General features: G+C 46.9%; 2 protein-coding genes, 7 non-coding genes and 1 pseudogene across 10 annotated transcripts; 3 read left to right on the top strand and 7 right to left on the bottom strand.

Annotated features, from left to right (window-relative positions):
• Positions 1–12,730: 12,730 nt before the first annotated feature.
• On the bottom strand, positions 12,731–12,804 carry trnat-agu (transfer RNA threonine (anticodon AGU)). The gene has a single exon. It is a non-coding gene; the product is annotated as a tRNA-Thr (tRNA).
• Positions 12,805–13,074: 270 nt separating this feature from the next.
• On the bottom strand, positions 13,075–13,148 carry trnan-guu (transfer RNA asparagine (anticodon GUU)). The gene has a single exon. It is a non-coding gene; the product is annotated as a tRNA-Asn (tRNA).
• Positions 13,149–13,511: 363 nt separating this feature from the next.
• On the top strand, positions 13,512–13,584 carry trnak-uuu (transfer RNA lysine (anticodon UUU)). The gene has a single exon. It is a non-coding gene; the product is annotated as a tRNA-Lys (tRNA).
• A 239-nt stretch (positions 13,585–13,823) lies between these two features.
• trnat-agu (transfer RNA threonine (anticodon AGU)) lies at positions 13,824–13,897 on the bottom strand. Its single transcript has one exon. It is a non-coding gene; the product is annotated as a tRNA-Thr (tRNA).
• Positions 13,898–14,178: 281 nt separating this feature from the next.
• Positions 14,179–14,252, bottom strand: trnan-guu (transfer RNA asparagine (anticodon GUU)). Its single transcript has one exon. It is a non-coding gene; the product is annotated as a tRNA-Asn (tRNA).
• Positions 14,253–16,661: 2,409 nt separating this feature from the next.
• Positions 16,662–22,855, bottom strand: LOC146298796 (uncharacterized). 2 transcript variants are annotated; one of them, XM_084683488.1, is made up of 3 exons: positions 18,661–22,855; positions 18,043–18,300; positions 16,662–17,869 (listed from the first exon to the last, which is right to left on the bottom strand). In XM_084683488.1, exons 2-3 carry the CDS (start codon positions 18,291–18,293, stop codon positions 16,960–16,962), a joined length of 1,161 nt encoding a protein of 386 aa, XP_084539614.1. In that variant the 5' UTR covers positions 18,294–18,300; positions 18,661–22,855; the 3' UTR covers positions 16,662–16,959. The 2 variants fall into 2 exon arrangements, with proteins under 2 accessions (XP_084539614.1, XP_084539622.1); XM_084683496.1 differs by having other exon boundaries at positions 18,813–22,855.
• A 332-nt stretch (positions 22,856–23,187) lies between these two features.
• LOC146298795 (uncharacterized) lies at positions 23,188–25,501 on the bottom strand. Its single transcript, XM_084683508.1, has 4 exons — positions 24,932–25,501; positions 24,594–24,714; positions 24,120–24,400; positions 23,188–23,924 (listed from the first exon to the last, which is right to left on the bottom strand). Exons 1-4 carry the CDS (start codon positions 25,106–25,108, stop codon positions 23,658–23,660), a joined length of 846 nt encoding a protein of 281 aa, XP_084539634.1. The 5' UTR covers positions 25,109–25,501; the 3' UTR covers positions 23,188–23,657.
• A 3,746-nt stretch (positions 25,502–29,247) lies between these two features.
• On the top strand, positions 29,248–29,320 carry trnak-uuu (transfer RNA lysine (anticodon UUU)). The gene has a single exon. It is a non-coding gene; the product is annotated as a tRNA-Lys (tRNA).
• A 601-nt stretch (positions 29,321–29,921) lies between these two features.
• trnan-guu (transfer RNA asparagine (anticodon GUU)) lies at positions 29,922–29,995 on the bottom strand. The gene has a single exon. It is a non-coding gene; the product is annotated as a tRNA-Asn (tRNA).
• Positions 29,996–47,271: 17,276 nt separating this feature from the next.
• Positions 47,272–50,033, top strand: LOC146298792 (uncharacterized; annotated as a pseudogene).
• The last annotated feature ends 15,873 nt before the right edge of the window (positions 50,034–65,906 follow it).

The following is a 65,906-nucleotide window of genomic DNA, read 5'->3' as shown; positions in this document are numbered from 1 at the left end:
ACAATCCTTTTGATGATTGGCCGACTGCAGTGTCAGTATCACAAATAAATACATGCACTCTAGGCCTAGTGAATCAACAGAATAATATCATCACAATGTCTAATATGTCGGCGAAGGGATAATGTTGAAATGATATCATTAGGCTACCAAATAACAGTGTGTGAATAGCGCATGGTCATTTACTTTTGTTAGTATGTTGAGTAAACATTTGCATCCCGCCGACACAATTCATTCATTCATTTTACAAGTTACATCGGAAAGTCATCAATAGGCCTACTAAGTATCTTGATTTGATCAGTAACACTCCTGAAGCTTTAATGTATTTAAATGGTTATTATGAAGATTTTGATCTCATTAGGCCTACAGCTTACCATTCTTTGTCAAGAACGGTCTGAAACAAAATCCTGTATTTACCTCAGTGTATTCCCTAAATGCTTTGAGCTGTGTGTGTCATCCAAAAATACTACCAGTGGAACGAGTTCTGTTGTTATGCCGTATTAATATTACAAGGGCAAAATCTGTCATTAATGGTTTAACCAAAAGAAAGAATTTGCTGGAAGGGAAATAATGGTAGAATTTGTGAAAGTTCGTGTAGAAAGTTGTGTCCAGTCAATCTTGAGTCTTATGTAATGACTTTGTGTGACAAAGACAATTGGTTCAGTTACACCAACTAATAAGTATCCACAGTGGACCTTTTTTTAGTCAGTCCACTACGTTTTCAACAAAATGTACAACAGCAATTCAAGTAAAATGGACATTCAAATGTCGTCTCGTCGTCTCTCGTCATCTTCCGCTTGTCCGGGGATTGGGTCGCGGGGGCAACGACCTAAGCAGGGAGGCCCAGGCTTCCCTCTCCCCGGCCACTTCCACCACCTCTTCCTGGGGGACCCCGAGGCGTTCCCAGGCCAGCCGAGTGACATAGTCCCTCCAGCGTGTCCTGGGTCTTCCCCGGGGCCTCTTCCCAGTGGGACGTGCCCGGAACACCTCACCAGGGAGGCGTCCAGGAGGCATCCTAATCAGATGCCCGAGCCACCTCAGCTGGCTCCTCTCGACGCGGAGGAGCAGCGGTTCTACTCTGAGCCCCTCCCGGATGACCGAGCTTCTCACCCTATCTCTAAGGGAGAGCCCGGACACCCTGCGGAGGAAGCTCATTTCGGCCGCTTGTATTCGCGATCTCGTTCTTTCGGTCACTACCCATAGTTCGTGACCATAGGTGAGGGTAGGAACGTAGATCGACTGGTAAATAGAGAGCTTCGCCTTTCGACTCAGCTCCTTCTTCACCACGACGGACCGATGCAGAGCCCGCATCACTGCGGACGCCGCACCGATCCGCCTGTCGACCTCGCGCTCCATTCTTCCCTCACTCGTGAACAAGACCCCGAGATACTTGAACTCCTCCACTTGGTTCAGGATCTCCTCCCCGACCCGGAGATGGCACTCCACCCTTTTCCGGTCGATAACCATGGCCTCAGATTTGGAGGTCATTCAAATGTGAATAGCCTAATACAGACGTCAAATGATGCAGTTCTAATGATGATGCTATTCAAGCTAGTTTTAATTCACTCATCAAGCAATTAATTTCCAGATGTGATAAGTTGCCATTTATTCTCCACTTTTTTCCGGAACTTGTTATGATCTAATGGATTCTTAGGGTAAAGAAGGTTGCAGTCTAGAAAACATTCTGTTCTCAAAGAGCCAACGATAGAGAGAGAGAGAGAGAGAGAGAGAGAGAGAGAGAGAGAGAGAGAGAGAGAGAGAGAGAGAAGACAGAGAGACCGAGAGAGAGAGAGAGAGAGAAAGAGAGAGACAGAGAGACAGAGAGAGAGAGACAGGGAGACAGAGACAGAGAGAGAGAGAGAGAAAGAGAGAGACAGAGAAAGAGAGAGACAGAGAGACAGACAGACAGAGAGACAGAGAGAGACAGAGAGACAGAGAGAGAGAGAGAGAGAATTCCGGGCAACTAGCTGCATAAAAATGAGCTCCTGAATATCTCTCGAATATGGATCTAGAAGTGAGACATCACCATAAAACAACCATTCAATAATTTCCTAAAAGGACTTTAAAGATGAGGTAACAACACCTATCAACTTGAAAAGAAGAAAAAAAGACACCTTGGATACCTTTTTATCAAACAAACTAACTAGCTCTCAACTGAACTGCTACAGTAGCTCTCAACTGTCAACTGTCCAACATTCCAAGGGAAAATATTACTTTTATGAAGATCAGAAGAACATTATCAGGATTATTGCTGGTAGCTTTGACTATTAGACTATTAGTGATATCTTGTCAACTATACTTAGTTTAATTTTGACAGTGTTTATAAGAAGAAACAAGGTAAATTGCCAAGCTAACTTTTTAGAGTAAACAATTGGTTGCTATGGAAACCAACCAACTAGCACCTAACAGCACTGCTCTCACAACACAGAGCAGAGAGGTAGAATACCCTGCCAAATGTAAGAGTGGGACAGCTAGAGAGAAACACAAAGAGAAGACTCTGCAAGAAAATCCAGAAGTCCTATTCATAGATTATATTCAGCAAAAAGGAGGAAGAAAAAAGAACAACATTTTATTCTTCACTGATTCCATCTACATCTGGAAAGATACTCTGTGCAATAATTACACATATGTATCCAGTGAAGGCATCGGCTCAGGAGGCAGATTAAAGATTTGTAAAGATGAGCACCTTGACAAGGACGACCCTCTGCTCACCATCACATACTACACCAAAGGAAAGGTCATGATCCAAGGAAATGAAGCCAACCTGGAGTCCTTTGAAGAGGCATTCCCCCTGTTAAAAGCTGAGGTGGCCACCAAGAAGACCGATGTCCCCTCTAACAGTGAAGATGAGAGCCCGGAAGAGAATCCCACCAACTTCTCCATCTCGGCCCCTCCCACACCCGCTAGCTCCACCAACCAGTTCAAGGAGAGTATGGCCCTGCTGGAACTGGATTTTGCTGAGTTCAAAGAGCTGACCCAGGCCAGGCTGTCCAACCTCCCAGATAGCTCTTTACAGCAGCTTAGAGAGGAACTCCAGCAGCTCAAGAGAGACAACCAGGCCTCTGCATCTGACTTTAGAGGAAGTTTAGAGACACTCAGACGGGAAAACAGTGTACTCCGTGCTCAGTTAACCAAAATAAAGGAAGATGCTGAGAAGAGAGAAAGGAGCTTCATCAGAGAAGTCCAACACCTGACAGACAAACTCTCATCAATCCCCACGACAACAAGTACAGAGACACAGACCCTCCCTGCCAGTGTCCCAAATCCTTGCCTTGATTCTGTCCCATCCTCACTAACCAACACCCAGCCCAACAACACCCTGACACCTCCTGATACATCCACACACCCAGCTGCCAACGGCCAACCCTGCCCATCCCAGCTCCCCTCCACTCCTGAAGAACAAGCCCCACAAGTGGTCCTCCTGGCAGATTCAAATGGAAAATTCTTGGACACAAGCAAACTTTTTCCAGGTAAAAAAGTGCTGTCTAAACGCTGCAGCAACACAGGCCAGGCAATGAAGCTGCTGAAAAAGGAGACCCTCAAGAGCCCTCAGTGCCTGGTGATCCACACAGGAACCAACGACCTGCACAGCCTCCGAAAGGACACCGCTGTAGCAATAAAGCAGATGGCGGAGCATGCCAGTATGGAGTTCCCTGATACCCGAATTGTGGTCTCCACTCTACTTCCTAGGACAGACACCCCCCCTCATGTCATCCATGACATTAATATGGAGGTCAGAAGAGGATGTTCCACCTTACCTAATGTCCACCTGGCCTTCCACCCAACCATTGGCACCTGGGACCTTTATGACGGACTCCATATACACAAAGAAAAGATGGGAATATTTGCAAAGACCCTCAAAGATGCAGCCCTGGGACGCAGCCCCTCCACCCCCTCCCCTACTGGGAGCTTCAGAGACCACCCTCCTCCTACCCACCACCACCCTAGAATCATCCACCCTGCTGCGAGGAGACACAACAATCCAGCCTGGACGTCCAACTCCCCACACACCCACCACCTCACCACCGTGAGGCACAACCAGAGGAGTCCACCTTCCCCCTCCCAAACCTCTGCCCACCAACCCCCTCCACATCCACAGCAGAGGAGCTATGCTGCAGCCCCTTGTCCCCCTCCACATCCACAGCAGAGGAGCTATGCTGCAGCCCCTTGTCCCCCTCCACATCCACAGCAGAGGAGCTATGCTGCAGCCCCTTGTCCCCCTCCTCATCCACAGCAGAGGAGCTATGCTGCAGCCCCTTGTCCCCCTCCACATCCACAGCAGAGGAGCTATGCTGCAGCCCCTTGTCCCCCTCCACATCCACAGCAGAGGAGCTATGCTGCAGCCCCTTGTCCCCCTCCACATCCACAGCAGAGGAGCTATGCTGCAGCCCCTTGTCCCCCTCCACATCCACAGCAGAGGAGCTATGCTGCAGCCCCTTGTCCCCCTCCTCATCCACAGCAGAGGAGCTATGCTGCAGCCCCTTGTCCCCCTCCACATCCACAGCAGAGGAGCTATGCTGCAGCCCCTTGTCCCCCTCCACATCCACAGCAGAGGAGCTATGCTGCAGCCCCTTGTCCCCCTCCACATCCAAAGCAGAGGAGCTATGCTGCAGCCCCTTGTCCCCCTCCACATCCACAGCAGAGGAGCTATGCTGCAGCCCCTTGTCCCCCTCCACATCCACAGCAGAGGAGCTATGCTGCAGCCCCTTGTCCCCCTCCACATCCACAGCAGCAGAGCTATGCTGCAGCTGTAGCCCAGGCTGCTGCCACAGCCCCTTCCCCTGCTACCTCTGAGCTGGGAGACATCAGGGAGATGCTGCACACCCTGTGCACCAGGCTTCTATCCAGCTAAGTTGTACTGTACACCTTCCCAGTTGACAAACAGAACAACCTGGAACTATACTGTTTGCAGTAGTAGCAATAGAAATTGTAGTAACCCATACAGTGGTAAAATTTGCAAAAACAGTACACCTCCACAAAATACATGTACATCTATAGTGTTTTTAATAAGAGAAATAATTGTAGATGTTTTAATTTTTGTCTCACTATCCAGGTTCATTTTGATTGTTTTCAAATGCGTTCATTCCATATAAGTTGTTGGAATATACAGGGTCTCCACTCCTCAACCTTTGAGCTGAAGAGTGGAAACCCTGAATTCATTAATTCTATCAAAGATGTTGATATAATTGTGCTGACAGAAACATGGTGTCAAAATAATCTGCTCACTCACTGTCCCCCAGGATACAATGAAGTCATGGTACCCTCTTTAAAACTACCTAACATACGCAAGGGCAGAACATCGGGAGGGATCTTGGTGTGGTATGAAGAAGGTCTTTGCCATCATATCTCACCAGTTAAACAGGGTAAATCCTATATCTGGTTAAGGTTAGATCAAACCCTGGGCATCACTGATAGAGATATATATCTCTGTGCTATTTATATACCCCCAATAGATTCTCCTTACTTTGAAGAAGACATTTTTGAAAGTCTCCATTCTGAAATAACATATTTCCAAACCCAGGGAAACATGCTCCTAATTGGAGATCTAAATGGACGGACAGGAACCGAACCTGACATAATAGACCCACAGGGCAACAACCATGTGTTTGGTCAGTCTCCCCTGTTTACCACACCTACCATCACCCGCCGGAACAACCTTGACTCTGTTGTAAATCAAAGTGGCAAGGAGGTAGTGCACCTCTGTCGGGCCTTGGGCCTGTACATAGTTAATGGGAGGTTCAGAGGGGACTCTTTAGGGAGATTCACGTACTCATCAGCTCTTGGGTCTAGTGTGGTAGACTATGCAATCACTGACATGGACCCCTCCACTATCAGTGCATTCACTGTCAGACAGCAATCCCCCCTCTCAGACCACAACCAAATAATTCTATTTTTTAAACTCTCAGATCAACTGAGTGAAAGAAAAATAGAACCCAATAAACTATATAAACTACATCCTACATACAGATGGACCCCTGACAGTGGAGACAAGTTCATCATGGCCTTGAACTCACCTGATCTAATGAGTGACATATCAAAATATGACCAAAATTAATATGCCCCAACCAGAGACGGTGTAAACAAAGCCATTGATAATGTGAATATGATATTTCACAAAGCAGCTATCAAAGCAGACCTTATCAGACACAAACGGAAACCAATTAAAAGGCAACATACTGAAAAATGGTTTGATCAAGAATGTAAAACCATTAGAAAAGACCTAAAGAAAATAGCAAATGAAAAACATCGCCAACCAAGAAATCCAGCCCTACGCATTAGGTACAATGACATTTTAAACAAATACAAACGTACAATGAGAAACAAAAAACAAAACTATACCCAGATGAAACTTGAAGATATTGAGAACGCAATTAATCAAAATCAATTCTGGGATATGTGGAACAACTTCAACACAAAAAAAACTCAAGCATTACCCATCCAAAATGGTGACATCTGGAGAGTACATTTTGAAAATCTGTACAAAGACATACCAATCAATCAAATGAATTCAGATCAATGTATTATAAAAGAAAAACTCAAAAAATTAGAAGAAACAATCAAAGACAACCAAAACCCTATTGATTTCCAAATTACTTGGGAAGAATTAACCCAACAAACAAAATGTCTCAAGTCAAGGAAAGCTTGTGGTCCAGACAGCATTACCAATGAAATGCTTAAATGCAGCACTCCAGAGATGCAAGGTGCAATGTTGAAGTTGTTTAACACAGTTTTACAGTCAGGATGTTTTCCTGGCATCTGGTGCGAAGGGCTCATTTCCCCCATTCACAAGAATGGAGACAAATCAGACCCTAATAATTACCGTGGCATCTGTGTCAGCAGTTGTGTAGGTAAACTATTCTGTAGTATAATAAATAAAAGAATACTAGGTTTCCTTGACGAACACACCATCTTGAGCAGAAATCAAATTGGTTTTGTTCCAAAACATCAAACCACCGATCATGTATATACCCTTCACAATCTAATTAACAAACATGTACACCAAACAAAAAATGGTAAAATATTTGCTTGTTTTATTGACTTCAAAAAAGCTTTTGATTCTATTTGGCATGAAGGACTCTACTATAGACTCCTACAGTGTGGTATAGGGGGCAAAACATATGATTTGGTTAAATCGATGTATTTAGAAAATAAATGTGCTGTCAAAATTGGGGATAAACAAACAGATTTCTTTACTCAAAAAAGGGGTGTTCGTCAGGGCTGTAATTTAAGTCCAACTTTGTTTAATATATATATATAAATGAACTTGCTGTTAAGCTAGATCAATGTACTGCTCCTGGTCTCTCCCTCCTAGACAGAGAGGTGAAGTCTCTGTTTTATGCTGACGACCTTGTCCTACTGTCTCCCACCGAACGAGGACTACAACAACAGCTGGACATTGTTGAACAATACTGTCAAAACTGGGCCCTTGCAATAAATATGAAGAAAACTAATATCATGATATTTCAAAAACGCCCCAGATGCCAGGAAGAGAAATACCAGTTTATTATAAATAATCATTTAATTGAACACGCTATGAGTTATAACTATCTTGGTTTAACCATAACAGCATCAGGGAGTTTCAACATGGCAGTGAATGCACTAAAAGAAAAAGCTCGAAGAGCCCTAAATGCAATTAGAAGAAAATTGTATAATTTGCAAGTTCCAATTAAAATCTGGCTTAAAGTATTTGATAGTGTAATCCAGCCCATTGCGCTGTATGGTAGTGAAATATGGGGTCCACTCAGTCATCATAGCTATACCCGCTGGGACAAACACCCAACAGAATCTCTACATGCAGAATTCTGCAGATACATCTCACATGTTCACAGAAAGATGCCAACAAATGCATGTAGAGCAGAATTAGGCAGATACCCATTGATAATTAATATCCAAAAGAGAGCACTAAATTTCTTCAATCACCTTAAATCCAGCCCTCTAGACACCCTCCATTCCAAAGCCCTCCAAACCCAAGAACTGAACCCAGATAAGAGTCCGCTATGTCAGTTGGTGCTGAGACTAACCGCCCCCATTCAGACACACCCTGACCAGTCTCACACCAACACTGCTTTCCAGACACCAATCAGAGTCAACCAAATTATAACACAATGTAAAAAAAAACTACCTGGAACATTGGAAAGAAGAAACTAAAAGCCAAAGTAGATTAGAATGTTATCTGGCCTTAGAAAGAGATTATAAACTGGCAGAATATCTCTCTACTGTCAGAGATAGAAAGCAGAGACAGATCCTAACCAAGTACAGGCTCAGTGACCACCAATTGGCAATTGAAACAGGACGTCACCAAAAATCATGGCAACCAAAAGAAAACAGAATATGTGGTCACTGTTCGACAGGTGAGGTTGAGACAGAGGTGCACTTCCTCCTACAATGTGAAACATTCAGTGATGTAAGAAATGGTTACTGGAACAAATTCCACTCTGTAACCTCAGATTCCAAAGGTCTTAGTGACCTCTCAAAAGTAAAAATACTCCTAGGAGAAGGAGACAGCATACCTTGCTGCCCAGTATGTATCAGTATGCCACAACCTGAGAGACAGTGAGTGACCTGGACACACAATGCACACACACAAAGCACAAGCACAACATATACCATGTGTGTGACTGACGTGTATGTGTATATATGTATATATAATAAAGTACTTAAGGTTATGGTAAAGTTTCCTTTAATCTTTCAATTCAATTGAATTTGTCATGTTTGATTGATATTGTATTATCCGGTAACATCAATAGTATACTGACATCAATAGTAACAATATGAATGTTGTTTTGTGTTTTAATATTGTGTTCTGTGGTTCCACCGTTGCTTTGGCAATATGAACATTTGTTTCTTAATGCCAATAAAGCCAATTGAATTGAATTGAATTGAATTGAGAGAGAGAGAGAGAGAGAGAGAGAGAGAGTTCTTTGGGTCCACCCTCTTTGACAGGATGTAGTCATCTGGCAGTCTGATAAACTTCCTGGAAGCCTCCATCCTAAGTCACATAGAGAAATGTAGCATCTCACATTTCATGACCAAACTCTGTTCTACTCTCCCCTAAACTTTGCAGTAGTGCCCCAGTAGTGGAGGGTGTTACCTGTCAAGTGAGTCCAACTCCTCTCACTCTGAGCGCATCATCTGGCCCTCCGCCCGTTTCTGCTCTCTGAGCAGCTTTTTACGGATTGCAGACAATTTACAGAGGACTTCCTTCTTGTACTCTGGTAGGCCGTCTGACACACATACACACACATACCAGTTACAACTAATATACAATGTGTTGGTTCTAGTTATATGGAACATTTTGTGTTTGTGTGTGTGTGTTACCTGCAGCTCTCAGCTCCTTCCTAACAGCTGGGACAGAAGGTGTCTGGGATTGGAGCCCTGAAAGAGAACCCATCTAAAAGGTGTGTGGGGGGAAGAGAGACATCAGTTTCTACCTGTTTTCAGACCATGCTCTCCAAACTACGTTTATGGTTTATACAAGCGGTAACCTACAGGCATGGGGGTGGTGGGGCATTTCCTGTCCATGCTGGGGGGACTGGGGGTGGACTGAGGTGCCCTGTGTCTCTTCTGGAGGGTGGGGATGGGGGGCGAGATCTCCCTTTGCATCTGCAGATAGACAGTAAGATGGGGATCATACTGATATTTCTGTTTGTTCAAATCTTTCTAATAAAGTTTTGTGGTCCTCTCACCTCTTGAATGCGCGCCTGTCTCTCTTTCTCATAGCGCATCCTCCCAGCAGCAAACTCCTTCTCCTCCACCTCTTTGTTCTTCTCCTCCACCTCTTTCCTCTTCTCCGCTGCAAGACGGACCAGCTCCTTGTTTTTGCCCCTTTTCTGTTGCAAGAAGAACACCAAACTTTATTGAGCCAATAACTGCTGAGTTACAAGAACATGTTACACTCGCTTAAAATCGACCCTTACGTCAAGTGTTTATTGTCCACACCATAAAAATCTAATTCTACTATCAAGATTGTTCAGCATTGTTATTCAAGAGTGTGTGGTCCACATAAGATAACTTGTATACTGTATATTGCAAACGCATATACAGTCATTTCTGCCAAATCCCTGCCCATCAGTGCCCACCTGACCTCCATCTCCTTGAGTTTTCGGATGTCCTTCTCCTCGTCAAACTCCCTCTTTATTTGAGCCCTCTGCTCTGCCAGCCTCCTCTCCTCCTTCGCCTCCTCCAGATGTAGCTTCTCCTTCTCCTCTGCCTCCTTAAGGTGCTTCTCCTCAATCTGGACAAGGCCCAAAAGGTAAACGGTTTGTTATACAAAATCATGTACCTGTTTGTGTGTGTGTGTGCGTGTGCGTGTGTTTGTGTACAGTACACCACATCCTGCAAATCAATGGCTTGTTGAAGCTAAAAGACCCTATAGCCACCAGAGGCCAGGGTCTTGAAATCTAAACAGAACACATCCCAAACCATACCACACAGTACCTGTTGTTTTAGGGCAAGCTTATACTTATCCAGTTCAGTGAGTTGATGAAGCGTTGGCTGGTTAGGAAACACATTTCCTCTGGCATACATTGAGGTCTGGACAGGGGCAAAACCTGCAAAGATAAAGTAGAACAGTCATATGCATTTTGTGTACGTGTGTATTACATTTGCGTGAAATGATGTGATGTCTGCAGTGTGCCAGCTGGTGCAGTGACTGTCTACCAGAGACTGTGTTGATGGGAGGCAGTCTGTCCTCTCTCGGGATGGGCCTGGTGGCTTTTTTCAGAGAGGTCTCGGGGTTCAGCCAAGCTTCCTCATTCTGCTTGTGCATCTGCTTCAGGTCAGCTAGACAGGCAAAGTACAGTCAGACACTATACACAGAAATATCTGCCATCAACTGAACTCCAGTCAACCTATGCAATCCTGTAGGGTGAGCCAACATGGAATGTAAGTGAACCATGCTACAACGTACTAATGAGGTCCCCTTGGGTGTCTCTGAGGGGTGCGCCGCACCCTCCCCGGCCCCATGGGTCATAGTTTTTTATTTCGGCCTCCAGCTTGGCCTCAGCCCGGTCCCTCTCTGCCTTCTCCAGCCTCCGGCGCTCCTGCTTCTCCTGGATCTGCAGGGATTCAAGGTTACAAAAGAATTTGGTGAGGAATACTGACTCGCCTGGAACTACATGTACCAGAGGTTTGAGGATAGACACAGTCAGCGTACACTATGACATCATCATGAACATGAGACTTTCAACTTGCACGAATAATTAGTCCTTTGTGAATAAAGATGGTCTTGTATTTACCTTTATCAGGTTATAAAAGCATAATGATTATTTCATTATGAAACAGAGTCGCTAAAGGCTCTAAATGGGAAGGATCCCCTTTGGGAATTAAAGTAACGTATAAAAAACACAAATCTACTGTGATGTACAACTGCTCTGTTTCATCTGACCAAAAGGCTACCTACTCCCTTTTCTCTACCCTTTCTGTTAAAAACCTTACATGCCACCATCACAAGGTCCACCTTGAAATTTCAGTCTCCATATCTCAATTTGAACCACAACACATCAAAGTTGATGAAGAACATTCCATGTTCTACAGTTCAGTCCACATTATGGTGAGTTTGTTCTTTCAATCCCGAAACATTATCTATGAGCAGAACTAATTGCATTTGGTGTATTTTGGTACTGATTTCCAACTGATAGAGGTGGGGGGGGGGGAGGAGGTCACCTGCTGTTCCAGTTCCTCCTGGTATGTTGGCGCCCTCCGCTCATCAGGCTCCACCCTTCCCAGTCTGGTGGTCCTGCTCTCTCTATAGGGAGGTCCACCCTCCTCAGCCCAGGGACCCCTGCCCTCGGCCAGGTGGTGCCCCCAGTGCGCCCCTGTCTGCTGGTTAGCCAAAAAACTCCTGGAAATGTCACTGGTCTGGACATGATCAGAACCTGTAAAGATGAAATATATTACAACCATGTGTATTCCACGCACATTAATGTATGTGTTATCTGCAATGTGCCAGCTGGTGCAGTGACTGTCTACCTGAGACTGCGTTGATGGGAGGCAGTCTGTCCTCTCTTAGGATGGGCCTGGTGGCTTTTTTCAGAGAGGTCTCGGGGTTCAGCCAAGCTTCCTCATTCTGCCTGTGCATCTGCTTCAGGTCAGCTAGATAGGCAAAGAACAGTCAGACACTATACACAGAAATATCTGCCATCAATTGAACTCGAATCAACTTATGCATTCCTGTAGGGTGAGCCAACATGGAATGTAAGTGAACCATGCTACAACGTACTAATGAGGTCCCCTTGGGTGTCTCTGAGGGGTGCGCCGCACCCTCTCCGGCCCCATGGGTTGTAGTTTTTTATTTCGGCCTCCAGCTTGGCCTCGGCCCGGTCCCTCTCTGCCTTCTCCAGCCTCCGGCGCTCCTGCTTCTCATGGATCTGCAGGGATTCAAGGTTACGAAGGAATTTGGTGAGAAATACTGACTCGCCTGGAACTACATGTACCAGAGGTTTGAGGATAGACACAGTCAGCGTACACTATGACAATAACATCATCATGAACATGAGACTTTCAACTTGCACAACTAGAATAATTTGTCCTTTGTGAATAAAGATGGTCTTGTATTTACCTTTATCAGGTTATAAAAGCATAATGATAATTTCATTATGAAACAGAGTCGCTAAAGGCTCTAAATGGGAAGGATCCCCTTTGGGAATTAAAGTAACGTATAAAAAACACAAATCTACTTTGATGTACAACTGCTCTGTTTCATCTGACCAAAAGGCTACCTACTCCCTTTACTCTACGCCGCTGAGATTTGAACTCAGGATCTCCTGTTTACTAGACAGGCGCTTTGACCAACTAAGCCACCGCGCCTCGCTTTGTCAACCGAGACGAGCTCAACCTTCTGTTTCCTCTTCGAGTGGGTGCTTTAAGGTGGGGTCGACAGCATCTTCGCAAGCCACCTGAGAAGGTCATGCCCAAAATGGGGGATTGCATGCCTTCCTCGCAAATAAAACCTCCCACTCGCTCACCTTTTGACAGCTCAGTTGGCAGAGCGTAGGACTGCATTTTCCAGCTCCGACAGCGGAACAGCTCATTTGTCACACAGGCATGACCCACAACAGAGGCAAACAAGGGCACGTTCGTCCCCGGGTGGGCTCGAACCACCATCCTTTCGGTTAACAGCCGAACGCGCTAGCCAATTGCGCCACAGAGACCCTGTCTTTGCAGAAACAGGACCGGAACATGGAAGGACCGGAACATGGAAGCAAACGCTGGGAGACGAGTGCTCGGAGTCCCGTGAAGAAGAGGAGGAGCGGCCGCACAAATGACTCTTCCCGCGATCGGTCGACGGGAGCTTGGGGGAAAAAATGCGAACGACACTGGTGGGACTCGAACCCACAACCTTTGAATGGCTTTTCCTCACCCTGCCTAGAAGTCAAATGCGCTATCCATTGCACCACAGAGGCCCAGTGCTGAACCTGTTTGGATTCGCCATGCCATACTTAGGGGTTTGTGTGGCGAAGGAGCTGTACATGCAGATGTTCCACGAAAAGTTCAGTGTTGCCTGCTGTTCCAGAGCCCGGATAGCTCAGTCGGCAGAGCATCAGACTTTTAATCTGAGGGTCCAGGGTTCAAGTCCCTGTTGGGGCGAAAGGGTCCTCAAACCTTGTGGCAGCGCGGGATGAAGCGGGCCAAATTTGTCTCTCTTATGTACCTGACTTTGAGGAAACAACGGAAGCTTTTAATGGGAGGGTCCAGCATTCAAGTTCCTGGGTGAGCTGTGTGTTCAAACCGCAGAGCGTGACTTGTGGCACCCAACCTTTGTCTCCGTTGCACCCCATGACTTGGAGACAAAGGATGCAAAATTGAGCTGACACCTGCGCCTAAAAAGGCGCCGCTGAGATTTGAACTCAGGATCTCCTGTTTACTAGACAGGCGCTTTGACCAACTAAGCCACGGCGCCTCGCTTTGTCAACCGAGACAAGCTCAGCCTTCTGTTTCCTCTTCGAGTGGGTGCTTTAAGGTGGGGTCGACAACATCTTCGCAAGCCACCTGAGAAGGTCATGCCCAAAATGGAGGATCATATGCCTTCCTCGGAAATAAAACCTCCCACTCGCTCACCTTTTGACAGCTCAGTTGGCAGAGCGTAGGACTGCATTTTTCAGACATTTTCCAGCTCCGACGGCAGAACAGCTCATTTGTCACACAGGCATGACCCACAACAGCGGCAAACAAGGACACGTCCGTCCCCGGGTGGGCTCGAACCACCATCCTTTCGGTTAACAGCCGAACGCGCTAGCCAATTGCGCCACAGAGACCCTGTCTTTGCAGAAACAGGACCGGAACATTGGAGGACCGGAAGACGGAAGGAAACGCTGGGAGACGAGTGCTCGGAGTCCCGTGAAGAAGAGGAGGAGCGGCCGCACAAATGACTCTTCCCGCGATCGGTCGACGGGAGCAAAAATGCGAACGACTCTGGTGGGACTCGAACCCACAACCTTTGAATGGCTTTTCCTCCCCCTGCCTAGAAGTCCAATGCGCTATCCATTGCGCCAAAAATGGGACAAAAGGGACTGCTAGCGGGGGGCAAAAGGAAAAAAGAGGGGGGGGGGGGGAGAGAGAAAAAACGGAAAGAGAAAAGGAGAAAAACAAACAAATTGTCATGTTTTTTTCTCCACTCACATCCCCTTTAAAGTTATTTTCACACACATGTGCGCTTATTTTCATCACTTTTATCAACAACATTGACACGTCGTCTCCTGCGGGATTCGATCCGACGAGGCTGTGCACCGTGTCAGCAATCACCAACACCATGCAATAACATTATTTTTTTTTCTCGTATCACGTGTATATTGCTCGTATTACTAAGTGATTTGTGTGAATATTTTATGTATTGTTTAAGAGTAGCCAGAACCAAAATCAATGTGTGTCATAACATACTCAATAAATCTGTTTTTGATGTATTTTAAGTGCTATGTGTCATTCATCCTGATTAAGGGGTTAGTTGTCCCAGATATATATATATATATATATATATATATATATATATATATATATATATATATATATATATATATATATATATATATATATATTAGTGCTGTCAAACGATTAAAATATTTAATCACGATTAATCGCATTAATGTCATAGTTAACTCGCGATTAATCACAATTAATCGCACATTTTTATCTATTCTAAATGTCCCTGATTTCTTTTTGTCCCAATTTTTTTTCACATTTTAATGCTCTTATCAACATAGAAAAGTGATTCGGATTGCTTTGTGCAAATATTTTTTTTATTGAAAACAACATTGCAATCGCCTGGCTTTGACGAGGGGGCAGAGAATTCGCATCAGCTGTGTGCTTGGCCATCAAGTGGTATTTCAGACTGGACGTGCTGCGATGATAGCTCAGTTTACAACGACAAAACACACAGATCACTGGTCTTGTCAATAGAACCATTTGGCAACTTTTTTAAAGCAAACTTTCCATTCAGAATCTTATTGGCATCCATTTCGGCATCTCGCGCTCGTCATCCACTCAAAACGTAACGTTAGCCTACTACCAGAGAATGTCTAATATCCGTAAACGGGCTCTGATACTACTCTTTAGCCAGCTCGCAAGCCAAACGAGTGTTTGGCGTGCCTGTTGTTTTGTTTCCGGTCTAGCTAGATCCGGTGTGGTGTTGTAGTTTTTCTAACGTCGGTAGTTGTTGCAACAGCATGTGAAAAAAACTACAAAGTTTGCTAGGCCAAAAAGAGCGTTAATCGTGCGATAAAATAATTGACGCCGTTAATTTGGGTTTGCGTTAACGCCGTTAATAACGCGTTAAACTGACAGCACTAATATATATATATATATATATATTTAGCAACTGTCCCAGACTCCCGGCCCAGTCACCCCAGCTGCTGCAGGTGCACCCCCAGAACACTGCCCTACCCCAACCTCCACAGCACTCAGGTCACAGACCCCCACTCCTCCAGCTTCTCCTGCCCCATCCCTTTCATCTCACCTCTTACCCCCACCCCCTCTCATTCTGTCAACACCCCCTACAACATCAAACACTCATCCCCCCCCCCCCCCTGCTGTGCTCCACTCTGTCCCTCTCCACAAACCAGGTGAGAAAAGAGGTCAGGAAGATCAAAGCCAGAAAGCCAGAAATGTATTGTCATTGGCAGAGGGATATTCCAGAATTGCTGAAATTTAATAGTTTTTCTCGATTGTTAACACACATTTTCTGAACGCATACCTCATACTTTCTACTCACAAATAAAAAAAACACACACACAATGGGCTAAACCCCTCACTTCTCCTGTGTGTTCCTTGTGAAAACAAAAGATTTTCTTCATGAAAATTGAGCCAAATGCAGAGAATTGTGTGTAGCGTTTTGAAAAAAGTGTGTTTTAGAACTGCAATTTGAATGTAAAGCAGGAATTGTGCTTGTAGCAGAATTGGTTCAGGGGGTTGGTGCATGAGTTACATGTTGTGGTCATTGTGTCTCAAGTACCAGTATTTGTGACTAAAATGTATTTGTGTGTAAACAATTGACAAAAAGTGTAATAGCACTGGTAGGCTACTTAGTTACTTTGCAAGAGTTCTAGGAATAAAGTATAGGAGGAATAGGAGAAAAACAATCCAGAAGTCAGAATTTGCGAAACTTTGGTCGGTTTATTAAACCTGAAAATATATATTTAGCAAATATATACATCTTAATTTTTTGTTTTTTTGTTTTGTTTTTTAACACCATGCAATGCACAAACACATGAATTAAAAACATAACTATATACAATACTTTACTATTTACACATAACTATTATATACAGTATTATACAATTTAAGGAACTTTGGTCACTTTATTAAACCTGAAAGTATATATTTAGCAAATATATACATTTATCTTTTTTTTGTTTGTTAAATTTTTTAGAACACCATGCAATGCACAAACACAGAAATTAAAATATCAATATCAACTATATACAATACTTAACTATTTACACATAACTATTATATACAGTATTTTACAATTTATTTACCACTGGCAAGACTGGTCAACTGGTCTTTCCACTCTGCCAGGGTGAGTCCTGAGGCTGGACAGTACCACCGCCCCTTCAGCTGGGTGTGACCAGTACTTTTGTTTTTTCCCTGCCCACACTGCTTGCAAATGTACTGGTAGGTATCCATGAACTTCTTCCGTGGAGGTTCACCCCTAGCCATCAGTTCCTCGTTCTCCAGGGCAGCTTTTTTTTGTCTCCACGTACGTTGCCTTGGCTGGACAAAGGTGCCAGGTGGTGGAGGGGCCAGGGACTGTGGATGGTCAGCAGATGGCTGGAAGGGGGGAGGTGGCTGGAAGGGTGGAGGTGGCTGGTACGAGGGCCAGGCAGGAAATGGTGGTGGTGGCGGCAGGTGACCCTGCTGGTACGAGGGCCAGGCAGGATATGGTGGTGGCAGGTAACCCTGCTGGTACAAGCCCCAGGCAGGAGAAGGTGGTGGTGGCAGGTAATCCTCCTGGTACGAGCCCCAGGCAGGAGATGGTGGTGGTGGCAGGTGACCCTGCTGGTACGAGGGCCAGGCAGGAAATGGTGGTGGCAGGTAACCCTGCTGATACGAGCCCCAGCCAGGAGATGGTGGTGGTGGCGGCGGCGGCAGGTTACCATGCTCAAACGAGGCAGAGCCAGCAGAACCAGGCCATACATATGACCCAGGCTGGTATGGCTGTGCCAAGGCAGATCGAACACTATGCCGAGGGCGTATCACTGCCTCACCCTCCCGGTTTTCTGGCTCCTCAAACTCCATGACCTCATGCCCATGCTGCACAGGAGCACCTGGAAGAGTCTGGGCTTCAGGGAGTGAGTCCTTGGCCAGTTCAAACCGTTTGGGGAGTACGGTGCCCTGCAGCAGCAGGTCCCTGTCCTTCCTCTTATCCCTCCTAAGCAGCCTAAAAAACAAAAACGCATACAGTAGCTTCAGTTAGTTATTTCATACATAGTAGCCTATCCTCCTATGTTTAGTATTTTCTAACAAGCAAGCAGGTGAAAGTTTTTCTTGCGGTTTAATAATATAATGTCATCATTGTATAGGAAAGGTACAAACGTAAAAAACAAGACTCACCAAGAAGAGACTGTTGTGTTGTTAACTGGTATCAGAACCACGTTGGTCTTCTCCAGAACAACCCTGCTGTCCTCCAGCAGCTCTTTCAGATGGCTGTAGGCCACCACAATGGACTGCGGGATGGGCAGAGTTCTACTCCTTGTGTCCTTGGGCCTGTTTCGTGCTTGCTGAAACTCTTTTAAAAGTCTCAGGCAAACACATTCGCTGACCCTGTGGACTTCGGGGTCCTGGGCTGCCTGCCCGTGAGTCATGAACAGTCTGTGGGAAAGAAGGATGATATGGTCCGGACTTTAAACAAGGCTGTAAACTAAGAAAAATGGTAATAGCAACCATATCAATGTCACCTGTGAACAGCCCAATTTGCCCCCCACAAACTAATATAATCACAAAATAATATTTGAAATTCACCATAAGTTTTTCTATCTCGGTTTGATGCAGTACAGCTTAAATCAAATCAAATCAAATCAAATTTATTTGTATAGCCCTTTTTACACGCAAGCATGTCACAGAGGGCTTCACATACGCCCATAGAACTGCCCCTCAACCAACTTAAACCCTCAAGGAAGACAAGGAAAAACTCCCAGAAAAACTCCCAACGGGAGAAAAAATTGAAGAAACCTTGGGAGGAGCAATTCAGAGAGGGATCCCCTCCTCCAGAGACGGTTGGCAAGAGAGAGGAGCAGAACACAAGCTAAACATAGTCATACAGTGTCAATGGGTTTTGAAACACCAAAAATCCATTGTTCGGCTTTATAGACGTTGGATGGGACCTGGAAACTCGCTGTTGGCCTTCATGGAGGCTGGTTTCCGGTTGACGACCTGGTCCAGCGTTGGTAGACCGACGACCAGGCAGGTCCTGACAGCTCAGACCCCCCACACCACAAGGGATGTGTGGGGGGGACAGAGAGGAGAACAGGGATTAGAGAATGCCAGGAGCAGCTAACAGTTTCAGTCGTAATAGAATGAGATCCCCACCGGTCAAGTGTGGACTAGTGCAGCAATTTAACAAAGCTAAGAGGGTATGTGATGCAGCCCCACACACCAAGACAGCAACAGCCCCCCTTGGTTGGAACATGAAATCTGTTCCAGGGGAAACAACTCTAAAATAGGTTATATTTATACGAATAAGGATGAAAACAACCAGCCCCCCGTTGTCTCCAACTAGTAAACTATAACAATTAAAATATACAGCAACGGAACTATTACAGTAACAATATACAATAACAGGTTTACTTTATTTGTAACATTTAAATGGGCAGTGTGAACATAAGCTAAAATTACAATTTAAAAGTTACATGTGATACACACATAGGCAAACGCACACCCCAGGTTTACATAGAAAGTACACACATTTAACAATCATAGGATTGACTAAACAGGAACGTTTTTAATCTAGTTTTAAATGTCGAAACAGTATCAGCCTCCCTAATTGAGACAGGTAATTTGTTCCAGAGAAGAGGTGCTCTATATGAGAACGCCCTACCTCCAGCAGTTTTTTTCTTAATTTTGGGTATTACCAGATAGCCGGCATCTTGAGATCTTAGAGTCCTTGCGGGGCAATAGGGTGCAAGGAGACCGGAGAGGTACAGTGGTGCCAATCCATGTAGAGATTTGTAAGTTAGTAGTAAAACTTTGAAATCAGCTCTGGCTTGGATAGGGAGCCAGTGTAAAGAGATAAGAGTAGATGTTATATGATCAAACTTTCTTGTTTTTGTCAATAGTCTAGCAGCAGCATTTTGTACCCGCTGTAAATTTTTCAAGTAGGTAATTGGGAGGCCAGAGAACAACACATTGCAGTAGTCCAATCGGGACGTAACAAAAGCATGTATTAGTTTTTCAGCATCATCCTTTGAGAGGAATTTTCGTATTTTGGCAATATTACGTAGATGGAAAAATGCAGTTCTGGTGATTTGTTTAATATGGTACTCAAACGAAAGGTCTGGGTCCAATGTGACTCCTAAATTTTTTACCAACTGGCTTTGAGATACTTTGACACCATCTAAGTTTAAGGTCAGATTGGATAAATTATTTCTGTATTTTTTAGGGCCGAAAATTTGAACCTCGGTTTTATCCGAATTAAGAAGAAGGAAATTTGCTGTCATCCAAGTTCTCAACCCGGAAACACATTTTTCCATAGCATGTGGAAATTCTCCAGGCTTTATGGACATGTATAGCTGAGTATCATCTGCATAACAGTGAAAATTTACCCCAGAGCTTCTAATTATGTTTCCTAAAGGCAACATATAGAGTGAAAATAACAGAGGGCCTAGAACTGAACCCTGTGGTACTCCGTATTTTACAGTAGTGCTCCTGGATGAGCAACCATCATAGTGGACATATTGTGATCTATCAGATAGATACGATCTAAACCACTGAAGTGAAGTACCAGAGATCCCAACATAGTTCTCCATACGCTCCAGGAGAATCTCATGATCCACAGTGTCAAATGCTGCACTAAGGTCTAGAAGAACCAGAACAGAGATAGAGCCCGCGTCAGAGGCTAATAATAGATCATTGACTACCTTAGCTAATGCAGTTTCAGTGCTGTGGTGAAGACGAAATCCAGACTGGAGAGGTTCATAAAGCTGATTTGAGGAGAGGTGCTCAGTTAGCTGTTGTGCCACAGCTTTTTCTAAAATTTTGGAGAGAAATTGCAAATTTGAAATTGGCCTATAGTTGCTAATACAACCTGGATCCAGGTTTGGTTTTTTAAGAAGGGGCCTAATAATAGCTTGTTTGAAATTGTCAGGGACTTGTCCAGTTACAATAGATTCATTAATAATACTAAGCATGGAAGGTCCAATAATAGGGAGAAGTTCCCTACAAAGTTTGGCAGGGAGGGGATCAAGAAGGCAGCTGATGGGTTTCGAGGAATCTACCAGCTCGATGAACGCTTCCATAGAAATAGGGTTAAAGTGGGTAAGAGCCTCAACATGCAGCATGCTGGGTATAGAGTCAAATTCTGTGTTGATGGCCACTCCTCCAGGCCTAGTCTGTAGTTTGTCCCTTATTGCATAGATTTTTTGGTCAAAGAAATCTAAGAAATCATTGGGAGAGAGATCTGAACTAACACAGAGTGTACTTTTCTTAGTGAGTTTTGCAACAGTATCAAATAGGAACTTTGTGTTGTGTTTGTTCTTACTAATCAATTTCGAGAAATATTCTGATCTGGACCTGATGAGGACTTGCTTGTACTCAATTTGGCTGTCCTTCTAGGCCAGGCGGAAAACCTCCAATTTAGTGGTACGCCACTTATGCTCTAATTTTCGAGTGGACCTCTTGAGAGTGCGGCTTTCCTCTGAATACCATGGAGCCATTTTCTTGTCTTTTCTTTTCCTTGGTTTGAGTGGGGCAACAGAATCTAGGGATAACTGAAGAACCAAATTCAGATCCCTTGTTTTAGCATTTAATGATTTATTTGGGACGTCCAGTGCTTCTAGTGCAGCAGGTAGAATATTAGCCAGTTCCATAGCTGTGTTTGGGGTTATGCAGCGGCTAGTAGAAATATTCTGGGTGCCTCCAAGGCTCTGGCAGAGCTCCATTTTAAAGGTAACCAGGCAGTGGTCTGATAGTATAGGATTGTGGGGGTGGACAATTATGTCACTAATCTTGATTCCCCGTGTGAGAACTAAATCCAATGTATGCGAGTGAAGATGGGTAGGTTTAGAAACCACCTGAGTGAGACCTGTGGAATCCAATAGAGCAGTAAAGGCCTTATTAGAGGATCTTTTGGGTCATCCACATGGATGTTAAAATCACCCATAATTAAGACATTATCAGTATATGTCACAAGATCAGCACTAAAATCTGCAAATTCCTCTAGGAAGAGGGAATACGGGCCGGGGGGCCGGTATAGAGTAACTAAACTAAATGAGGGAGGGGGGGCAATAGTAGAAGAATTAGTCCTTTTTAGAGTAGTTGGTGGTTTCATGCAAATTATCTCAAATGATTTAAAGGTATTTACAGATTTTAGGCTAAGGTTGAAGCTAGCTTTATATATCATAGCAACACCGCCACCTTTCTTTGAGACACGAGGGATGTGCGAGTACGCAAAATCCGGAGGCGATGCTTCATTCAGGGAGGAATATTCTTCAGGTTTTAACCAGGTTTCGGTGAGTCCAATCAGGTCCAGGTTGCATTCAGACATCAGATCATTAATCAAAACGGCCTTTGGGGATAGAGATCTGATGTTTAGGAGCCCAACATTCCAGTATGGGTTTTTGGCAGCTTTAGACGTAGGTAATCCTTCTGAAAAGGTGGCACTGCTATCAGAGAACTTAGTAGGAAGAGCAACGGGGGAGCAAGGCTGAATACATATCAAATTGGTATAATTCCTAATAATTGAGGGACGGAATTTGGAAAAATGGCGGGGGACAGACACCGTCTCAATGGGAGAAACAACATCAGCATCCACGCTGGCTACACTACAAGCTGAGCTATCGGGCCCCCAACAGCTCACAACATGCCTATCAACATATCTATCAGACTCTCTAAGAGACTGTGGCCCGGCTTGTTCTAGTGAGTGTCAGGCCTGCTCTAAAATAGCTTCAATATTCCTAGACAAAAGAAAAGCACCTCTCCAGCTAGGATGGAGCCCGTCACTTTTCAACAAGCCAGGTTTGGCCCAGAAACGAGACCAATTATCTACAAATCCTAAACCCTGTTCTGAGCAAAAGCGAGCCAACCAGCGGTTGAGAGAGACAAGCCTGCTGTAGATCTCGTCAGTCCCCCTAACAGGTAGTGGGCCAGAGACTATTACTCGATGCCGACTCATCTTTTGAGCAAGGTCACATGACCGAGCTATATTAACCTTTGTGACCTCTGACTGCCTCAGCCTTACATCATTGGTGCCGACATGAATGACAATATTCTCATACCTATCATCAGTGCGTGCGCCATGTGCCTTAGCTTGGGCCTTTGCCTTAGCCCTAGTGCTAGCCAGCACCCTAAGATTAGCTTCTATGTCGGTAGCTCTGGCCCCCGGTACACAGTAAACTGTCGCTGGTTGCTCTAATCTAATGTTACGAGTGATGGAGTCACCGATCACTAACGTCTGAGGAGTCCCACTCCCACCATGCTGCAAAGGTGAAACCGGTGGGGCTAAACTTGAGTTCTCCCTCACGCTAGGACTCCCTGTCTGTGATGTTGCGCCAGTCGCATCTAAAGTTACTAGCATACGTTCTTCCTCAAGCGACTGAACGCGACTCTCTAACAGAGTCAACTTATCGAACAAAATGGCACATGTAGGACAAAGTGAGTGGTCGTGAGACATTATAGTTAACTTACGTGAATAGTTTATGCCAACCAAGATAATCCGTCAAGAGCGTTGAGTTGGTTAGTTCAACGGGAACAGTAGCGTCGAGCTCCAAGGAAGAAAGCCGCGCCGAGTAAACCTATAACTAGACAGTAGATGTATGGATTAAATCGGTAAAGACAAAATAAATGAATAAACGAATTAATATATAATATATAGCGGTTAACAAGAAAAAGTTTGGGAAAAGTTTGGAGCAGCTCAGGTGCAGCGCGGTATGTCGTCAGACATAGGCTAAACTGTGTGTCCTGCCTACTGATTCAATTATTTGTAATGAACCGAAATGATTATGAATTGTGTCAAATCACCTCTCTGCCGCCTGCTGTCCAGGAGCAGAGCCACTCGGCTTCCTGGGCGCTCTCCAAGGTCCTGCCACGGTCTTCTTCCTTGCTTTCTGGCCGAACCTCACAGGTTCCTTGTCCATAGCAGGAAGAGCCATGTAGAGATGGACAATGTCAGCCTCCTCTTTTGCCGACAAGGCAGTGATGGTTCGGTTCAGGCCAACCAGGTAGGCTGCCAGGTCATCAACCGCATCCCAGCCCAAGACACCTCTGGAGTCACATCGGCTCTTCTGAAAAGTGATAATCATGAAAAAAACATGTACATAAATGTGTCAATTTCTTTGAACTATTTGAGCAATGTTGACCTTTTTTCTCTCTCCATAAAACGTAATACTTGACGTTTTACTTGACAAACGTATGATACTTGTGGCATATCATTAGCGAACTTGTTACATATCTTGTTTTTGAGAAAGGAGTTACATTACCTGGTCTGATGTGCTGTCTTGTGTGTCCTCTTCCTCCACAATGATGTCCTCATCCAGGGATCTGGGTCCACTGTCACCCTCCAGTGTCACCTGGGCTTCCACGGCACATATTGGGGGATCAGGATCACCTTCCCTAAGGTCAGCTACCTGGCACAACATGACGTCGGGTTCACCCCCGTCGTCCTCGAGCTCCTCTGTGGAGATATTTGGCAGCTGCTGTGGGACCAGAAGGTCGCCTCTATTGGACTGGGCCAACAGGTACTCCACTGCAATGCGCTCGCCTGTAACACAGTGTTTAAACACATAGTCAAAGAAGAGGAAAGGACACAAACACAGACACATCTCCTCCATGTACAGCACAATCTTCACTCCCACTCCCATGTCCTCTGAGGAGGGCTGGGGGTGGCAGAGAAAAGAAAAGCGGGAGAGGAAGTAATACTCAAATGGTCAGTGCTGATCTGAGAGCTATCTTACCAGTAGGTTTTCCAGGTGGGGTGAATTCTGGAACCAGAGAACAACCAAGGACCCGTGTTGTTCCACCTCGATACCCCCTCCAGCATGTACATTTGTGCGTGCAATGCATTGCATCGAAAGCCTAAGAAACAAAATACTCAGGTTAGGTCAACCATTAATATGAAGTCAATAGATATTAACACGTATTAAATACAAAGTGACAGTTACATTGTTATTTGAATAATTCAAGTGCATACCACCAACTTTTGTCATAACTGTTAAATGTTATGACATAAATGTTATGTCATAACACCAACTTTTTTTTAACAGCATACGGCAAGTTAACATTTTAAATTTACCTGGAACAAAAGCACACTGGTGGCGGTGAAAACTCTCGAGGGAGGAGGACCCCCTCCCACACCTGAGGACGTCAAGGACTTTGCCACCCTTCTGCAGTGTCCCTGTCTTGGTGTACAACTCCACCCCTGCAGGGTCCTGGATGCACTCCAGGTGCTTCTGCTGCACCTCCCACACATGGTGCATGCTGTCAGGGTTCACCAGACGCAGCCCCGTGGTGTCAGTCAGCCCCCACATCGATTCGAGCAGCCCCGAAATCATGACCCGGATCTCCTCCACGGCACGGGTCCTCCGCCTGCAGTGCTTTGCCATTTCACCAGTGCTGATACTGGCCAAGCTCAGTGGGAGCATTTCCGCCATGGCTGCTCTTCCACTCCCCTTTCTTGGCCTCCTTAAGCCACTGCACATCCTCCTGATCCCACTCAAAGATACAGGCAGAAAGTTTGGAGCAAAAGGTACCGTAGAGAGGGTGGTGCTCAGTAGTGAGGCCGCAGTTAAACCTTCGCATGAAGTGGAAGGGTCTAAACGGACGACCAACTTCCATGGTCGAAAGAGTCTCAGCACTGACGACACACCTGTGAAAGACAAACATTGATTATTACAGATGTGATCATCTATTTTATGTGTAATATTTGTTTTTTTACATCATAATTAACTTAGTTAATTAAGTTAATTACATACTGTAATCTGCAATGTATATTTCATAAAGTAACAATTTCAGCATCCCACCTGACTGGCTGCAGCAGTCCCGGTCAACATAAATAGCCTCAGGCTCAGCTTGTCCAGCATTCTCATAACGTGTGACGATGCCCTGGCACAACTCTTCCAGCCATGCACCTTCACCTGTCGTCAGAACACTGTTCAGAACCTGGCCAAGCTCGTTGCCGATGTTGGACATCCATGCAGCGGTGTCCCCTATACTGCCAGCCAGCTTCTTGGTGATCTGAAAAACAAACAAAAACAGAACTTTCTAAAAAAACGGTACAAGCTTACTAAAATTAATACTATTTCATCATTAGGATGATAAAGTAAACTATTTATATCCATTCCAATTGGTTAACATCAGAGTAAATAAAAGTAATGCTAAAACCCTCACCTTCTTTGTAGAGTCCATCTTCAGAATTCTACCATAGGTAGAGGTGATCACCCCCTTCATCTCTTCCATCTCTTCCAGGCTAGTCCCCTCCCACCAAGTAGTAGCGGGTATCCACATCTATCACCTCCCTCACCTTCGGGTAGATCCCGGAGTGGTGCATTTTCCGGTCACACTGCGTACATTTCAGAGGAATCCCCCACATCCTTATTGGTGCCCAGAGGAACATCCTATGCCGGAAGTGCCACCCGGGCTCGGGAGGAGACGGTTTGTGCTGCAGTGGTGGATGAAACCAGCACGCCTCCATTTTCTGCCTCAGCTGACCTGTAGGCTCATAGAGGACCTTGGCAATCCACACCCGATCTGCTGGCTGTATAACCTTTTTGAATTGATTGGGGAGAAAAGCTTCCCAATCAATGGAAGCTGGCCTAAGTGGAGTTTGAGGAGTGTGGCGTGGCGTGCTGGAGCAACCTGTTGGAGGAGGGAGCAGAGATGTAGTTGTCGGCGGATATGGTGTGGGCCTTGGAGACGGTGTGGCCGTTAGCCTTGGAGATGCTGTGGGCCTTGGAGAAAGCGTGGGCCTTGGAGATGGTGTGGCCGTTAGCCTTGGAGATGGTGTGGGCCTTGGAGATAGTGTGGGCCTTGGAGATGGTGTGGCCGTTAGCCTTGGAGATGGTGTGGGCCTTGGAGATAGTGTGGGCCTTGGAGATGGTGTGGCCGTTAGCCTTGGAGATGGTGTGGGCCTTGGAGATAGTGTGGGCCTTGGAGATAGTGTGGGCCTTGGAGATAGTGTGGGCCTTGGAGATGGTGTGGCCGTTAGCCTTGGAGATGGTGTGGGCCTTGGAGATGGTGTGGCCGTTAGCCTTGGAGATGGTGTGGGCCTTGGAGATGGTGTGGTGGAGCTACCTGTTGAAGTTGGCGATGGAGGTTGAGCCAACCAGGATAAATAATGGAACTGTTCTATATGCTCCAACAGGCCAACAGAACCTTGGACCTTGGCCCCACAGGTGTCACATGTCTCCTCTACATGGCGGTCAGAAAGGTGCATGGAGAATTGTTCTGCCTCCACAACCTGATTGCACTGACAGCACTTTACTGTTCTGTCTGCACAGGAGCCTCCGCCTGCCTGCCTTGAGCCTTCTCCTGCCTGTCTGGAACCTTCTCCTGCCTGTCTGGAGCCTCCTCCTGCCTGACTGGAGCCTCCACCTGCCTGTCTGGAACCTTCTCCTGCCTGTCTGGAGCCTCCACCTGCCTGTCTGGAGCCTCCACCTGCCTGTCTGGAGCCTTCTCCTGCCTGTCTGGAGCCTTCTCCTGCCTGTCTGGAGCCTTCTCCTGCCTGCCTGGAGCCTTCTCCTGCCTCAAAGGAGCCTCCACCTGCCTCTGATGCATCTGACTGAAGGGGGGAGGCAGGATTTCAAGTACAAGAGAGGCTCATAATAAATAATTTCACCAATGATCCTACACTGTTAGTTGTATCCAAATGTGTGCAAATAGGGTATGATCCAGCAAATAATCTACTTCATGCTACAGCAACTTGTCATCACTTAAATTAAATAAATCATCATATAACCTACCTTATGGAACCCACAAGAGCATTTTAGGTGTCTCCCGAACAGATCCACCTTGCTCTTGCTCTGCAGCGGGCAAGCATCGATACACTCTAGGGCTCTTTTCCATTTCTTACCACCGGGCCTTTTGCCTGTGGAAAACTGGTAGCTGCCCTGGGCATATTTTTGGCAGATGTCTCTCCAGTACGAGTCTGGCTTCCCCGTCTTGGTCATATCTGCAAACATGAGCTACGTTAGACTAAACGACCAAGTTCTCTGTTGTGATTACATTCTCAATCAATGTAGCATAGACGTACAGTTGTGATGGGTTGCTCTGGCTATTGTACAGTAATACCAGGATCATCCCATTTTATAAAATTAATACTTCCATATGCTTGTACTCCAACACATCAACTTAATTTTGTTATGTCAACAACCTGGTCAACGTATCATCAATGTAGTCATATTTTGTTCTGCTGTCTCTACTGTACTTCTGAGGTCAAATTAAAGTCAGCGGGAAAATTGCATCTCACAGAGGGGACTGTACTATGGGGGAAATGAGTCTACATCGACAATTTAAATACCAGGACCGACATAAAAACATGTATTTGTACGTCCATAGAATAATTTGCATGTACATATCGCTGTTCTTTTTTTTTGTTACGCTGACAAAGACCAAGTAACTACTCAATTTAGCATTGATGTACTGTACAGTCGTACAGTAGCTACATCTACTGTACGCGTACTGTACCACTACGTTCTCTGAGGTAAATTCAGCGGGAAAGTTAAATTTCACAGAGGGGACTGTACTATGGGGGCAGTGAGTCGACATCGACAATTTAAATACCAGGACTGAAATAAAAACATGTAGCTATACAAATCATACGCCCATACAATCATTTGCCTGTACATATCGACATTATTTTTTTTTGTTACGCTGAAAAAGACCAACTACTTAGCATCGATGTACAGTCGTGATCGTTTGGGTACAGTAGTAGTGTATAATACCAGGACCGATATTAAAAACATGTATTCAAATCGTAAATCCATAGAATAATTTGCCTGTACATATCGATATTCTTTTTTTTGTTACGCTGACAAAGACCAAGTAGGTTACTCAATTTAGCATGGATGTACAGTAACCTACATCTACTGTACGCGTACTGTACCACGTTCTCTGAGGTAAATTCAGCTGAAAAGTTACATACAATAAGAATACGTTTACTATCTACATCGGTCAATCAACATATTACATATATACAACATATTATACATATAATTTGCATTTACATACCTATTTTCTGTTGCTCTTTTCTTTCGTATGTCTTAAATAAATGTTCTATGCAGGACTGGCTCTTTCACTCAGTGCGCTGATAGTCTTCTGCAGTTTTACGTCACGTCAACGTCACCCCAAGACCCACCTCTGTTCAGAATGGTTCGAAATGTGTTAGGAATGAGCAGTTGTTCGGAATATTTTCCAGATGTTCTGAATTTTTTACTAATGTGGTTCGGATATTGTTAAGATGTATTTGCAGTCCAATTCTTGGCGGGTACGGCCACAGAGCCCCCAGTGCTGAACCTGTTTGGATTTGCCATACCATACTTAGGGGTTTGTGTGGCGAAGGAGCTGTACATGCAGATGTTCCACGATTAGCTCAGTGTTGCCGGCCGTTCCAGAGCCCGGATAGCTCAGTCGGCAGAGCATCAGACTTTTAATCTGAGGGTCCAGGGTTAAAGTCCCTGTTAGGGCGAAAGGGTCCTCAAACCGTGTGGCAGCGCGGGATGAAGTGGGCCAAATTTGTCTCTCTTATGTACCTGACTTTGAGGAAACAACGGAAGCTTTTAATGGGAGGGTCCAGCATTCAAGTTCCTGGGTGAGCTGTGTGTTCAAACCACAGAGCGTGACTTGTGGCACGCAACCTTTGTCTCCGTTGCACCCCATGACTTTGAGACAAAGGATGCAAAATTGAGCTGACACCTGCGCCTAAAATTTTTGAATTTTTCAAAAAGATTTGAACTCAGGATCTCCTGTTTACTAGACAGGCGCTTTGACCAACTAAGCCACGGCGCCTCGCTTTGTCAACCGAGACGAGCTCAGCCTTCTGTTTCCTCTTCGAGTGGGTGCTTTAAGGTGGGGTCGACAGCATCTTCGCAAGCCACCTGAGAAGGTCATGCCCAAAATGGAGGATCGCATGCCTTCCTCGCAAATAAAACCTCCCACTCGCTCACCTTTTGACAGCTCAACTGGCAGAGCGTAGGACTGCATTTTTCAGACATTTTCCAGCTCCGACGGCAGAACAGCTCATTTGTCACACAGGCATGAACCACAACAGAGGCAAACAAGGACACGTTCGTCCCTGGGTGGGCTCGAACCACCATCCTTTCGGTTAACAGCCGAACGCGCTATCCAATTGCGCCACAGAGACCCTGTGTTTGCAGAAACAGGACCGGAACATGGAAGGACCGGAAGATTGAAGGAAACGCTGGGAATCATGTCCAAACTCAAGAACAACAATGGAGAAACGATGGAGGACACAGAAGGTATTTTAAAAACAGTAGAAACCTTTTATGGAGAGTTGTTTGGGGAGAAGGACATTTTAAAAGAACGAACAAAAGAGGTTTTAGGGTTTTTAGAAAAAACAGTCAACCAAGACAGAGCACTGGAAAAAGATTTTAGCTTGGAGGAATTGAACACGTGTTTTAATGGTTTTAAGAGGGGGAAATCTCCAGGGGCAGATGGCCTGCCGCTGGAGTTTTATCTTACCTCTTGGGACCTTTTAGCGCAAGACCTCCTAACTGTTTTTAAAGACTTAGAGGACCTCGACAGACTTCCGGACAGCTTTAGAGTAGGGATAGTCACATTATTACACAAAAAAGACGACAGGACCGACCTAAAGAACTGGAGACCCATCACCCTTTTAAACTTTGATTTGAAACTTTTTAGCAAACTTTTAGCCAACAGAATGTCCACGGTTTTAGAGTCAGTGATCCACCCGGATCAAACCTGCGCCATCCAGGGAAGGAAGATCACCGACAGCCTCGTACTGATCAGAGACGCCATCTGTCTTGTGAGGGACAGAAATATTCGTTTAGCAGTCCTAAATCTAGATTTTGAAAAAGCTTTCGATCGGGTCTCGCACCAGTACAATTTCAGGTACTGCAAAAAATGGGCTATCCGGACAGGTTTATAGCGTGGGTGGGGCTGTTGTATAGGGGTATACACAGCAGAATCCTCGTTAACGGGTACCTTACAAATGCAGTTCACGTCCACTGCGGCGTCCGTCAGGGCTGTCCGTTATCTCCCCTTCTCTTTGTCTCCTGTATCGAACCGTTGGCGCAGGTCTTGAGAAGGGACCAACGGATCACTGGGCTGGGAGTCCCGGGGAGCGGGGGGCTCTCAGCCAAATATGTTTTTTACATGGACGACGTGAACATTTTATGCACCGACCGACCCTCCATCGACAGGACCCTGGACAGGACTGACTGGTTCGGACTGGCGTCAGGGGCCAAACTGAACAGAGACAAGACAGAGGCCCAGTTTCACGGCCCCTGGAGCACACAGGACTTGACAGGACTGCCACTCACAACGCAAACAGACTTGAGGGTTCTAGGGGTAAAATTTGACCGGTTAGGGCTAGGCAGCGGGAACTGAGAGGGACGAATCGGGAAGACTAGACAACGACTGGCCTACTGGGGACTGCGCGACTTGACGATAGAAGGACGTATTTTAATCATCAATGGCGTGATCTTACCCCTGTTTTTACTGGTTTCGGCCATCTTCCTGCCTCCCAGAAGAGTGCTTTTACTCCTCGACCGCATGTTTTTTTATTTTTTATGGAAATCCAAGTGGGAGAGGCTGAGGAGAGAGGTTGGTAAAAAGGAGTGTTTTAAAAGGGGGGAGGGGCCTCCCAAACTTTGTTGTATTCTTGTCCAGCAGGTACACCGCACTCCACGTGGGCCTGGCCAACCAAGACACAAAGACGGGCCTGTTGGTAAGGTTTTGGCTGGGGGGGTACCTGCGGACTCTGAGGGTCCCGGTGGCTTTTAATTTGCCACAGGCGTACAAGGTTTAAAAAAAGTTTTTGAAGGCTTTTAATCTGGAACAGCAGACAGAGCGAGTTTTAACTAACCACCGTTTGATTCTCTCTGTTGTGCAGGAGGGGGAGCCAATGAGTCCAGTGCGCGGGCTCGTGGTCCGGGCGGCCGCGGCCTGACTGCGCCGGAACGGCTGCCATGGTCTAGGATCTCCGCTGGGCCCCAGAGGAAGAACGGAGCGGTGACCGGTTCGGTGGAGCGGGAGGAATCGGCCCCGTTTATGGACTCCAGGCTCCCCCTTCATTGCACAACAGAGACTTTTTAAACCCCACACACACATTTCTTAACCTGTCTTAACCCGGTATCGACGAAACACTTTTTATGGCCTCTTATCACACTGTGTTTTAAAGTATTGTTTTGTTTTAAGTATTGTCTTTTAACATAGATGCGTTTACAATTGACCCAGCACAAGTGTTTTTTATAAAAAATGATGCCTTTTAAATTGTTTTAAGACAAGTAAATTGAAAATGACGATATTTGAAATGTGTTTTTAACGCTCTGTCTTACTGCAAAGGATCAATAAAATCCTTCAAAATTCAAATTCAGTTCTTGTCAGCAGAGGGCGACAATCGAGGACGTTGGAGGAGATCGGCGGGAGGACGGAGTCGGCGGCCGGCGATCGTGGCGAGTGGCGTTTTTTGGGGTTTGTTTTTCTTTGCGGTTAAGGGGGGGGCGGATGAGGAGGTGTCGTGCGGTGTATGGGGCACTCCTCTAGTCGGGCGTTTGGGTTTTCGGGGGTTTTAGGACATCCTTTTTTACCTCCAGTGCACGATGGCTGGGAGGAGTGCTTCTCAGGCAACTGGGGCCGGCCTGCGCATTATGTTGCGGTTTTCGTCGACGGATGAAGGTTTTGGAATTGGGGACAGGGACTGGTTCGTTCGGAAGGTGGTCATGGGGGTATTGGGGCTGGCACCGGCGGAAGTTTTCGGCCTGCAGTTTAACCTGGCGGAGGGGGGCTACGAGCTCTCCGTCGCCAGGGACGATCGGTTCAGGGAAGTGGCGGCACTGTGCCGGGCCAGGGCGGGGGAGGAACCTCTCTCCTAAATGACTGTGGAGTCGCTGTGCAAAACCGGCTTGCGGGTTGTCACGGTGGTGCTCTACAACCCGTACGTGGGGGATGCAACAATCGCGGGCTTCCTGGGGAAGTATTGCAAGGTGGACCCCCAGGTACGCTACCTGCGGGACAGATACGGGATCTGGGCTGCCCGGAGGCAGTACCGGGTCCTGCTGGCCGACGATCCGGAGGGGGCGGACGGCCTCCGGCACCCCCGGCCTGCTTTTCCATCGGGGCCGAGAGGGGGTTCCTTTTCTACTCCCGGCAGCCTGCGTTTTGCAGGAAGTGCCGGATTTTCGGGCACGTGGCACATGGGTTGCTGGCGCCTCGACCCGCGGATCCTCGGGGAGGAGGCTTTTCCGGCCTGTTTCGGGGACCACTACGGGGTCTGGGCCTCCCTCAGGCCCTACTTTGGGTCTGTGGTGGACTGGTGGGAAGCCGTCAAGGTCCACACACGCACCTTGGCCACGGACTACAGGGCTGGCAGAGCGTGGGCAGAAAGGGCGGAGCTGTCGGGCCTCCAGAGGGCCTTGTACCACCTGGTGGCGGCGAAGAACCGTGGGGAGGGGATGGACCTCGGCGGCTTGGAGGTGGTCAAGGGGAGGCTGACCTCCTACTTCCGGGCCGAGGCCTTTCTTTTCAGGAGCCGGACGGACGCGTTTGAGCTGGGGGAGGTGTCGGGGGCCTTCTTGTTCCGCCAGGTCCGGGCAGCCAGGGAGCGGAGTTTCATCCCGAGACTTCGGGGGGAGGACGGGGCCCGGGTCACTGACCCCGGGGGGATGGTGGGGGTGGCGACCACCCACAATAGGGAGGCCTTTGGACTGCGGGGGGTGGACAGGGAGGGGGCTGACCGCTTCGTGGGGGGCCTGCCCGGGAGGGTGCCGGCTGAGGTGGCGTAGGACCTCGAGTAGCCTTTGTCCCTGGCGGAGGTGGAGGAGGCCATGCGGGACTGCCGGCGGGGAAGGTGCCCGGGCTTGACGGCCTTCCCCGGGAGTTTTACACGGCCTTCTGGGGGATCCTGGGCCCGGACCTGGCGGCGGCGCTGGAGGGGGGGCTTCTGGTGGCCACCATGAGGGTGGGTGTCCTCAGCCTCCTCTACAATGAAAGGGGACCGGGAGCTTATGGGCAACTACCGGCCCATCACTCTGCTCTGCGCGGACTATAAAATCCTGGCCAGGGTGGTGGCGCGGCGGCTCCGGGCGGCGCTGCCACACGTGGTCCACATGGACCAGACGTGCGGAGTGGAGGGGCGCAGGGTCCATTTTAATACGGGCCTGGTCCGGGACTATGCACTGGGTGGGGGAGCGGGGGGTCCACCTGATGCTGGAGGGCCTGGACATGGAAAAGGCTTTTGACAGGGTGGATCACGGGTTTCTGTTTTCAGTGATGGAGAGGGTGGGTTTTGGGCCTCGGTTTTTGCGGTGGGTGGGGGTTCTGTACACGGGGGTGGGCAGCAGGGTGGCGGTGAACGGGCACTTGGGGGAGGTGGTGCCGCAGCTGTCGGGGGTCCGGCAGGGGTGCCCTTTGTCTCCCCTGTTATTCATCATGTATTTGGAGCCACTGGCGGAGGCCATAAGGGTGGACGCGGGGGTGGCGGACCTGCGTCTGCCTGGTTGGGGCCCGAAGGAGCTGAGGATCTCCTTATACGCCGACGACATGACCCTTTTCCTCACGTCAGAGGGGTCGGTGAGGAGGGTGGTGGAGCTTTTGGGTCGGTTCGGGGCGGTGTCGGGGGCCAGGGTCAACTTGGGGAAGTCCTGCGTCAAGTTATTTGGGCCCTGGGCGGGGAGGGAGGACGGTGTGGGCGGCCTGTCTTAATGCCCGGGGCCCATGAAGGTCCTCGGGGTGGACTTTGCGGTGGAGGGGAGCGCGGCCCTCAACTGGGGGAAGTGTCTGGCCGCGGTCCGGACCAAGATGGGGCTGTGGAGGGCCCGGGGGCTCACCCTGAGCGGCAGGGTGTTGGCGGTGAAGGCCGACGGGGTCAATTCTGCATTAAAATCACAAGGTGGGCATCGTTTTAAAGGTATGACCCGTGCGAAGACGGCCAGCGGGTCGGATTTGAACCTAGGTCGCTGTCAGAGTCGTCGTTTGAGCGCAAAGCGAGCGCCCCCGTTACATTGAATTGACTTTTCGTTTCTAGCGTCACTCGGTCCCTTTAACCAGCGTGGGTGCGCAGTGAAACCCGTTCACTGTCCATTTGAGCTACGACAGCCGGCTAGATGATGCGATTGGACCTTTTAAAGTTAGACACTCCTGCCTAGCAGCGGGAATCGAACCGGCGACCTTGGGATCGACGGGGGAAAAAGTTGACATTTTGATTGACAGCTGAAAAAGGGTCACTGTGTTTGTCTCTTCCGGATGGAAAATCCTAGCTTTCGAAAAGCCCTGAACGGGGATCTGGAGCGGGGGGCGGTTTCGGGGTACTCAGGGCCTCGGGGGTGGCCCTGAGTACCCCGAAACCGCCCCCCGCTCGGGTGCTGACGGCGGAGGAGGCCGAGGCGCAAGCCCACGTCGTCTCCCTGGGGGGGGGGGACCCCGGTGCGGACCGGCTTCAGTTCGGCAAGTACTGGGGTCGCCCCTTCAAATGGCTCTTGGAGAACGACCCCGCAGCCGGGGACCCAGATGGAGGCTGCCCTGAACTACATCCAGGAGAGAGACGACCGGGCGCGGGCGGACAGGCCCGGGTCCGCCACAGCCACGTCATCGGCCATGGCCAGCACCAGCAGCGACCCCGGCCCCTCTGGCATCCGCCCGCCCCCCCGCGAGCCAGCCCAGGAAAAAGGGGTAAGGAGGTGTTGCCGTCTGTCGTCTTCCGACGCGCCTAGTCGAGCCTGCTTTCTGGAGTTAAACTCTGTGTCCTTTTGCTTTTTTTTTTACAGGCTCCTTGGCTCGGTCGTCTCTCAAGGCCATCAAGCCTCCAGCGCCAGGTGAGCTATCGATGGACAGTTTTTTTTATTTTTTTTATGTGAGGGTCAAAGTGGAAGACGATCTGTCTCACTCCGTCTTCCCTCTTTCTCAGCGGCCAGCTCTGCTGCAACACCATCGCCACCAAGACCCTACGGACGCAGAGCTGGCCATGGCGGTTGACATATTCGAAGATTGTGAGTATAACGCACTCGGTTTCCAGCCTTAGTCACTTCTCCTGAGTCGTTGTTGTATGTATTAAACCGTGCAACGTTTTTCTTCTCCCTCAAACACATCCACACACACAGAAGGATGGGTAAGATTGGTTTTATTTCAATATCACCGTGCCTCCGCCGTAGCATCAGTGTGTGTGTGCACGCTACTCATTTAGTCTAGCTTTCATCACTACCCCTCCCTCCCTCGCATGCAGCATCTTTTCGAGCGTCTCACATAATTGCACGCTCGCATGCGCCAAGCTGGACCGGTTTTGACATTGAATATAAGCTTTTCTAACTTTCATTTTCTATCCAAAGCTTTGAGCGTACAGGTCCACGCGCCTCGACCTACAGCGGATGACCGGGCGGCCCCTCCACCGCAGAGGGCGTCCCCAGGCCCGTCGTGGGAGGAGAAGGAGGACAGGGTTCTCCTCCCCCTCATCTCTCTCTCTCTCTCCCCGTCTCCGAGGTGACCAAGAAGCTTGTGGGTACCGCTGCCAACACGGCCGCCTGGGTTACTAATGTGGCCAACGAGCACGGCCAGGTCCTCACCAGCGCCGAGGGTGAGGGCCTGGTCCCCATGGCGGCCGGGCTTGCGCGGCGGTACCAGCTTGCCGGGGTGCCTCCGCCCCAGCTGATATACGTCAACAGAGACTGCTGCTCCAGCGTCGGCGGGTCCAGGACAGCTGCCCTGTTTAACACCCGGCTGGTGGTTCGTCTGGACATATGGCACCTGATACGGCGCTTCGCGTCAGGTGTCTCCACGGAGAGCCACCAGCTGTACGGTCCCTTCATGGGGCAGCTGTCCACCTGCATCTTCGAGTGGGATGCAGGGGACGTCCGCCGACTGCTGGAGGTCAAGCGCAGTCAGCTGGCGGCGGAGCACGGGCTAGTCGACCTGACGGACGTCACGGAGGGAGATGGACGGCAGAGACCGAACTGCGGCTCATCGACCTGCTGGAGACCTTCGACGGCGACAGAGGGCACGACACCCTGGGCATCCCACTCTTAGACAGCGCCCGCATCCAGGCGATCTGGCGAGAGCACAGGCGTCACCTCCACTGCATCCAAGATTCACCCGGTGTACAGCTGTACACCGAGACCGGCAGGCTGACCAAGGGCGGAGTCAGTCTGCCGGTTTATCGCTGCGCGCGCGGTTTGTCAACGCTGGAGTCGTTCCACCTCCACATCAACCGGTTCATCCCAGGTAATGGGGCAAACGAAAACCGATCTGTGTGTGTGATCTGTTTTCTTTTCGGAGCATCTCGGGCTAATGTTGTGTCTTTTTTTTCCCCTCTCCCTCCTCCTTTAGGGACGTGGGTCAACGCCCGCCACTTCCAGGCGTTCCTGTTGGATGGACTGGTGAGGTGGAACGAGAGCCGCAGCGGAGGGACGGGAGCAGCCTCTGCTCTCCTACAGTGGTCACCTGCAGCACTCGCTCAGCCAGTTGGTGCTCGGCCTGAGTTTGGTTGAGGATTACACCGCCCCGAGGGAGTACATGGATGAGTGGTTCGAACGCGCCCTCGTCTCGTGTGCGTTTCAATGTTCTCTCCTCTTCCTGACCTCTCGTTTTTCACACGTTTTCACAAGAGAACTCCTGGGGGTGGAGCACCTGTACTCCCAGACGGGCAGAGTGCAGCAGGACGTCAGCGTGGACCCCGACGTTCCGGACGAGGACGCCGCCTTCCAGGACATCGACAAGGAGGACAAGGGCTTCGAAGAGGCGGGGGAAGACGAGGACCACACCATTGTCCACGTCGACCTCTCCCCGCCTCGCCGCGCACAGCCTCGGGCCTCCGGCGCTACGGCGGCCACTCGGTCGGGGCATCCCGCTGGCGCACCGGGGTCCGGTCCGTCCACGTCGTCATCCGTGGTTCCAAGCACCCCCCCGGACGACGACGGCATCGCCCCTCCTGAGGCCCCGGAGATAAAGGCAGGCGCACCTCAACGGTCCTCCTCAGACTCTGAGGTGAGAGACGTATGTGCCTGTGCGTGTGTTTCTTTTTGGGGCCTCGTTTTCACTTTTCTACTTTCTCCTTTTTTTAAAGGAGGAGTGCCAAGGCCAGCCTGGGTACCAGCACATGTGCCGGGTGGCCAAGGCCTTGGTGGAGGTGCGTGACCTTCCGGGGCTGTCCGACAGCAGGGTAGACAGGCTGGTGGAGCTCTGGCAGGCCTTGCCAGAGCCCGACAAGCGCCACCTGGTCTAACCTGCCAGACACCAGGAGAGGCTCGTCAGGGGGAGGTTCAAGGCAGCGAAGAGCGGCAAGTTTCCCGGCGTGGCCGGGAAGGAGTCGCTTCAATGGTGCATTTTTTTCTGTTTTTTTCCTACCGCTCAAACTCTCTCTCTCTCTCAGTTGCCTGCTCGGAACAGCCTCCGGCCCTGCAACTTGGCCGGGAACCAGCCGCCTGGTCAAGGCCATTTGCAGCCAGCTCTGCCGTCTCCACCCCAGCGCCGCACGGTCCGCGGGGGTCAGGAGGTCCAGGTGGGCTAGGCGGCCATCAAAGAGGCAGTGCTGGCCAGCCGGAGGCTGATGAACCGGACCCAGATTCAGCTCTTAAAGTTGAATCAGAGGGCCCTGTCCCAATGGTGAGAGAACAGTCAGTCAGTCAATGCAACTCAATTTGTGTGACAGTGTGTGCTGCGACATCTCTTATAACATGTTGTGTGCGTTATTTTTGCTACAGGTACAGCGTGCGTCAGGGGGGGGGGAGGGCAGTCCTACTTCAAGGCCTGGCCCCAGTTCCCGGGTCGGGCCTTGCCGCCCAGCCTCTCCCCGCTGACAGGCCCCTCCACTATCAATAGGAGGGACACCAGCAGGCTCACTTCGACCACCAGGCGGCACAGGGCCTCGCACACCAGGCTCCCCAGGAGGAACGGCCCGCCCCCTCAGCGCCCAATCTGCCAGCCTCACCCCCGGCCTCAACGCCTCTGTCCCAGGACATTGCTGGGCCACCCACCGTTCCTCCACCACCACCGGACGTACCCCGGAGTAGTCATGGTTGTGTGCATCGCTCATTGAAAGTTTAGCACGTGTACTGAATTTAAATCTCTCTCACACACAGTTGTGCCCCCCTGGCTGGCAGTGCACACTCAGCACTGGCCAGCAACAGTGGATGAGCTGGGTGCTATTCATGTGGAAAAAAAAACGAGTGGAGGTTCGTCCAAATCTCGCGTCTCCACATCTTTCCTCTCACCGTCAGCTCTACCTTCAGATGGAGTCAGATGGCTGAGCGGTGAGGGAACCGGGCTAGTAATCGGAAGGTTGCTAGATCGATTCCCGGCTATGCCAAATGTTGTGTCCTTAGGCAAGGCACTTCACCCTACTTGCCTCGGGGGGAATGTCCCTGTACCTACTGTAAGTCGCTCTGGATAAGAGCGTCTGCTAAATGACTAAATGTAAATGTAAATGTACCTTCTGTCTCTCCCCATTACCCCATCCCATCCCGTCTGACTATAACCTTCCAATATATACCTTTACTCAACTTCTCTCTCCTCTCTTCCCCTCCTCCTTCCTCCCCCACCGTCCACACTATACACACACACACACTCTCATATGCCCCATTCACTTATTTTTTATGATTGTTTTCTCCTCCCCAGAACCTCTCCATCATATTCTTACCATCCTCTTCTCATTCCAGACCAGCACGGCCCATGAATGCGCATGCCTACACACTCACAACCCCACCCCTCTATAACCCCACCCTCTCTCTCCCTCCCCCATCTTTTCCCTTGACAGGTGTTATCCATTTACCGCTTTTGGTGGATCACTTGAGGCCTCCTGGGTGACCAGTGATATGGGTTTTCCATCTTTTCGCATTCTCCGTGTGTCCCAAGCAGTCTCTGTTGATCTTTAGGCGTAGGCCGCCCTAATTTACCTGTATTTCCTTTCCTTAAGCATCGCCTGACAGATCCCGCCGATATAAGGGACGAAACCGGTCGCAGCCAGTTGGCCATCGCGTTGCTCCGTTTATTCTGAGCTGGCAGGTGGCTCGACCCGGAGTGTGATGGTCTTCAACTTTTAATTGCTCTCAGGAACACCCTCACATTGTCTTTCTTGCCAACTCTTCAGTAAGGAAAGTAGCTTTTGTTTGTCCTAAAAGTCACTAAATGATGTAATCGCCTAATTTGAATATTTGTAATGGCTGCTGTGAGCAATAGTATCTATGCTAACTGCAGAGCGGGAGGAGCACAGTGACACTCAAATATACTACTGAGTCACAACTAAATCTTAACAAAATAGGCTATTGGAATGGTTTGAGAGGCAAGAGACAAGGAAACTATGGGAATTTGATTAAAATGTGGATGTATTTAAAATAGATGACAAGTGTTTTTTAATGTCTTAAAGTTTGACGTATAACTCAGCCTTAGAATACAGACAATATGCCCGGTTTCAACCAGCCTTTAAACTCAGTGTTTGATTTCCACAAATTTCTGTATTTTGGCGAGTATCGTTTTGACTTTGACGACATAACTAGGTATCAAGGGTTTCACGAGGAGGTGATTAAGTGTGTGAGGTAAAATGTGGTCATCTATTTCAGTGTGACAGTGAAGAAATGTTAACATTTATACTTATGTACAGTATATATTTTGCTCTGTTAGCCAGGGTTAGGGACTAAGGTGGCATGGCGCATGCATGATTCATTTGCAGTCTGAATGCGGAGTGTGTGGGTCTGTGGCGCGAGGCTATTGTGAGACTGGCCGTCTGTGGGAAGGAGGTCACTGCAGCACCCTCTGATCGTTCAGGCGGTACTGTTAAACTGTCCGTGCTTTCACGCCAGAGTCTTTAACACCAGCAAGTCTCATACAAGAACGGAAAAAGTCGCTAGATTTGTCGCTAGTCGCTGTTGACAATTTAAGTCGCCAGGAGGGTTTGGAAACCAAGTTGGCAACACTGTCCCCTATCTATCCATCTGTATCTGTGTCTCTCTCTCCCTACCTCACTCCTCACCTCAGTCAGTCAGTTATATTTTTGTATTTCTGACAGTCATGTGTCACCGCTGTTAACCTCTTCCTCCCACAGCTCATCGCTCCACAGACTTCTACTCTAAACACATCCGAGATCTGGTATAGCTTCTTATGTTTCAGGGAGGCCTCTTTTAGATTTACAGATCAGGTTAGCTACGCGGCCAGGTATGACACCCACACACATTAACTATTAATTATTTTTTCACTCCCCCACGGCCCTTTAGTCTCCCTCATGGCTTTCACATTTTTCCTTCTTCCTCTCTCCTTTCCACCCCTGTATATCTCGCACCTCCTACCGCCCCCGGGATGACTCCTCCCGTTCACACCCATCCCCCAGATTCCACCCACGCCTCGGAATAATCCCGCTACTCCTCCCACCCCCTGTAGACGTCACAGCCCCTGGGGGCACCACTGGACAATCAGCTGTCCATAGCCCCATGCCACTTTCTCAACGTTCTAGATCATGGGGCTCCCCCCACCAACATCACTCTCACGTCAGCCCACCGTCGGACACCCACAACTTCTCCCAGAGGCACGGCACGTGACGTCACCCTTACTGGCGATGGTGGTGCGCACTACTGATGCGCGTCTGCTGGCCGAGCATCAGCCGCCTGGTCGAGGCCATTTGCAGCCAGCTCTGCCATCTCCACCCCAGCGAGGTCCGCCGGGGTCAGGAGGTTGCGGATACGCTCGTATTGTTTGTTGTAATCTCCGCATTGACATTGTCACTGTCTGTGGGGTTTGTGTAAACGCTGCTGCCGTTTTGCCTTGAGCCAATCGAATGTCTGGAAAAAGAGAGAAATAAATGTGTATGCAAAGACTATGCTGAAACTGTATTGAGACTATTCGGTGAGTGTGTGAATTGCATCAAAACAAATGCACTGTTGTTACTACATTGAAAGTCTTGAGAAACTACAAAAAATGTACCATTGTGACTAGGATTTTGTTCAGTTTTTCACATCAAAGATAAAGTTGCGTTGATGAAATGATTGACTTGCCCAGAATAAATGATGCTTTTAATGCCGATCCATTGTTTCTTGGATATGTATTGCAAACACCATCCTTCTCAGACTGACTTTTCTCTGGATTTCCATTGAAAACAAGCCAAAATAGTTGTAAACAGACCCCTCAATGCACTTGCCATTTGGACACATAGCAGTCACTAAAACCTCCTTTTGCCTTCAAGCACATGGCTACTCTGTTTACAAATTCACCCCCACTTTCTCCTGAAAAAACGGCAAGATTTACCAGAAAGATCAAGCCTTGGGTATTTTCCACATTTGAGAAAATGAGCTCAAACGCTCCGTTTTGAAAATCCCCATGTTGTTTCTCTGCTTTGCCCACACAGAGAATTTGGCCCACTAATTAAACTAATGAAAACGAGCTACGATCGTGCGAGCGCGATATTGGTTTTCCTTGAGACGTCATGGCTTGCAAATGACCGAACCATGGCAGTTAACCCCGCCCCTGTCTTCCTCATAGCATTTAAAGCTACGGAAACGGCACGTCCTGAGGAATGCTAATTGTGGGACTGCTCGTAGTGGCTGTAATTCTGTGACAGAATTTCAAAATGAAAAAATTATAATTGACAAACAGGCTGATCTGTGCCTGTTTGCTCAAAAAAAAATGAGAGTGGGGAATAACTTATGACCCTCTACAAGGCGAGTAAATCACTTGCATTGTTGACCAAATTTCATGCTGGGTGACAAATTATCTTTAATTAGCCAATGGATAGTAAATTGTTGAATTTCACTCGCCTGTGACTGAGTTAGAGGCAAATAATACGTTTAGCGAAGATTTCAATGATGCACTGCCGCTTGACTGCGAGTTAACATGATTGGCTTCTATGACAATAGCCGTACAGTTAGATTGCCAAAGTAATGGAAAGTTGCAAAAAAAAAAAAAATTCCGCTAGGGAAGGTAAAACTTTACACTGCCTCTCTCGCTTTGTTTCACAAAAAGATCAACGTGATTTTAAGGCTCTCGTCATGCACACAGAGATGGATGCTAACAAGCAACAATTCCAGTCTGAGAAGAAAACACTTAATAAGCCTACCTTTTGTTATCAAGACAATTTAAGATTGTCTTGATAACAATCTTAAATTGTAACGGTGCGTTCACACTGCAGCGACGCAAATCGATTGCCATCGCTCGCCTTCCCACAGTTCACCACATACGGGGGCGTTTCAAACAGATTCATGTAGAATGTAGTTCTATAAAGTCACTGTTGTAGTTGTAATGGCCAAGTGTGCAGACTTGGGTTTACGTACTCGCAACATCGATCAAAACACAACTTGTATACAAAATACTAAACTGTTTAATAGACATACACGTTGACATGTGTAAAAAACGTTTTACTATATTCCCCAGTCTCTGCTAATCTGTCGATACGATAGGGAGTTCCAGCCGGGCTAGCTAGCTAGCTACTACAGAACAAAGTTACATGATGTCACTAAACTGAATTAGAAAGTACAAGCACTAACAACTTCGGCAACCTTGCGCCATGCTTCGTTTTTTTATAATTTTTTATTAACATCTCTGTACGAATACAGCTCCTTCACCACTACTGTAACGGAGCTAGCTGCCGTAGCTGGAAAATCTAAATTTTCTCGAACCCCGTGGGTAGGAGAGCCACAACATCATGGCCACCTACAAAACTCAGCAAGGAATGTTCTTGCTCCGGCTTTAACCTATGGATATTCGGCAGCGTTGCCACAACCGCAGAATAGTTTCGCTTGCATCTTTCTCCGCCGCCATTACTGAACTACTCAATCTAGTGCACAGCATTAACGTCATTGTTCTCTGCCACTCCCTCTGTTCGCTGATTGGACCTACAAATTGTTTCTGGAATTTGACTTCAGAGCTTAACTCCCAGACCTACTACTGAAGCAAAATCCAAATTTAGCGGAAGTACGTAGGAGGGCAGAGCCAGGCTAACATTGAACATCCTATTTTATTAAGTCCACCACTTTCTCCTGTACTATTAACAGTAGTGGGGTTAAATGTTCAATGTATATCCATTGACTCGGCAACACTTGTCTCCCACGCCAATTGTAGCTATAGGCTACAGCCGTGTTGCTTTTTTCCAGAATATGTGCTCAGATTGACCATGAACACAAAACAAAATTTATATCTAAAGTGTGGTGAAGTAGGACAACGTTTTTTGTCGTCGGTTGCCATGGTGAATCCTAATATCGGAGCTCCATAGATGTTGGCTTTTGGTAGTATTCATGCACGCGCTAAACTCAGAGTTGCCGTACTCCGAGTTGAGTTAACAAATTCATATCAGCTTTTCTGGAACCGAATCTTCGGAGTTTCCCATGTTAGAGTAACTCAACTCGGAGTTCAGGGTTAATCTCAGTTTGTTAAACCCGCTACCTGGAATACCCCCCTGGGGGTTGCATTTATTAGTGATATGTCGTTCGTGAACGATTCGTTCCTTATAAGGACTCGGGAGTAACGAGTCCTCTCAATGAGTGATTCGTTCATTTCTCGACTCGGTCTTTCTACGAGTCTTTGGATTATTTTTCACGTGACCTGCATAGGCTCTGTAGCTAAAGGAAACAAACTATTTGTTCATTTCCCGACTCGGTCTTTCTACAAGTCTTTGGATCATTTTTCACGTGACCTGCATAGGCTCTGTAGTTAGAGGAAACGAACGATTCGTTCATTTCCCGACGCGGTCTTTCTACGAGTCTTTGGATCCTTTTTTCACGTGACACGCATTGTATTTTTTGGTAGAGGAAACAGTTTCCTTATTCCCTTTCGCGTGGCCACTGTTTTAGTAAGACGTGAATGATATTCGCTCAACTCATCATACTGACTGGTTCTGTTATTTTCACTTTACATTTACACTTACAGTTTAGTGCAGTGTAATTGTTTGACGTGATAATTAAATGCTAGTGTGATAATACATGACCAAATCATACAAACTCATGATACATTATTTTAATGCAGGAATTTCTTTTGAAATAGTATCTGCTGGTGCACATGTAATGCACTAACCTACATTGAGAATATGAAACGTGTTTGCAGTGGACCTATACCCCCCAGCCCCCCCCCCCCCCCCCCCCCCCGGTTGAAATGAACGAATTACTCGAAAAAAGATTTGTTCATTTTACTGAACGAGATTCAAAGAACTGAATCAGTAAAATGAACAGAACTTCCCATCACTAGCATTTATAAAGCTTGCATACGCACAAAACGGGGTTGAAAATGTGCGTACGCCACTTGACACGCAAAGGTTGTCATTTATAAAAAACAAACTTGACGGGAGAATGTGCGGTCCTCCACGCAAACTCTGACCCTCCCGTAGGCCTATGCACATTTTGGAAACAGTTGGAATTGGCGACGCAGATTACCTTACTGTAGTCAGACTGCAGAAATTGAATGTGGGAAGAACATTACTCGTAATATTTATATATTTTGTTTTCCTCACACAAGTTTTTTTCATTCAAATTCATGATCATCATGAAGATTACATCCAGCAGTGTTATTTGCGCTTGTACTGTGTGACACTTGTTCCATAAACACCTTGTACAATCCAACTCAAATTTTAAATAAAAATTCAGCGCTTCCTAACCATCAAATTGTCCAATATGGGAGTGCCGGAGGGAGAGATTCCCTGACTGCATGGAATACAGGATAACATCACATATCCTACCTTTAGATAACTAGAACACAGTATATAACTAAATATACTTTAATCTTTAATACTGTGCAAATATCCTCATATTTAAAAAACTGGAAATACAGTTGTTAAGATTCTGTGCAATCGCTACACTCTACGCCCTCGTTATCAGTCCAGACTTTAATAGACTACTGTTCATAACAAAAAGCTTTTGTTTTCAAATTGTATCTCGTATCCGGGTATATCGTCTGGCACAGTTGACGCCACTCGCACAGTTTTTTTTATTGTTGACCTATCTGCCACCAAATAAAGTGGTTTTCGGGCCTCCACCAATAGGCTAACAGTGTGACAACTTTCATCTTTTTGGTTTTTTTGGGTCGCTATGGCAAAAGAAATTGGTCTGCTACCCACACTGTTAGCTGTGTTGCTCATTCCACGAGTGCACAATCCTTGCAAGTTGTACCTCGTTGTAAAGGTGACTAATCAAGCTTTCCAACTGGGCTGGGCTGAATAAAATGTCAAATTTTTCAGCCCTTCAGAGATTGGAGGTATGCAATTAGCACTAACCTGCTCCAGAGCAGGCTAACATAAGTGTAGCTGGATAAGCTTGCCACACCACTGGAAAAAAAACATGGCAGTTACCTTTTTTGAGAGACCCAGTTGACAAAGGAGCTATTCTAGTTTGATTAGCCTTTCATACCGATAGAATTCTTTGCTATCGTCAAGATCCTTTGTGTCACACGGATGAGTTCCTGTTTGAGCGATACCGATGCAGCCGACAAGGACTCATTTATTTGCAAGACCTTCTGGGGCCGTACATTGCAAATCTCCACACTATAGCAAATCTCATGTCATTCAGAAATTGAATATTTTATGTAGAGGTGATCCAACATTGTTCATATCATATACTAGGTAACTATGATGGGCTCTCAATTGGAGACAGGGGTTACGCCTGCGGGCCCTGGTTCATGACCCCCTATCCTGAGCCAGCCCCAGGCCCTGAAGTGCAGTTTAACAGTGCTCTCTCTAGAATGAGTACACGGATAGAGATGACCTTTGGCCTACTAAAGGGCATATGTAATTGTCTTCGGGGGCTGAAGGTGGAATCGGACAGGGCCTGTGCGATCACGGTGGCATGTGCCGTGCTCCACAATGTGGCCACACTCAGGAGGTAGAGGGTCCCAGTGTTCGTGGCCCATCCTGAGGACGATGTGGAACGGATCCATCTCCATGAGCGGTCTGGAGCAGCTGCAAGGGACATAATAGCCCAGCATCATTTCAGATAGCTGTCCAGATGACTTTTGGTAATGTTTGACTCATTTCATGTTTTTTATGTTTGCATGTTTCATTTATATGGTTAGCCACCCTGTTTGCTTTTAACTCTTCCGAGTCGGTGACCGCGCCGGCGCGATTAGAGCGCAGGTTGGCTTTAGGACCGCGCAGCATGAAAACCAAGCGACGCAGAGGGCTGCCGTCGATTTCATGCGGAAGTGCAGACCTGAATCTACGTTTGAGTGTTTGAATCATGTAAATACATCAAATAAAACTGAAGATATGAAAAACTGAAGAATTTCATGAAAAAAGTGTCAAAAAATTCTCTTATGCGCGCGTTGCATTTATTAGAATATCAATGTCGTCTTTTGTCGTAAAATAAAACGGTAAAAAACGTGTGAATCTGCTGACTCCCTTCTACCGGATGCACATTAGTACGTAAACATTCAGTGAGAGGACAAGCCGCCATTGCGAAAGAATGAACGAGAAGAATCAGTACTAGTTTTGAGAAGTTTTGGAGAGTTTTAGTATTTCAGAGTTATATTGTCAGCAGTATACGAAGCAAAATGAGGCGCACACTTCGTGTTGGTCAAGCCATCGATTTATTATTTCAAAGCGACAAAGAAAATGTGGAAAGTTTGTCGTCTGAGAGTGGCGGCGATGAGTTTGAGGACCCAGATTTTGTTGTGGAAAACACAAGGTAAGACAAACATTTTTCTAAACGGACTTTGTGCTTTATTGCTTTAATTTCTTCTTATATTATTCTATTTCACCCCAGTGCAAATACCAATGAACATCTTGAACTTTGAATAATCTTGAATCTGTTTACGTGTTTGGTACAGTGAAGACGAACAGGCTGGGCCATCCACAACCCCCACAACAAGCCGACGGAGGTCATCACAGAGGGGGCGTGGACAGGCCAAGACCAGGTCAAGATCTCCAGCCCAGTCAGCAGCACAGCCACAACAAAGCACTGAGCCATGGAAAACAGAGACTGATCCTGACTAGGGATGGGTATCGAGAACCGGTTCTGTAAGGACCCGGTTCTAAATTTCTCAAAACCCGAATATCAATAAAGTCCAAGCTTATCGATACCGCTATCGAGACTAAGTAATATAATGTAACGTTGACTTATGTCTCAAGAAATAAGTAATGTTATTTAAATCAAATCACTGGTGCACAAACATAGGTTTGACTAATAAAATGACTAAATTCAATTGAATGGCCTGCCAACCGCCTTTAAACTAAACAAAGAAGAATTGTATTGCCTCACGCGCTACTTCGCTTCAAATCAAATCAAATGTATTTGTATAGAACTGCCCCTCAACCAACCTAAACCCTCAAGGAAGACAAGGAAAAACTCCCAGAAAAACTCCCAACGGGAGAAAAAATGGAAGAAACCTTGGGAGGAGCAATTCAGAGAGGGATCCCCTCCTCCAGAGACGGTTGGCAAGAGAGAGGAGCAGAACATAAGCTAAACATAGTCATACAGTGTCAATGGGTTTTGAAACACCAAAAATCCATTGTTCGGCTTTATGGACGTTGGATGGGACCTGGAAACTCGCTGTTGGCCGTAATGGAGGCTGGTTTCCGGTTGACGACCTGGTCCAGCGTTGGTAGACCGACGACCAGGCAGGTCCTGACAGCTCAGACCCCCCACACCACAAGGGATGTGTGGGGGGGACAGAGAGGAGAACAGGGATTAGAGAATGCCAGGAGCAGCAAACAGTTTCAGTCGTAATAGAATGAGATCCCCACCGGTCAAGTGTGGACTAGTGCAGCAATTTAACAAAGCTAAGAGGGTATTTGATGCAGCCCCACACACCAAGACAGCGACAGCCCCCCTTGGTTGGAACATGAAATCTGTTCCAGGGGAAACAACTCAAAAATAGGTTATATTTATACGAATAAGGATGAAAACAACCAGCCCCCCGTTGTCTCCAACTAGTAAACTATAACAATTAAAATATACAGCATCGGAACTATTACAGTAACAATATACAATAACAGGTTTACTTTATTTGTAACATTTAAATGGCTTCATTTATCATTTTGTTGCTAGCTACAATGGCAGAATGCACAAAATGGTCAAAGGCTTGGCTACATTTTATTAAAGACGAAGCAAAGTGCAATATATGTTCTAAAGTAATTTCTTGTAAGGGGGGAACACAACTGTGATGAACAAGCACCTCAACGTTGTGCATCAGATAAAGATAAAATGCAGTACGACTGTCTTCGAGTCGCAACGGTGCCAACTCCAGCTGCCTTTGCAGGACAATCCTCTGGTGAGCGCACCCCAACTTCGTAGCAAGTCTCCATCGTTAACAATAATACGCCAATTCAGGGCTCAACAGTGCAACTATTTCACTCGCATATGCCCCTAAAATTTGATGTGTGCGCGAACTGCAAACATTATTACGAGCACAGTGTGTAAATAAAGACTAGCCCCCCCCCCCCCCCGCTGATCATTCAAAACATAGTCACCGCGAGCATGGCTCTGTGGGATGCTTAAGCATCGTGTTAAACAAAAACAGAGACAGAAGAAAATAGGGATAAGATAAGGAAGGTTTGGGTTTGGTTAGCTGGTCATTTAGCTATATCAGGTGCCTTTCGTTGAAACGTGTTCAACTTTTCATAAAGTCGATGAGCTTCACAATGTCACTTTTCGTCAACCAACCAATCACAGTCTAGTTACTCATCCAGGTTGTGGATAGTACATCTGTAGTGGACAGATTTAGATTTAGCCAGAGTCAGGATCCATTGTGCCTATATATGCTCCTTTTAGCCAGCCTCCTCCTGAGAGCAACGCGTTCCCCTTGTTCTATCTGTTTTACTTAAGAAATAGAAAAGTATCGATAGTGGTATCGATAAACACTCGAATCGTTAAGTAGTCTCGAAAATGGTATCGATATCGATAACAATTTACGATACCCATCCCTAATCCTGACACTGCCCCACAAGACAGGAGGTTCATGCCCCGCAGAACACCAGGAGCCCAGGTGGACTTGCACTTGGCACACACACCAAAGGACCTTTTCCTGTTCTACTTCGCTGCAGATACCTTGAGGACACTGTGCAGGAATACAAACAAGCAGGCAACAATAAATCAGCGAAAGGGGAGCCAGTACCAGTGGACTGATGTTGATGTTGAGGAAATGCACACATTTCTGGGTCTCCTCATGTACACGTCATTGGTGACTCTGCCAAGTATTCAGGACTACTGGAAACAAAACCACATCCTGTCTGTGCCATTTCCAGCTACTGTCATGCCAAGAGACAGATTCCGGACAATATCCTGGAACATCCACCTGAGGGATCCGGAGGATGATGTCAGAAATGACCAGCTCAAGGGAACACCACAGCATGACAAACTGTTCAGGGTCAAGCCTCTCATGGATGACAATCGGTCTGCCTGCAAGGCTTATTACCATCCTAAAAAGGAACTCTCAGACGATGAGAGGATGGTAGCTACAAAAGTTAAAACTGGCATGACTCAGTACATGAAGGACAAGCCAACCAAATGGGGCATCAAGTTGTTTGTGTTGGCAGAGTCAAAAAATGGATACACTCTCAACTTCAATGTGTATGTTGGGAAAGCACACACACCCAGCGTGCATGGACTGTCATACGATGCAGTGATGGACCTCATACAGCCATCACATCTGGGCACAGGATATCACATTTACATGGACAATTTTTATACTAGCCCAAAACTGTTCCTGTCATTGGCTAGTATGAAGTTTGGAGCCTGTGGAACCTACAGGAGCAACAGGAAAGGCTGTCCCAGTGACAGAGAAAATGCCCTCACCACCAAATCTAAGAGGGGGACTGTCAGATGGATCCGAGAAGATCCCCTGGTCTTTGTAAAGTGGATGGATACACGGGAGGTGTCGGTGTGTGCTCCACAATCCACCCAGCGTTCTCTGGCGAGGCTGTCAAGAGAAAGGTCAAGGAAGGAGGACACTGGGTGGTAAAAGACATTACCTGCCCTACACCCATCATTGCCTACAACCAGCACATGGGAGGGGTTGACCTGTCGGACCAGCTGTGACAGTACTACTCCACCCACCGCAGAAATTCACGCTGGTACCGTACTCTGTTTTTACACTTTGTGGACATGGCAACAACCAATGCATACATCCTGCACTGATTTCACAGCAGGTCACACCGATGACACACAAGACCTTCCTGGCAAAACTTGTGTCCCAGCTGTGCGGAGTGAACCAGGCAGGGGTTCCCATTCAAAGGAGCAATAACCATGTTCCTGTTGCCATTGCCTTGCCTCCAGAGGCCAAAGGCAAAGCCACACAAGGCTGCAGAAATTGCCAACAGTGCCATCAAGTGGACAAGAGGAGGATGCTCACTCCATGGAAGTGCAAGGCCTGTGATGTGCCCCTCTGTGTCATTTTGGACAGGAACTGTTTTGAGGATTGGCACAAATAGGGTTAGGGTTGGCATTGAAGAAAAATGCCAATGGCATACCTGCTTTTTACTGTAAATAGTTGTTTATTGCTTGTATATATCACAATAGTACTTTTATATATTCATATTTGCACCTTGTGGATTAATTTGAACCTTTTTAAATGCTTGGTTGAGCATGTGTGTGTGTTTTACAGTTAAAAAAACACATCATTTATCTAAACAGACAGTTTCTTGTGTGTGTTTGGGTTCAGTATGTTGAAACAGTATGAGAAAGTGAAAAACTGAACAACAGATCATATAGGTGAGGTTGTGCTGAAAAAAAGATACCCATCATTGGTATGGTAAACATTTCTTTATGTAGTATATCAAGGCAAACTTGAAGGTACCCAAAAACGGCCAAAATGGCTCCAGACTCCTGAGAGTTAAGTCATTAATAGTCCATCCTCAGCCATCATCGAGTCCCAACTCAGTCTGGTTTGAACCTCCACTGCCAAAGACCAAGGCAGACTGCAGCATATCATGTAACAAGGGGCTCACAAACAAGCCCCCCACCACACTAACTCTGGTACCCCCGCACACAATGCACTGCAGTTTGCATCCTTATTCATTCTGATTCATTCTGATTCTGAATAGAGGAACATGCTGAAGAATAATGTAAGAGATCCATGTTGTACAATAAAGCCTTTTATTTTGTTCCCATTTATTGGTTCAGGCAGAAGGACTCAGTAATGTTATGTTACTTGATACTTTATTACACGTTACAATACATTATTGTAATATTTGATTTGGCGTATGGTTGTGCTCGCAGCGGCTCCCTGCCGCACCCAACTGAGACACCGTCTCCTGAGACACCGTCTCGACATCCGGGCAGAGAGCAGCGACGCATTCCCCCTGAGGAAGAAGAAAAAGAAAAACCAGACAAAAGGGAGGAGGCCGGGGAGGTGGAGGCCGCAGGAGACCGAGAGTGTCTGTGTCGCACTAGCAATGCAGGACCTGGGATCCCTGCTATATACCCCGCCCTATTAGGAGGGTGTACCTTGACACGTGATGACGATTTGCTGACGCGCTAGGTCTCGCGTCCCCCAGCATGAACCTGCTTCGCTTGTTTCAGGCAGGAGGACTCAGTAATGTTATGTTACTTGATACTTTATTACACGTTACAATACATTATTGTAATATTTGATTTGGCGTATGGTTGTGCTCGCAGCGGCTCCCCGCTGCACCCAACTGAGACACCGTCTCCTGAGACACCGTCTCGACATCCGGGCAGAGAGCAGCGATGCATTCCCCAACACAACCACATGCCAGACGAGACGATGTGTGAGACTGCTGTGTGCATGTGGAGCTCATAGGAGCAAAAAGTGTCTGATGAGAGAACGCTTGCCAACTTACCATCACAGGTGTGCTCTGCAGACGCGTCCCGAGCTGTGTGTGTGTGTGTGTGTGAGTGACGTGAGTGAGTGAGTGTTGCTATACTACCTGGAGTAAGTGTGGCTCAGAGCAGACAGTGCCCCTAAGCTTTATCTATCCATGTTAGCCAGCAAATGCGTAGCTCAGAGCAGACAGTGCTCCTAAGCTTTATCTAGCCATATTTCCCCTATACAAGTGTAGCTCAGAGCAGACAGTGCTCCTAAGCTTTATCTATCCATGATTATCCTATACATGTGTAGCTCGGAGCAGACAGTGCCCCTAAGCATGACCTGTGAACGAGCATTATGTTGTACATGTTTGACCTAATAATGTGTAGCTCAGAGCAGACAGTGCCCCTAAGCCTTAACTAGTGAATGAGTGAGGCGCGCCTCTACCAACTGAGGCGCTCCCTCTACCAACTGAGGAAGCGCCTTTACCAACTGAGGAAGCGCCTCTACCAAGGTTGGCACGCCTCTACCGACCGAGGCGCGCCTTTCCTTACCGAGGCACTCCCTCTACCAACTGAGGCATTGCCTCTACCAACTGAGGAAGCGCCTCTACCAACGGTGGTGTGCCTCTACCGACCGAGGCGCGCCTTTACCAACTGAGGCACTTCCTCTACCAACTGAGGCACTGCCTCTACCAACTGAGGAAGCGCCTCTACTTTACCAACTGAGGCACTGCCTCTCCCAACTGAAGCACTGCTTCGACATCCCAACCGAGGTGTTACTCTGATTCCCAACTGAGGCGCTGCCTCTCCCAACTGAAGCACTGCTTCGACATCCCAACCGAGGCGTTACTCCGATTCCCAACTGAGGCGCTGCCTCTCCCAACTGAAGCACTGCTTCGACATCCCAACCGAGGTGTTACTCCGATTCCCAACTGAAGCACTGCTTCAACATCCCAACCGAGGTGTTACTCCGATTCCCAACTGAGGCACTGCCTCTCCCAACTGAAGCACTGCTTCGACATCCCAACAGAGGCGTTACTCCGATTCCCAACTGAGGCACTGCCTCTCCCAACTGAAGCACTGCTTCGACATCCCAACCGAGGCGTTACTCCGATTCCCAACTGAGGCACTGCCTCTCCCAACTGAAGCACTGCTTCGACATCCCAACCGAGGTGTTACTCCGATTCCCAACTGAAGCACTGCTTCGACATCCCAACCGAGGTGTTACTCCGATTTCCAACTGAGGCACTGCCTCTCCCAACTGAAGCACTGCTTCGACGTCCCAACCAAGGCGTTACTCCGATTCCCAACTGAGGCACTGCCTCTCCCAACTGAAGCACTGCTTCGACATCCCAACCGAGGTGTTACTCCGATTCCCAACTGAGGCACTGCCTCTCCCAACTGAAGCACTGCTTCGACATCCCAACCGAGGTGTTACTCCGATTCCCAACTGAGGCACTGCCTCTCCCAACTGAAGCACTGCTTTGACATCCCAACCGAGGTGTTACTCCGATTCCCAACTGAGGCACAGCCTCGACATCCTACTGTGATGGTGACTGAGTCACCCGACGCTCCACGACGACCGATGCAGATGACCAACGACCCAATGCTTGAGTGGTGAAGCCGAGACTTCAATGTTGTTTGGGGTCCAGAGCGCCGCCACAGACTTCCAAGCCTCCCGGTGACCCGTTATGTCGACATGCTTCCCCGGCATCGGTGACGAACAGGGGCCCGCTCATTGCATGCAGCGGAATTAGTGCACCATGTAAAAGAAGGGAGAGAAAGCGGATTTAATCTGCCATGTAACGAGAGTACCACACCAGCTTCACACTATTACTGTGATTAGTCCTACTGTGTACATGCGTGTGCTATGGTCATGTCTCGGTGCAAGATTGCAAGGTGGAATGTGCTTGACCGACATGTGACGTCAGCCAGGTTGTACTCACCCGGGAATATATGCATCGTGCAATCGATGCCCGTGATGCACGTCCAGCTTGTAAGACGTCCAACTACCTGATATCAAATGCCACAGAGGATCTACCCTGTTTGATTATATTCACCGTGCCTCATAATCACGAGACGTCTGTTGATGCAAACACCACGAGGCCAGCCTGGGCCCCGATTTCTTAGAGCAAGACCAAGCAAAGCCACCTAGCATTTATGCATCCTGTAGGCTAGGCTACCTCTGATAGCTAGACTAAGAATGTGCACTCACAATGCAGTATCTATAGCATGTACACACATATTACCTATTCTACCCGATACCATATGGTACAGGTATTGAAATGCGCAGTACAATCTATGACTTGCAATCGCCCGCCGCGAGTTCAACGAGCCCTGACCCATCACCCCTTCGTTGCGTCGATCCCCAACACAACGTACCGGCCAGGCTAGAGTTGCACCTCGCTAATAAAGAACGACTGCACGTCCCAACGCCCGAGAGCACGGCCCGGACGCAAAACGGAATGCAACCCACATCCATGACGAGACCGTGCCCGCCAGACCGATTAGCCATGTCCACGACGGAAACGAAGACAGCATGCTAAAATAGGACCCGAGCAACGATGAAACTCACCAAGCCGGTGCGAGGACGGAATCGACCTACAGTCCGGCAGGTGCAGCACAAATGTAACCAGCAGCCGTCAAGCCGACCCGCACAGGACTCGGACAAAATGCCAAATGCGCGCCCGCTACGACGCCGAAGCCAAAGAGTAAACATCCGCTACCGCCTGCGACACGTCGGGCCCCGAGAGCACATTGCACGTTAGCACACAGTGACGCTGAGCATACATTCCGAAAGCAAAATATGCCATAGAGAAGACCCAGAGAGCATGCTAACAAATTGCAATAGAACAACATGAACCCCAAAGTGCAAGAGTGGAACTGTAGAAGCGAAAACATAGTCGCCGCAAATACAACAGTTTAACCGGACGCATCCATCGAGGTAGATCACGTTGTTTACCAACGTTCAGGATGTCAGCGCGGGGTTAGAGAGACGACTAACGCAAAGGGTTGAAGAATGCACAACATTCATGGCCCGCCCGCCGGTCACCGACGCGGGCAGGCCGACTTGGGATGATGCAGCGCAGCACCGACCGCAAACATGACTACAACCAGGAACGTACCACCCCCCAGCGAATACCTACCGGCATACGACATTAGCGGACTGGCAATAGACACCATCGTTGACGAGCGATGCCCCAATGCACCAGACCAGTGCATATCGTGCGGAGGTCCACCCACTCAGTCATTATTAGAAGGCACAGCCTGTGAGAGGGAAACACCCGCAGCAGAACACGCCAAGCACTCCAACATCGACCAGACCAGTCGCTAAAGACCAGATGGTACTAGTAGCTCCATTGAGTAAAGTAAAAACCCCTAAAACGGATACATGTAGCAATACCTTGATAGTACGGTGCACAAGCAGTTTAGAATCGTTAGTGTAATAACATTGCATGAATCCCCAAAACAACGAGTAACCTTTAGATGTGCGATTCGAAATACTTCCGACGCTCACACCAGAGCGAGTTATATTTCCTAAACGGAGGCTAGCTAGCTTCAGGTAGCTTCCGTTACCTAGCAACCTAGCATTATACTCGTAGCAAAGCTACCACTGCCGGTGGTACTTGTCAGTACCACATTTGTACACAATTGCACATCCTGAAGCCATACTATAGCGTTTCCATATAGTTTGGCCATCGGAAAATAGCTTTCAACCCCCATGTAGTAATACAGGAAATGTCAAAAAGGTTTGTCCAGCGCAGAAGCGTACAGCCTCCGCGCAGCGCCGGGCCATCCGCAGACAAACACTATCCCAAACAGCCGATCCGCCAAGTAACCCAACGTCCATACCAGATACAGCATGGCCACGCCACCAGGAACCGGATCGAACGTACACAGCGTATGACATGAAACCCGCAGGAGACCGAGAGTGTCTGTGTCGCACTAGCAATGCAGGACCTGGGATCCCTGCTATATACCCCGCCCTATTAGGAGGGCGTACCTTGACACGTGATGACGATTTGCTGACGCGCTAGGTCTCGCATCCCCCAGCGTGAACCTGCTTCGCTTGTTTATCCGGTAAATGAAGGTGCACAAGAAATACGATTTTCAGTTTAGTTGTAATTCATGGCAAAGCTCACAAATACTTTAGCCAAAGCTTTGCTTTACAGGGTTAGACTTACATTCAGCTGCCGTTGAAGCAATTTAACCTCCAATTCCAGCTTCATCGAGCTCAAGTGGAGGTTGTGTATTTTCGCACGCAAGTAGCGCTTATATAGCGTGCACACATCTTCACTGTCACTCTGGAAAAAAGACAAACCATTCTTAACTTTGCTCAGTGTGGTGGTCAAATGCCAACTAAACTCAAACCTCACACGGTGAGGGTATTTAATGAGAACTCACCTCCCCATCCTCAGTTCCTGAAGAGTGAGAGGGGCCAGGCTCCGGCGGATCAGGCCGTGGTCCAGCAGGATTTGCCTAAAGGAATGCATTGATGTATTGAGTGCCAGGAGTGAGTGGGATAGGAGTATTAGTTAACACAACTTGCGTTTACCAAATCGCTGGAGAAGGCGGACAGTGTCCTTCTCGTCTAGACCGACCTCCTACCTTCCTATTAGGCCTTCCTATTAGGAACTGTGGAAAAGTGCCTTCGGTTTTAAAAGACACACACAATGAACATGTTTAGAATCATTACACAATGGTGCAACAATATCAACTTACATCAGTGGGTTCCTCTCCCCTGACCAACACATTTGGAGTTGGCTGCAGGAGTGTGATCGAAGCTTCGGCCACTGCAAAATGTGACGATGGTTAACCAAATGACTAATTATGAAGGAAACTCATAGAATGAAGTACCACCTCTCCAGAGGAGCTGACCCCAGCTATGCCCTGCATGATGGGCCTACCCCTGTTATTAGCCAGGGCCAGCTCCTCAGCAGGGGTTAGATCGGGACCTTGAGGTCCTCCCCAGTCTTCAGCATATCTGCCCTTTTCTTGTTGGCTAAAATATGAAGGATATGACACTGACCAGTTGTTCAGTACATTACCATGGCACATATTGTATTGACTCACCAGCCTGAATGATGTTCTTATGCTTCACTTTGACTTGCTCCCAAGTCCTTTTAGTGGCTGGGTTGCAACTACATGGGGGTTGAAAGCACAATTATATGACAATGTTATTAGTACACCATACCATGTCATTATTGTTGAAAATTATTTAAGTGGACTCATGATACAAAGAGAGAATCTAACACAATGTCGATGGCGAGAATGTCACCGCTCTCTCTTTAGTCTTTTCTGCCATCATTCCGTAAAAAAATCACGGTTTCGGTGATCGACCTTTCCTGCCTTTTGAAGAAGGACGTGCACTTGCAATTGTCCTCATGAGTTTAGCCTGGTTGAAATTAACCACATGATTTGGATGCGGATCAGCCATTGACAAGCCGATATTTGCTTTTCTCCATCAGCTCGCTAGTGTTAACGGGCTTAAGGGACAATTGATTAGCTTAGCATCAACCCTTACGACAAATGGGGCCCTGGGATGAGTAAATGATTTTTATTACAGAATGATAAATGTACTACAGTGTTTGGAGCTTAGACCCTATGTGGATCGCGACAGCTGTCCATCCATCTGGAGACCTTTTCACAACCGCCGCCTCTGCTTCCGTGCGGGGGAGACGTGGTCTTCTTTCGATCAGCGGAGTCACGAGTGCCCTGCCAAGCTGCTAAAGGAAAAACCTCCTCTTGTTGCACTTGCGAGGCATCCAGTTGGGGTTAACCTCTCTCCATATCACAAAGGCTTGAAGGAGAAGACGTCAATCATGTTGTCGAAGATGACGAGGGGCCAGCAGGCAGTCTTCCTTTTACAGCTGTAGTAAGTGACAACCTTATATATTGTCTACACCTCTTTTGTTGCAGTTGTAGTCTAGGATGATGGTCGGTTTCCCATCGTCTCTGTCACTGATTTTGGCGTCTTTGTGGCGGTTGCTAATAAGTAAAACATTCTTGTTTTTCTTGGCGAGGTAAGAAATTAGAGTGGTGGTGGTGAGAGTGAAGGCGAACTGTGACGATAGCACCCGTCATCTGTCGCTAGCAGCGCAGACGGGAGCTCGGACCTGTTATTTTGGACCGTGCCCACCATGGTAATGTTTTTCGTCATCATGAGGTTGCGTCCAAGTTCGTGAGGTGAATAAGTTACATTACATTTACTCATTTAGCAGACGCTTTTATCCAAAGCGACTTCCAAGAGAGAGCTTTACAAAGTGCATAGGTCACTGATAATAACAACCAGATAGTCCCAAAGCATTGCAGGTAGCCAAAACAGGAAGCAGACATTGTGAACAACCAAAAAATAAGTGCCAAAGGGAAAAACCATAAAACATGTAGTTAAGCAAGTTATTATTCAACAACATGAATCTCTAAGTGCAAGTGTACCTGTACCTGTTATCTAAATAAGATTGACTAAAATAGAATATTTTGCAGCAAATACAACAGTTAAAATCAGTTACCACTAACCAACAAGAGCAACAAGTCTCTAAGCAAGAGTCATTGTGATCTTTGAGGAAACTAGCATTGGGTTCAGCAAATCATTCCTAAGAACCGTTATACTCCCAGAACAAGTGCGTCTTGAGCCTTCTCTTGAAGGTGGAGAGACAGTCTGTGTCTCTGATGGAGTTGATTCCACCACTGGGGGGCCAGGCAGGAGAAGAGCTTGTGTTGGGCCTGGGTGGTCTTGAGCGGTGGGACCACCAGGCAGTTGTCTGAAGAAGACCGTAGGTGGCGGGTGGGGGTGTAAGGCTGCAGGAGAGACTTGATATAGTCAGGTGCAGTCCCGTTCACTGCTCGGAAGGTCAGTGTCAGAAATATTAATCTATCAACCATTGCACAGTCAGTCGATGAACAAGTTTAAGAAAGCTTTATTGCTTGCGGCCGGCCCACAAGGAGACAAAAACATCACACGCCATTGTGCTACAAAGTTTGTCCGCTAGTATGTTGTGCTAGCTAGCTATTTAAGCAGAACCGCTCTTTACAGTCATTGGTTAAGACAAAGGCATGCAAATGTTCCATTGCTCTTCTTCATTGGCTCCTTGCATAGACCTGGCGCAGGAGTGTGTGCGTGCGTGTTTGAGTGTGTGTGCCTTTTGACCCCTGTAAGCTTGACCACATGATTCACCCAACACAGATAAGGCCAGACATCTTTTATGGCCTCTCCAGTAAGAGAGAGTGGTCAGCCCAGGTCACCTTGTTTGCATATGCCTCGTGTTCCCCAAAGTTCAGATTTGGGGGTAGGCCTCTCTCTACACACAAGGAATGCTGAACACAGAATCATTCTTATACAGGATAAATGTGTTACATCTTCAATTTTCCCAACAGTCAGTACCAGGGTCTTGAATCTGATGCGGGTCGTGATGGGTAGCTAGTGGAGGGAGATGAGGAGCGGGGTAACGTTGGAGCGTTGAACGACAGGTACAGCTGCGTGTCGTCAGCGCAGCAGTGGTAGGAGAAGCCATGGGTAGGTGATGATTGGTCCAAGTGAGGTGGTGTACAGAGAGAAGAGGAGGGGTAAAAGGACGGAGCCCTATGGGACACCAGTGGAGAGCTGGCGAGGGTCTGACAGTTTGCCTCCCCAGGAGACCTGGTAGGATCTTCCCGACAGGTAGGATGAGATCCACTGGAGTGCAGAGCCAGTGATGCCCATCTCAGAAAGTCTGGAGAGCAGGATCTGGTGATTAACCCTATCAAACGCTACTAGTGGTAAGGGGAATAACTAGGTAAAAGTATTCTTTACCCAGGGTGCACGGGCACAGGGACTAATCCTATGTAGAAACCCATTGTGAAAAATTCGAAGATTAAAGGAGAAAAAGGGGGGGGGGGGAAGAGTAAGAAAACATACAAGAACATAAGGGTCGGGGAAAAAAATATAAAATTCACAGTAGAAAAAAGTGCTCCAAATAAAAATATTAAAAAGTGCTTATATTGATGAGGGGTACCAGGTAGGGAAAGGTTATGGTTGGGGTTGAGGGGATGGGGGAAAGCAGAAAGGAGGGGGAAAGGGAGAGAGGGGGAGGGAGGGGGGGTAAAGAAAGGAAGGAAAGGAAAAATAAGGGGGAAGGTTGAGTTTAGGCAAAAGAAAAGGAGGAGATTGGGGGTAGGTTGGGTTGTGGTTAGGGTCAGGGAAGTGGGGAAGGGAATACTAAAAAAAGGGGGAGGGAGAGAAGGGGAAAGGGAAGGTTGGATTTAGGCAGGGTTAGGGGTTAGGAGGGGAGGGAGAGAGAAACCAAAGAAGGAAGGAAAGCAGGTGTGGTTAAGGGGGAGGAATAAGAGTCAGGGTAGGGGGTGTGTTGGTGTAAGAGGAATACAGGCCCTGCAAGGATAAAACCTGAGACAAGGAAGGAACAGAAAAAAGCTCCACTGTAAGTCTATCGTATGCATCACTTATAAATATAAAAAAACTAACAAAACTGACCAGGTTCAGTTTCCAATCTGAATAATTATAAGTGATCACAAGTTGGAAAAACAAAGTAACGTGGGCTACTATATATTGTGTATGTTCATAAGTCTTTATATTTACATTAAATAAACTATTGTAGTGGAGTTAGTGCGCTTAAAAGCGTATCCTTTTGAACGGATTGGATTTGTATTTAAGTGTGGTTGTCTGTCTGATATATTGCGGCCATCCAAAATATTCTTTTTGCAATTGACTTTACTGGTAAATGTAGCGAAACACTGGTGGTGGCGATGCAATTTACAATAGATATAGAGAAAAAAACAAAGTGTGTCTTGCAGAACCAGAGCTCCTTAGTCGAGAAAGTTGTTTGCAGCTTTGTGGACCTCGTTTCTAGAACACAGGCAAAAGAGCGAGTAGCATGTGCGCTACAAGCAGCCACTACATCCCGAGGAGACATAAGGCTATGGCACAAGTATTATTTATTTATTGCTTATTATTGTTGTTCATTTAAACAGGTTCAACAAAGCAAGAACCACGTATTGTATTTTCATCTGAACTAGTACTATTAAAATAATTTAATATCTTTATCGTAACCTATTTTTGTTCACTTTCGTTGTCAAAAATGTTGACATATTGTTCTTGTTGAGATGCAACAAGAACAAGATGTTAACATCGAAGATCAAGTCCAGGTTAGAGGACAGTCAATTTGATAACTCAGTATTTCCACACATTAAATATTCTGAAAAAAAAAACAAGTGGTTGTTTCAGTGGTCTATGATATGACTGTCTATGCCTACAGATCTATGATATTGTATTTGTGAAGAATGTTTTTAAGTTTTCTGTCCAGTCTACCTGTTCAGTTTGTGGTGGCCAGTATCCTGCTGTTCTCTTGCCCTATCATGCCAGTTCATGTGGTGAAAGGTAATAACATGTATTTGAAAAACTACAAATTTAAATGAGAACCTGCAAATAATCTATATACTGAAATCCATTTGTTTCTGATTCAAGCACACCTGAGAATCTGCCAAATGCTTGACCACAACGCAGTCAGGAAATGTATGGCAGTATTTCAACTCCTGATCTTGATGCTGAGAGAAGGGACTTGGACACACATGGAGGTAGGGGATCGTAATGTAAAAAATATTTTCCAGTTCACTTATAGCATTTTGGAACTTAAATATTGTAGTTTCAAAATGATGGTTAAAAATGCTTCTAAGTGCTAAGCATAATGCAACAACACATGACAAAGCCCAACATTGTTTCCAAAAGTAGAACCTAATGTACAGACACAGTAAATAAATGGGGCGCTCTGATATATTGTACAGGTGTCAGTTGGAATTAATGTTTGTGTTGAAGATGACATTTAAAACTTCATTCAGTTCGGTTAACCATTGTTGTTATGTTGGCTCTTACAGTTTGTTACAATCGCTATGACAGTTTTTTCAATACCTTTAACAAGTTTTCTAAACTCTTAATGCACCAACACACCTACCACACACAATTGGCAAAACTATTAATTTCATGCTCAAAATCACACATTGTAAACTAAACTCAAACACTAATTGTCATAACACAAAAATACACTAAACATGACACCATGTCTACCAAACATTAACATACGTTCTCTTTTCACAGTAACATTTAGTCAATCATAGCACAATGTCATAAAAAACACTAACATCAGATGGAATTACAGAAACTGCATTCATTTATGCAGGTATGTGTCAGGTCTCACAGTATATAGATTAGATTGTGTTTGCAATGCAGTTTCTTTTGAAGCCTCTACATTTTTGTTTTGTTGGGTTTAGAAAATGCATGCATTTTGTTTCTTTTGCTGCAGAAATTCGGAACAAAAAATGAATGACCGATGTCAGAGTAGCTTTATAGAATGTACGGTTGCTGTATTGAAAAAAAGAAGACAGAAACATAATTGCTGTAGTAAAGGCTTCATTTGCAACAGGACATTACTGCAAGAAATATGCAATTTAGCTGAGAATTACAGTATTACCCTACCTCTGGCACTTCTCTGAGCACCACCACACGTTCCTCTCCCTTGTCCTGGTACTTGTCTTCCTCTCCTTCATGCAGGTATTACTGTATTCTTACTTTCTTCGTGTTGCTCTATATTGGGTTTTTTTCCACACAAGATCAGCACAAAGAGCTCCACTTTGCAGTATATATACCATATAGTCATGCGATTGAAAGAACCTCAACACCATAGTGTTTCCTAGTTGGGAATCAACTGTAATTTATAATATTTGCATACCTAACTTCAACCAGCTTTTTCTCAGTAGCAATGGAATAAAATACAGGGGATATATTTGTGTTTCAATTCACAATATGAACAGCTGTTCACTTTGACTTTAGCCAATAAATTAGGTTTTGAACATAGTGTTATCTGTTCTGACATACAGTCTTAAAGCATTGGTAAATTGGTCCGTAAAAATCGATTGTTTTGGTCTTGGTTGAGCTTGTGTGTAAAAGAAGTTCAAGCATTTAAAATGTTTGTTTACTCAATGCATTGTGTGTCAAAGCAAAAAGAAATGTGTTAATTGTAAAGCCAACACAGGCAGATGTTGTGCTAACTGTGTCGAGAGTTTAGGAAACTTGTTAAAGGTATTGAAAAAAGTCTCATAGTGATTGTAAAAAACTGTAAGCTTGACGGAGATGATTCCATCATCCCTGAAGCACGTGGACCACGTCCACACGTCTTTGTGGGTGATGAGGCCTTTCCTCTGCGGAGCAACCTCCTGCGCCCCTTCCCTGGGACAAACCTCTCCAGGGAGAAGAGGATGTTCAACTACCGCCTCAGCCGTGCCAGGTTGACAGTAGTGTGCCTTTGGCATACTCTCCAGCCAGTGGAGAATGTATTGGCGTGTCATTGGTGTCAACCCGGCAAAAGCAGAGGCGTATGTGAAGGCCACCTGCATCCTCCACAACTTCATCTGGAGGTCCAGGAGAGGGGCCACTGGATCTCCAGAAGCCAGTCCTGAGTCAGCAGGTCTCCAGGAGGCTCCACGACTGGGCAGCAACAACGCTGCACGTGCAGCAATTCACGTGAGGGATGCATTCACTGCATTTTTCAATGCAGAAGGTGCAGTGCCCTGGCAGCAATCAGTTGTGTAGCCCATGTCATCAAGAAACAAAGGCTCTTTTAAGAGTTACCCACATTAATCAGCAAAAGGCAAACAGTTCCAGAATGTTCTTTTCATCAAATATATGTTTTATTTGTAACTTGTATAACTACATGCTCTTATGGGTCTTCCCTTTTGGCACTTGTTTAGCTTTTTCACAATGTATGCTTCATGTTTTGGCTGCTTGCAATGTTTGGGACTATCTCGTTGTTATGTTCAGTGACCTATGCTCTTTTGTAAAGCTCTCTCTTGGAAGTCGCTTTGGATAAAAGCGTCTGCTAAATGAATAAATGTAAATGTAAATATGAGCTTAAATCATTCTGCGGTGTTGTTTTTCTTATCATTTTTTATTTCCACTACCAACCATTCATTGTAAATAACAGTATCTTAATACCTGGCAGCCCAATTCAATAAAAGGAACACAAAGTTTTGTCAGTGACAATTTTTGGTTTATTACACATCACTGTGTGGCCTGCATCTCTGCCTCAAAAAACAAGCGGTGAATATTAAATTTTAATTCTGACCGCTTAGCTGGTGGTCTTTTCAGGGCAGGGAGAAGGCTTTAAAAAAAAAGCTCATCCTCGTCCTCTGCTTCAGGTGGCGGAAGAGGAGCTGCGGCAGGTGTCTGTGCCATCTCCAAAGCACCAAGCATCCTCTCCTCAAATGCTGACAGCCTCTCTTTGCGCACCCTCTTTCGGCCAGAGGATGCTGGGGGCTGGCTGCTGCTCTGGCCTCACTGGCAGGGGTTCCTGGCTCGCTGTGTGGCTGTCTGCCCTCAGTGACCTGGCTGACTGAGGATGTGGTAGCAGGCCTCTGGAAGTTGCTGCTGGAGTCCCTGTACTCCATAAATGGAGCCAGGTACCCCATCACAGCAGCATACTTCCAGGGTTTGTGACTAGTCAGGCCTGCTCCACTCCTGCCATCAATGCATATCAATTTTTTTTTTTTCAATCCTCAGCTAGAAAGACATTATTTGAAAACTGTTTAATAGACATACATGTTGACATTTGTAAACACGTTTTATTATATTACTCGAAGTATCTGCTAATCTGTCGATACAACTAGGGAGTCCCAGCCTGGCTAATTAGCTACAGTAGCTCTAGTTACCACAGAACAAAGTTACGTAATGTGAATAGACTGAATTTGAAAGTACAAAATACCCACCAGGAGCACCAACAATTTTGGCAACTTTGCGCCATGCATCATTTTTTTATATTAACGTCTCTGTACATATACAGAGACGTGTCATACAGTACTGGGTACCCAGCCACACAAACAATCAGTTTCTCCTCCATCTTGAAAGCTAGAAATGTTCACCGTGGTTGCTACGTTACGAAAAACAAGCAAACACTCTGATTGGCCATCGCTAGCGAAAATTGCTCCTCATTTGCATAAAGTAGAGAAAATCTCAACTCTGTCGCATCGCTACCCACAATTCACCACGCAAGGGATTCGCCTGGCTCCATAGAAAATGAATGGAAAACAGGTTGTCACTTGCATCGCGTTGCTGCAGTTGACACGCACTGTAGGAGGCTAGGATTGGTCTTAGTGTTTATAGTAGTTCTGTGAAAGTAATATTTTGTTGTTGTAATAGTTATTCATGTATTTTTGTCCATTGGTTTATGGAGATGTGCATATTAAAACACAGCTTGTGAAAAATTATTTTAGCCTTACTCGTATGATTAATGTCAAATTGTACTGATTCTATAAATTTAATTTTGGAGTTTACAGCCCGGTGGTCCTATAGTTGTTTTTCTTTTTAGATATTTGAAGAGAGCCTTTAGATCTGTGAAATGTAAGGTTTTGCCATCATCCAGACAGTTGAAGTATTGGAAC

Source organism: Hypomesus nipponensis, chromosome 3 (genome assembly GCF_054491055.1).
Source record: "Hypomesus nipponensis isolate SF chromosome 3, ASM5449105v1, whole genome shotgun sequence".
In the NCBI taxonomy this organism is placed as follows: Eukaryota; Metazoa; Chordata; class Actinopteri; order Osmeriformes; family Osmeridae; genus Hypomesus; species Hypomesus nipponensis.
Note: the sequence above shows the minus strand (reverse complement) of the source record. Positions and strands in the feature narration are given on the sequence as shown.

Excerpts from the sequence above, each read along its gene's own strand:
- LOC146298796 (XM_084683488.1), bottom strand. The coding sequence starts at position 18,293 with ATGACTCACGGGCAGGCAGCCCAGGACCCCGAAGTCCACAGGGTCAGC. Across the intron at positions 17,870-18,042 it reads AACACAACAGTCTCTTCTTG|GCTGCTTAGGAGGGATAAGA; the intron begins GTGAGTCTTGTT and ends TTTGTTTTTTAG.
- LOC146298795 (XM_084683508.1), bottom strand. The coding sequence starts at position 25,108 with ATGTGTGGGAGGTGCAGCAGAAGCACCTGGAGTGCATCCAGGACCCTG. Across the intron at positions 24,401-24,593 it reads CCCACCTGGAAAACCTACTG|GCGAGCGCATTGCAGTGGAG; the intron begins GTAAGATAGCTC and ends ACTGTGTTACAG. Across the intron at positions 23,925-24,119 it reads AAGACAGCACATCAGACCAG|AAGAGCCGATGTGACTCCAG; the intron begins GTAATGTAACTC and ends ATCACTTTTCAG.